Below are 60,948 nucleotides of genomic sequence, written 5' to 3'. Positions count from 1 at the left end.
CGTGTTGTGAGAAATAATATTTCTAAGGATTAATTGACTGCAGAATGAGCTCATCAGCATCTAACAGAACCTCGAAAGTTCTCATAAACGGGTCGGATCCGTCAACAAGTAGCTTTGGTGTCTCTTCCACTTCTACCTTTGTGGAGTGATAATAGTGAAAAATGTTAATATGTAGCCTTTGCTTTTCTGCTGTTGTATATAACTTCCCCTAATTAGTGAAAGATATTGTCTCAAGATGAGGTCTGATGATAATAGCAAAGATGCTATCATTTTTTAGGTTAAGAAATCCAAAAACTATGCCCTTAATATCAAAAAGAAGAGGCAGCCTGAGTGAAGTAGCAAGCAGAGTTTTGCCACATCACGGGGAAAGGATGTAGAGGAAAACAGACCCCCCTTCACCCCAAGTTCAGGTCACTGGAGGAGGAGGTTCAACTAGGCTGCAGGAAGGAGGAGCTGCCAGGCTGGGCAAGGCCTGGAAAGACACCCAAGGTTGTGGGGGAGAAACAAAGAGATGGCACCAGAGGGTCCAGCCAGGAGCAGCACAGAACCTACAAGGGACATTGCTGAACTCTATTGGCCACTAGGACCAAGAAGAAGCACAGGAGCTGAACTAAGGGCCCCAACTCCACAGGCCTGGAAGCCCGAGCTTCCTACGACCCACAGACGAGGTGTGTACTGTGCATGCGAGGGCCACAGCGCTCAGGGTGGCCAGGAGCCTGAAACCGGGCAAGTGTCTGGAGAGGCTGGGTTACAGGAGTGGGCTCTTGTGGATACAAGCAATCTGCCCAATTCCAAGCCCTAACCCACACAAATGAGCCCATTCCCATTGTAAGCAGAGCTGGAGAAACCTGGGCTACCTTGCTGGCGTGGGGTCAGGAGGGTATCTTNTTCTGCTGTTGTATATAACTTCCCCTAATTAGTGAAAGATATTGTCTCAAGATGAGGTCTGATGATAATAGCAAAGATGCTATCATTTTTTAGGTTAAGAAATCCAAAAACTATGCCCTTAATATCAAAAAGAAGAGGCAGCCTGAGTGAAGTAGCAAGCAGAGTTTTGCCACATCACGGGGAAAGGATGTAGAGGAAAACAGACCCCCCTTCACCCCAAGTTCAGGTCACTGGAGGAGGAGGTTCAACTAGGCTGCAGGAAGGAGGAGCTGCCAGGCTGGGCAAGGCCTGGAAAGACACCCAAGGTTGTGGGGGAGAACTCTATTGGCCACTAGGACCAAGAAGAAGCACAGGAGCTGAACTAAGGGCCCCAACTCCAAAGGCCTGGAAGCCCGAGCTTCCTACGACCCACAGACGAGGTGTGTACCGTGCATGCGAGGGCCACAGCACTCAGGGTGGCCAGGAGCCTGAAACCGGGCAAGTGTCTGGAGAGGCTGGGTCACGGGAGTGGGCTCTTGTGGATACAAGGGATCTGCCCAATTCTAAGCCCTAACCCACACAAATGAGCCTATTCCCATTGTAAGCAGAGCTGGAGAAACCTGGGCCACCTTGCCGGCATGGGGTCAGGAGGTTATCTTCCATTTAGGGACCCTGGGAGCCCTCATTGCCGGAGAATCCCAGGGTGCTCTCAGGCAGCAAGTCCAAATGGGGACTGACTGCCACCGTTTTTAAAGCTGCCATCTCAGAACAATTTTTGGTGTGTGGGCTCCCTCCATAGGGGATGCTTTGCAGATGGCTGGGAACCTGAGGACGAACTCATTTCCTTCTCCAGGGGAGAGCAGCATTGTCATATGATCACCCCAACGGTGCAAGGGGTAAGCCTTCCATGGAGAGCCCAGTGCATGCCGCCCCACCGGCTGAGACACTGCTGAGCCCCACCTAAATGACACTGGGAAGTACCTCTTCCCTTTGCAATAACCCAGAATGCTCCCCAGCCTCCCAAACCAGAGGGTAGGGACCCTTAACAACTGGGCAATAACTCACCCCTGCTACACCTTAACTTCTGAACCAGAAAATTTACAAGGAAGAGAGGGATTCATTGAGTTCTCCTGGGAACTAGAAGCAAAAAGGAAACCAGGAAGATGCCCCTCTAGACTCCCTGTTCTGGCCTCACTGGGTCGTAAGCCTTGATATTTTAGTCCTGATGTGACTGGGAGAAAGGGAAGCTTGACAGAGGCTCCATCTCCTGGGGGCAGAAGTGAAAGAAGCAGAATGGGTGACAGAGAGACTGTTTAGCAATTTCCCAATAATTCAACTCTACTCGTCAGAATTCCGACCTTCCTTGACACTCAGCTATAACATTACGTGACATGGCAAAATGACCTGTAAGCCAGTTTCTTTGAATTTTAGATTATCATCTATAAACTGACCTGTCAGGACATTGTAGGATGAAAAAGAAAAGTATGTGAAATCAGCAAGCTATTGGATTGTATTCTTCATGCACACCAGAAAGAAGTGGGTCCCAGAGAGTCTACCACTTGGAAACGGGTTGCGGTGTGCACAGAGCAATGGGCTGGTCTACACAGACAGGAGACCTTGCAGACCACACGGGGGAGGCAGAGCTAAAGAAATTAGGAGGCAGACAAGCCCTCGTGAGCCCCACTGCGTGCAGCGTGTTGCTCTGTTCTACCAGACCCTGCGGAGGGAACTGCCTCTAAGGACCATGGGGATGGTATTCTGGTATCACACAGGTCCAATCTCATCAAAATGTATGCATTAAATATGTGCCCTTTTTTGCTCTCTTAAGTACACCCCAACAAAGCTGAAAAGGGGGATCTGACTTGCCTTTCGACAAATCATAAAGCAATCAAAACAAAGAACCCAGTAACAGTTCTCAGAATTCAATGTATTCAAGATGGCAGTTCCGACTTAGTAAGAGTAAGAAGAGGTCCAGAAAGAGAAAGGCTGAGGAGGGGGTCATCATGCTGTATGTAAATTGTTACGATGCACTAAACGTGACTAGCTGGTGTTCTGTGTGTGGGTGTTGGGTATTTCTGGAGACCCAAAGGCAGGATTTAGCACATCCATTTTTGCATTCTCCTGGAGGGGAGTGAGGGGTGCAGAAAGGGGAGGGTGAGCAGGCTGCCTTGGCTGGCACTGAGCAGCGTGAGGGGAGGTAGGGGAACCCTTTGGGGAGCTGAGGGTGATGAGGGTCATAGTCACATGCCTCTCGAGTGTCATTCACCTTTCCTCGGCACACTGCTCAGATGAGACTGGGAGAGGCCAGAGGGGAGAGGTGGGCACGCTGCCCTGTCCTCGCTGGGTCTGCTGCATCAGGTACGGAGCAGAACGCCTGGCCCTCCTTTCTGACAGCTCCACATCCCTCCAATTTCTCAACCACATGCTCCAGAACGTGCAGGTGACAGGAACCATGCTGGGCTCGCCTAGGGTCAGACATCAACACACGTAACGATACCACCAAAAGGAGAAGCCATAGACCCAGACCATGATCATGGCAACGAACACCACGTGCCAGCAGAAGAAGGTGGTGACAAAGACAATGTCGTTTTGGTCGTCGTCCATCCATTTATGGCCCGAGATAGGTTTGTACAGCATAAAGCCTATCTGCATCAGCCAAGAGCCAATCGTCATATACAGAAAGGCCTTCATCAGCCAGAGCTGTGGCACGTTGGGAGCCCACAGCTCCGCAATGACCACGAGCATCAGCAGGAAGATGGCCTGGGTGAGCAGGATGTGAGACTGCAGCTCCACTCCTTCTGTGTCCTGCGTATGAGACACCATCAGGAGCAGGAGTAGCAGCACGCCCAGAGCTTGGGCCCCTTGCTCCAGAGCGGCGCGCCTCTGCGGCAGCAGGTTCTGGCTCACCACGTCCACACACCCGCTCAGGAAGAAGGTCATATACATAGTGAGATGCTGCCACTGCTTGCGGTACAGAAAGTTTTTCTGATAATACATCTTGGTGATGAGCACAAAATGCCCAGGAATGCCGTGCAGCTCTTGGGCTACTAAAATGCAGGCGCTCAGTATCTTCACCAGTCCAACACAGTATATTTGCTGCAGCCTGGCCCATCTTCCTTTGTCCCAGGGACGCCGTGGCACATACTGAACGGGGCAGCCGCATATCGAGGCCCTGAAAACGAGTCGTGCATGATAAAGCCCATAGAAGAAGAGAGAAAGTCCTGGGTACAGATGACCCTCAAAGCCTCCCATGGAACTGAGCGCAGGTCTGACCAAAGGCAGAGGCAAGAGGCTGCGAGTGTGCAGACAGCTTCCTGTGGCTAACTTATATCCTCTATCCAGCTCACTGCATCCACATTCAGACGGGAAATGATTTTGGAGGAAGCCCAAACTTGGGGTCGGGTGGGTGTCATGGTTTCCGCTCTGGTCTTCGGCTCTGGCTCATCGATAACTACCCAACCATTTCCACACAATAATATAAGCTTATTCTCCAGCACAACGCCTGGGCACCGGCCCTACTCAGAGACTATGCTACGGGTCCCCCTTGCTTCTCTTCCCACTTGTTCTGGAAGCCAATGCTGCCTCCCTTACTTCCCACCCAAACTCCCAGAACACAAGGAAGGACTCAGAGGAAGCACGGAGAACACACAGTGTAGACTATGTCCCTTACAAGTCCTCACATATAACCTCGTACAGATGCTTTCCCCTGGGTATAAATAATCTTCAGAGCCATAAGTACACATGCATGGTACCCAATTATTTGAGCATTGCCAGGAAAATGTTCAGCCCTGAGAAGCCTAGATTCAATGTTACTTCTGGGGGGATCTATGGGATTTGCATTAGAATCAATGGATTGAGCAAAGTCGATTACCCATACCAACATGGGTGGGTTTCATCTGATCAGGAGAACAAAAGGCCGAGGAAGAAGGTAAATTTGCCCCTTTTTCTCCCAGCCTGTCTACTGCGTTTCGACATGGGTCTTCTCCTGCCCTTGCACTGGGATTTATAGCAGCATCATCATCCCATTGCTTTATGGGTAAAATTCCACGTCCTTGGAATAAGCTTGAAGGTTCCTTTGCTTTGTCCTGACCTCATTTCCAGTCCCTTCCCACCTGTATTTATTGTCTCCAAGCATATCAGAAACTTCCTGTTTGGCCTGGAATGTTCTTCCCATTCCACACTCTTTATCTAGGAAGCTCCTTTCTCCTTCAAGTCTCGGCTCAAGCACTGTCTCCACCCCACTGGGAAAGGTACCCCTCTGTGCAACTTACAGACATCTCTGTTGTTACCCTGGTCACGCTGTTTCAACATTCTCTACTTACTGGGAAGCCCTTGAAGTTGGAGACCACAGTCTGCATGCTTTGTCTCTTTAGAATCTAGCTCCATGCCTAGGAATGTCTGATGGAGAAATGAATAAACGTATGAACTACCAAACGAACACATGGCCTCTATCCAAAAATGCTTTATAACATAGTTACGAAGACAGAGCAGATACATACAAATGACACAGGTCACTAATCCTAAGAGCTAAGCTATGAGAGCGGAACAAATGACCAGAGCTCTGCAATTAAAGGAGAACAGGATCTTCGACTCCTTCATCCTTGGACACAGGAGATGCAGAATGGAAGGATGTGGATGACTTCACATAACGTTACCTTCTCAGCCAGAGACACAGACCCTTTTGCATAAGCCAAGGTTTCTCAACCCTTTTCTAAATCTCTTTCTCCACCTAAGAAACTTTTTTAACACGTGTTCCTTTATCACCTTCCCTCCATGAAAAGGTAGTATCTAAAATCATGATTTCTTTACCCTCTTGGGGGTGTGACATTGTCCCCACTGAGGGCGCATGGTGTCAACCAAAGGCGGAGTGTGATCCCAGCAAAGAGCCTGGTGATGCAGCACAGAGCTTACGCTCAGAGAATGTTTACCTTTCGGCATTGCTGAAAGGGTCCATTGGCACAGGTAGACCAGATGGCCTCAGAGATGATACCAAGTTCCGCATGGGTGTCCCCCAGAAAGGCGGGCATGGGTGGGAACATGGGTGTCCCCCTGTTCCCACAGGTGTCCTCCTGTGGGAAAGTCCTGGTATTTAATTAGGAACCTAATCTAATTAGGAATCTCATTTAATTAGGAAACTAATCTAATTAGGAATCTAATGTAATTAGGAAACTAAGTGATTAGGTAACTCATGTTCTACTAGAGACAACTGAGTGAAAATCGTTCTCCTCTTACTCCTTTCCAGCCAGTAACGGGGGTGACAATGACGTAAGGGAAGGAAGTGTCATCTAAAGGGGTGAAAGGAGTAGACACGTCTCAGGTTGGAGGGACCCATAACCAAACATGGATGGAAGGCAGATCAGAAGGCTCTGCTTGTCCAGATGTGGCAGAAGCAAGGATTTCCCCCTGTTGAGCCAGGCATACCACTGATGGGACACCCACCGAGGACGGGGAGGGAGAAGATGCCAATCTCACTAATCAACATTGTGCAAGCAAGGCTGCCACCGGGGGCGACCCCCCTCCGGGCACTACTGTAAACACTTGGCCACTCACTGACTCACCCCCACTGTGGTGGGCACAGGTGCGAACCTTGCCACTCATCATAACCATCTCAGGAGAGCTTCTTAAAAATACAGAGTCCTAAGTTTTCATCCCGACCCTCACGAAGAAGGTCTCTGGGTAGGGGCCCAGGGGCCTCCATTTGGAATTATACTTGTCTCCCACCACTGGTGATTCCAATGCAGGCCATCCTCTTTTTTTTTTAAGTTTTTAAAAAAGATTTTATTTAGTTATTTTTAGACAGAAGGGAAGGGAAGGAGAAAGAGAGGAAGAGAAACATCAATGTGTGCTTGCCTCTTGTGCGCCCCCTACTGGGGACCTGGCCCACAACCCAAACGTGTGCCCTGACTTCTCACTGAACCAGCGACCCTGTGGTTTGCAGGCCAGTGCTCAATCCACTGAGCTACACCAGCCGGGGCGAATGCAGGCTGTCCTTCACCTGATGCTCGGAAGCCACAGCACCGGACTAGGAAACACCCCCCTGGGGCTTAGGCTCTGCCCGGGCACTACCTCCCTGCCCCTGCCAACCCTCAGATTCACCCATGAGTGTGGGGCAACATCTTTGTAAAAACAGAACCCAGCAAGGCTTACCAAGAGATACTGCAATGCAGGAGAAGAGAGAGCAGGGAAGGGAGGAGGTTAAGAGAGGAATGAATAGGGGAGGGAGAAGGAAGAAATAGGGAAGGAATGAATATGAGAGGGAGAGGAAGGAAAGGTGGAAAGGAGAACGAGAGCTTAAGAAGGCTGAGAGAGAGCATGGAGAGCTCAGCAGAAAGAAGACCAGGAGGGCAAAGGCAGTGTCGACCCTGAGATGGGAGAGGCATGGAAAGAAGAAAGCAAAGGAGCCGGACAAGTAAACGATCCTTCTTGTCTGTCCCCGGGAGACATGACTGGTCAGTGATTAAGGGAATGGCGACTCTGAACTGTGTTCAAGACCTAGTTGCCTATTGCTAGGTAAGTATTTAAGATGAGGTGCTTATCTTCTTTAAGACTCATTCTCCTCCTAGGTAAGTATGGAATTGTGGGATTCCATTCAATGTTGAATTTAAAGCAGGTTAAAAATACACATGACTTTAAGTTGGTCATCTTAGGGCCGAATGAAACCACAGGGTCCACTTGAAACTGGAGTTTCAGAAAGAAGTGATTCGCAGGATGTCACATGGTCAGGGTCTTAGCTGGTAACAAAGGACATGCTGAGATGGTCACAAGCTGGCTGGCCCCAAGAAACACAAGGAAATCCCAACTCTGCAGGAGGCACACATGGAAGCTGGCTGAAGCTCTGGGCCCCACTTCCCAGCCAGCCCCTAGGCTGACGGGGTCCCAGGCTGCAGGAGAACCCAGCTTTCTGGCCGGCCCACTGGCTGGATCTCGATCTATCCCACTCTGCCCAATGCCCCAGAAGTATCTGTCAAGAGAAGAGGCAAAATGAGGGGTCCCAGGATTGGGGGGCAAAGAGAGCCAGCATCAAATAAATGGAGAAGTCTCTGCAGAAGCGTCTCACCCTAAGAGAAGCTAGGTGTCACACACGCGCCACCTGCCATAAAACACCCATTTGTATATGTCCTCAAGACTAGATGCTGCTGGGAAGTGATGCAAGAGAATCAGTTACTTCGAAAGCTGAGCTTCCTGGTGGAAGGGTGTGTTGGCTGCAGGGAGCGTGGATTCTGTATTAACGGAATCCAGAAACACAATTCATCTGTGTTCTTCATCCAGTACTACCTAAGAAGAAAGACTATTTGGGAGAAAATAAGTACCCTGTTATAGAAGTGAAAAATTTCTGGAAAAGGACAATTTCTCGAGCTTCTAACTGCTTTATTTTTCCTCTAACTGCTTTATTTTTCCTACAAGTTCATTTAGTCATCTGTGTTCTGAGCTGAGTTACCCCCAGCAGCTCTGATCCAGGGAAAGGGGCAGGGGTGGGGCGCTGGTTGGGGGAGAGTGATGGTTGGTGGGGGAAGTAATTCCGTCACTGGAAAGACATGTCCTCTAACGTCAGTGAGTAAGTGGGCCTTCTGGTTTATCTATTAGCATCCATCGGCCCCTCAGAACCTAAACACACCGATAAAGTTGGGTTTCTGGGTCTGTAAAGCCAAGGTCTTAGTCCGACTCAGGATGTATCCTGCCTTCCCGTGCCACCCCAGTGCAACTTACAGACATGGTCCTGCGCCACCCTCCTTTCTGCTACCCCAGCCACGACAGCTTTCTAATACTGCCCAGATCACATATTTGCATCGAAAGTGAACACCAGCACCTTAACCCACTGCACTAAATGTGTATTCGTCCCCTAGAATCAGCCAGACATCATGCTCTAAGCTAATATGAAAAAGAAGAATGTGGCGTGGGCACCTGTCCCCTAACAACTCAACATCACTACCAATGCCAGAGGGACAAGTCCCTAGGGGAGAGCCGAGCCCCCTGCCAAGAGGGTTCTGGTTGCGCACAGCAAAGAATTCAAGGCGTGCGCCAGACAAGAGGTTAAAGTGGAAGCAAGTGTATTATTGCACAGAGAGGACAAGCAAGAAAAGCCACGCCACAGACGGAGCAGTGGACTGTCCTTACCGGAGAAGGAAGAGACCACAGCCATTTCTGCAGGTGGATCTTTCCTACCTGTTTGTATGGAAAATGGCTGGTATGGGGAAATAGAGACTCGAAGAAGCACTGGGACTAACTTTAAGCTTTACAAGGTGTATTTTGTGGTCTGTCTGCCCTCCATGGTTTGGATAAACAGTGAGGTATGGAGGAGCAGCTATTAATCCATCTTTGCAGGAATTTTGTTTGTTCCAAAGGTTCCTTGTGGTCTGCTCGCATCTCGGGTCAGGCAGCGCATAGCAGGCCCCTGACTTAACTCTGCTTGCCTTTAGTTAATCTTTAGAGTCTTCATGCCCCTCTCCTATTTTAGTATCTTGCTACCCAAAGTGTGCCCCCTGGGCCAGCGGTGTCAGCATCGCCTGGAGCTCGTTAGAAATGCAGGCTCTCAGGTCCCCTGCTAGACCAGCCGAATTTAAATCTTTGCTTTACCAAGGTCTCCAGGTGATTTGTATGCATCTAAAGTTTCAGAGGCACCGATCTAGTGCCTATCTTGAAAAGACCCAACTAAAGCCATCTTGTATTAAATTTTATGACGAGGGAATAAACCAAGCGTGGTAGGAACATAGAGGAGAGTGTGATTAATTCTGATGGAGGAGTAAAGATTTGTAATGAAACTTAAATTCACTGGCCAACCCCTCGCTGATGGGGAACAGAGAGTAACTAGGAGCATCCAGGAATAAAAAATGGAGAGAACAAAGCTGTGAAGTGGGTGAAGCCATGGGCAGAGACAGCCTAGAACGGCCTGGAAGAAAAGTCTTTCAAAAGCTCCCGAATCTCACCCTGGGATGGACAGCGCCACTCAGCCCGTAGGTGCTGTGCCGTCCTTTGCATTGACGCAGATGGGGAGCCCCTCAGTACCCTTGTCAGGAGCCCCCCCCCACACTAGATAGATGCCGATCAATTCGAGGACAGGGAGAGGCCTCTTCCCAGCACTTGGCCCTTCGTGACCCTTCAGGGACTCTATTTGCAGTCAACAAAGGTGCCGATTCTCAGATCTTGTGCCAGGCCACCTGGTTCCTGGCAGCAACTCTGCAGAATGACCTTGGTAGGGAGTGGGTGCACAGATTCCCACTGATTTCCAGCCACCCAGCCTCTGGGGAGAGGGCTTCCCCCACCTCAGGCTGACAGGGAAGATGACTCCAAAGAGTCAAAAAAATAACAACAAATAAAGCGAAGGAACTGAGGCAGGGGTCTCGAGGCTGTGCCCCAGAGGCCTTGGCCTGGCCTCTAGCTGGGTGACCGTGAGCCTCAGGTACTCGGCCTTGAAATGGAGAAGGTGGGCCAGATGGTTCCTGGGGCCTTTCCAGCCCCGACAGCCTGGGATTCTGGAGCCTTCCAGTTTGAGAAAGGTCTGCCATTTGCCCCCTTTTCAAACTAAGATTAGATTGTCTTGGAATTTGCTTTCAGTGGCAAAATAAAACATTTTTCTTAGGGACACATTCTCTACCCAACTCACAGGGGTATCTGGGTTAGACTGCCCATCAGAGTTACATTTAGGGGGCAATACACACACACACACACACACACACACACACACACACTCACACATTATATATGTGTGAATATATATATATATGTATATTATGAGACAAATATTAAATACCTACTAGGCATTTTGAAGCAGAAGCTTGCGGTCTAGCCAAAAATGTTCTCATACATATTTGGAGAAATACGACACATACCAGTAAGGAAGAAAGGCATATATAATTCCATAGTAACGTGTCCTATTAATGATCATTGTTAGCATTTCACAGTGCTGAACCCTTTATAGGAGGTATCTCATTCCTTCCACACAAATCTGTCAGGTAAGAAATCGTTTAGGATGGTTTTGGCTACAGATGGAAAACCCTGACTCCACTGGCTTAAGCATTCGGAAATTTATTTTCTTTCTTAACGAGAACTCGAGAGGCGGTCGTGCAGTGACTGAATGGAGTCATCGAGGATCCAAGTTATTTCTACTTTTCCTCTCTGCCCTTCTCATTGGCCTTGCCCTCCAACAGGCAACCAGGATGGTTTCAAGATCCTGCCACACTTCCAGATACCACACCCTTACAGCATGTCCCAAGGCAGAAAAGAGAGCTTTGTTCTGTGAGTATCATATGTGTATTCACGACGGGGGCGGACCTTACCTGAAACCCTGGAACAAGCTTCCGCTCGCATCTCCCCGCCTGGACCTGAATCTCACGCCTGCACCTACATCATCGCCAGCAAGGAAGCCGCAGGGGGCTCAGCCTGCTTCGGTCCCTTCAAATGTGGCTGGTGCTCAGGTCCACCCCGTCTCATATGCAGGAGAGGGAGGGTAGCTAGCAAAACAAAAATTGGGGTTCTTTAGGGAGAAAGAAGAGGCAGGTGGCTGTTAAGAAGGCAGACAAATAATTATTTCCATTTTACAGTTGAAGAAACGGAGGTTTCCAGAACATAAGTAACTTGTTCAAGGTCACACAACTTGTAAAAGTTGGAATTCCAAATAGAGCCCAGACCCTGGAGCACATTCCAAGGCAGGTCAGAGGCACTTGCCCCCGCAGCCTTGCTCCTTTCCCTCCCAGCACGTCTGTGATTTGCTCTCCTCCCTCCTCCGGGGCATGGACTACCTTTTATTCATCTTTTCATTTCTCTTTTCCCCTGCCCTCTAACACCATGCTTACTTGCTTTTGCCATAAATCTCTACCTACTGTCCTTGTAAAGCATATCCTCTTGTTTTTACCTCCTTCTCGACCTCACCACTTCCCAGAACTCAGCCCGATTAGCAGGAAATATTCAAAACAAGTAAGGGTTCAGACTTGGGATCCCGACAACCCAAAGATTCGGTTCCAGCTTTACCACATAGGACCCACATGACTTCGGCCAAATGACTGAACCTATCTGAGCCTTTGTCTTTTTACCCATAACATGAGGGTACTCACCACACAAGGTTGTGGTGAGAATTGAATGAGACGGAGTTTAGCGCAGCCTTCCACGAACTGGAGTCACTGATTTTGATTAATGAAGGAATGGAATAAAAATGGAAACTCACATTTTCAGTTTCCTGAGCTTGGTCTACATGATCTCACCTGACCCTCAAAACAGCCATGTGAGGTCAAGGAGGCCCCTCCCTGTGACAGCTGGGGAAACTGAGTCTGAGCAGGGCGAAGAGCCTCTCTCTTTAGATTCCTCTGCTACAGTCTATGGTACTGACTGTGTGTGTCGGCTGACCCCGCTTGTGTGGACCAACCCCGTTATGGGTTGAATTGTGCACCCCCCCAATTCGTATGTTGAAGTCCTCACCCTCTAGCACTTGAGAATGTGACCTTATCTGAAATAGGGGTGTTACAGGTGTGATTATGTAAGTTAAAATGGTCACACTGGAGCAGGGTGGGTTCCTAATCCAACAGGACTGATGTCCTTATGAAAAGAGGAAGTCTGGAAACAGATTCAGGGAGAACACCCACGAAGACGAAGGCAGAAAGCAGGTGATGCTTCTAGAAGCCAAGGAATGCCAAACCAGCCAACCTCCAGAAGCTCGGGGAGGGGCATGGAAAGACCCCCCAACAAAAGGAGCCAACCCTGCCTGCCCCTTGATCTTGGACTCCTCACCTCCAGGACGGTGAGACTGTAGGTGTCTGCTCAAGCCATTCTGAGATGACATCTACACGACACAGCACTCTTGCTGTTGATACAGCAACCACGTCCCTCCCCTCTAGCATCCACGGGGAAACGCCACAGTCTGGTCCCTGTTCCAGCCAGGAGGGCCTCTAGGAGGAGGGCCACCCTAAGCCACCGCAGTCACTGTGTGTGACCTCAGACGTGAGCTCCTTGCATGGGCCCAGGACCGTGTCTCCCCCATTCAATCCTATCAGACCCCTGCTGTCCCCTCTGAGGTCCTGCTCAGAGGAGTGATGGCATCTACTTCCAGCCAGACCCGAGTCTCATGCTTGTCTCAGCCCCCGGCATTTCCCCAGGGCCGGGCTGCTGATAAGCTTTTTCGCTTCCCGAAGAAAGGGTCCTCCTGACCCCTCGTGCTGCAGCTGCGTGCGCACCACCAGGCAGGGTCTGCATTTTCGGGACAAAAAGAGAGCTGTCCACCCTCCTGAGAGACAAGGAAAATCCAAACTTCTGGAGCAAAAGGCCTATTGGCCACTCCGGCAGTGCGGTCAGGGCAATACCATTCACGCCTGGCCAGACCCACCCCCCTCACGGGCCATGCTGAATTTCTACGGCTGCCCACACGTGGCCGGCCCTGCATCGTTTCCACGGTGGAGCGGGGCTCTAACGCCCATGGAAACTTACCTGGTGTCTCCACTGTCCCAGCCAGCAGCTGATAACCTAACAGACAGCTGTAGTTCCGAGTGCAGATAAAGCCCAACACCACTGTTTAACACACATTTTCTTTGCCTTCTCACTCCCTCCATCTGTGCCCCTGCCCGATTGCTCTGTGTGAAAAGCCTCAGGGTCAGAAAGGACATTGAGTCACAATGCAATAATCTAAAAATTTCAGAAATGGCCAGGGACTCTTGTGAGTAGGATTGCCAAAGAGTGGACTCTAATCTGGGGCTAAGGGCTGCTCAGCGAGCTGAACCACCACGGTCCTGCCAGAGTACGTGGCTGCTTCTTTCCCACAGCTCTCCATTTACCCATCATTACTGACTACGCAAAACAGGATGGCATTTTAAATAAATGAATGGCGGTAATAGACACTCTCCTTAGGCGACAGACTCTGGAGCTAGTGAAGCCTCACAGTGAGCATTATCCTCATGTGACAGACAAGTAGTCAAGGTTCAGGGACTTGCGAAAGGTCATATAGCCAGGAGGTGAAAGGACCGAAGTCAAGCCCAGGTCTGGCTGAGCCAAAGCCTGGTGCTCGCCTTCTAAGACCCAGAATCACCACCCAGACTGGTCAGAATCTCAGGACCATATGTGACCAGGTGAATCACCCTGAGTAAAATACCCAGCCGGGTGACTGGTCAGTCACTGTGTGGGAATGAGAGAGGCTTACAGGCCCCTGCCTGAGACATCAGAGCCTGCTTTTAGTAGGCAGCCGAGAACGTTGCCCAGATTTCTGCAGAAACAGTGTTTTCAAGCCAGCACCCAATGTACTCACTCAGGAGACCTCCTTCTCCCCGCCCCTCCTTAAGTCCCTAACGTGAGTCCCGATGTCCTATTAATCTTTACTCCCAGAAGTTTATTCCCAGGATTGTCCTAACTCGGGGAAGAAACCGAAGGTTGGAGCTGGATTAAAAACATGCGTGTCTCTTGTCAAACAGTCTGGAGCTCGAGTCATCACCTGCCCAGCTGTGACACTTGGGTCAGAAACACTGCACGTAGGTGGAAAAACACAATGAACGCTACATTCCCACTATGACCCTGATGGCTCAAGATCTCAGGCTCCATCATGATTCACCAGACCCAAAATAAATGTCACAGCCTGGTACTCAAGGTCTTCGGTCAGCCTTGTCACCAGGTCCCCCTACTCAAGTCCGGTTGCTCCCCCAAATTTTCCGGCTAGGCAGGGATCCTCCCCCTCCCCCAACTCCTCCCTTGGTGCCTTGGCTGATGCCTGAAACACCCTCTCACCCCTGTGCTCCTCCTCTGATACCATCATTCAGGACTCAAGACAAGACTCCAAGAAGCCCTTCCTGACCAGTCCCTGTGCTTACGTCTCCTTTTGTTAGCACGTATTCGGGAGGCCAGCGTTCACCGAGCACACCCATGAGCCATCCTTTCTATGTGCTTGGCACTGTGCTGAGCGCTCGGCATACCACGCCATGGCCCCGCCTCCCTCTATTAGAAATCTCAAGAAGTTGTTTACGCTCATGTCTCAGTTCCAGTCCTCTCCTCCTCTTTTGAGCCAACTTCAAACAGACTCTTGGGCCCACCCTTCCACTGAAATGGTTCTTTCCAAGGAGTGGACAGCACTAGCCCCATGCAGAAACTGAGCTCACAGGAAGAGATTTTCCCTGGACTTCCCTGCCACTGCTCACACTGTGTGCCACCTGAGAGATCGCTGCTCACCTCTCCCTGTGCTGATCCTGCCAGTACGGTTAAAGGGGCAGCTCCCAATGAACTTCCTGCATTCAGCAGTCTTTGTTCCTTTGGACCTCCTTAGTGACATCTCAGTCCCCCTCCTAATGTGGCTGCTTCTTTTCTATACCTTGTTTCCTCCAGTGGAACATGACAACGGACCTTGGTACTACTCAGAGTGTGTAAGAGAAGCCTGTTAAACACTCACTGGGAACAGGTTCCTTGCTCCCAGTGGGTACCCCACACATGTTCGTTGAATGAGGAACACAGAGGCATCACAGAAGATGAAATCTCAGGTACCTGCTACCAGAGCCCCTTGTCGCAGCTCGAACGGACGAGATCTGAAGGTTCGCCGTCATCAAAAGCACACACGCTGGCCGGTCTCCAGGGGGCATCTACCCCGTGCTGGCTTCTGCTTCAAAGCTCCCCTTAGTCCCGGTCGCAGGTCTCTTGATCTTTCCCTGTTTGCTCATTAAACTTCATTCAAAACATGAAAAGATCCAGGACTGAATATTTCTCTGAGGCCGTGTTTTCTTAATGCAGCAACTGCAGATAAAACCTAAAAATAGTGCAGAGGTTGCCGGTTCAAGGCCAGATACCTGTAGCACCTGTTGGGGCCCGTGACCTCTGTTCACAGATGACATCTGCAGTCAAGTCAGCTTCAGCCGCACTCAGAATATCAGGAGAAGTAGACGATGTCTCTTGGAGACAGCATGATCTTCAAGGAGTTTCAGAGCTCTCCCAGAAAACCACTCCTGTGAAAACAGTCTGGTCTCAAGTCCTGAGTGTGAACTAAGGTGATTAGTAACGAAATCGGCCACCATCGTCTGGGTTCTCATGTGTGTCAAGGGTTGTGCTGAGTCTTTTTATTTGCAAGGGGCATCTCTTCTAATCCTCACAGTAACCCTCGGAGGTGACACTGCTTTTGACCCTGTATTACTTACAAGGGCAGTGGGGCTTAGAGAAGTTAAGTTACTGGACTGAGATCTTACAGCTACTGAATGGCAGAGGAGGTGACCAAGCGGAGATTTCACCCACAGCTCAGCAGCGCTTGAGTCTGCACCACTAACCACCTCACCCTGTTGTTCCCTGGGATACCCCAAAGCATTCTCGTCTTTCTTCGCAGGAAGGAAACACGCTAACCCCTACTTGCTGTACTCAGTGGGGCTGCTCGAAATGAGCTATCAGTGGTTTTTATTACATTTCATATATAAACATTCATGTTTTTGAGGAACAAAAGAATAGAGGTTGTCATATAAACTACTGGAACTATAAGAACCCAAGGACAACGTGGCCTACGGGACAAGCCTATGCAGCAGACCAAGGTTCCGGGATTTAGCAGGATTATTTGTCAAGTTTTGCAAAGCCAGAGCTGGAGGGGTAGGGAAAGCTGGGGAACACAGAAATGCAGTAATGTCACCAACTTCAAGTTCCCATAACCGTCAATTTTAACAGACATTTCTTTGTTTCGGTGGAAATTTTAATTCTAGCAAATGTAAGTGACTCATTCCTATGGAAATATTTTAAAAGAAAGAACTGGAGTCAGAATCAAAAAAAAGGAACATGGAAACATAAAGTAATATGTTAAAAGTAAGTCCAAATAGCTTTGGCCAGGTGGGTCAGTCGGTTGGAGCATCATCCTGTGCACCAAAAAGTTGCCGGTTCGATTCCTGGTCAGGGCACAGACCTAGGTTGCAAGTTCAATCCCCAGTCGGGGAGCGTACTGGAGACAACTGATTGACGTTTCTCTGTCACATCGATGTTTCTCTCTGTCTCTGATCAAAAGGGCGGCTCCTGGTCACTCCCTGAGACTTTAGACTCCTTACATTGGAGCTGCCCCATTCAATACAACGACCACTGTCCACCAGTCTAGTTAAGTTTAAATGCATTAAAATTAAAAATTCAGTTCCCTACTTGCACTGGCCACATTTCAACCACTCAGTAGCCACAGGTGGCTAGAAGTCATCCCATTGGAGAGCACAGAGTACAGAAAATTCCCATCTTTGCAGGAAGTTCTGTTTGGCGGTGCTAGTCCAGACTTCGCAGGGAAATTCCAGTGGGTCTACTTCACTGATTGTAGCTCACACTGCATCCAGGTTTCAACCGGCCAACCTAGCAGACTATTCACACCATTCCCAGACGCTCAAGCCACATACTCAACCTAGAATCTCAAGGAAGTAAACTCCTATTGATAAATGGGGCTCAATCAACTCCTCCATTTCACTGTAACGGTCAAACACCTTTAGAATTGTTCACCTCCATGCTCCCCACACCCTTGCCAATGCTGACTGGGGGGGTCTTGGCACTCTTTTGCTGTATCAATTTCCTTTCCCACCTCAGGTCTTACACCTCCTTGTCTGGGCTGTTCCTGGATTTCTTGTTAGGACCATGGAGGGTAATGATGGTGGTGGGAGTGGGTCCTACAAAGACCGGTGTCCCCTGGTGCCAGAACTCTCTCAGGCACTGTCATGGAAAGGTATTTCTACAGAGAAAGACCTTTTCTCTCAGGTGGGAAGAGGGTTTTCTTCTATCAGAAAGCAGGGGGTCCTATGGGATTGGCGAGTTTAAAGTTTTCAGCCTCACCTGTGTCCCTGTCCCAAACCTCAGGGTCTCACTGCTTCTCCCACATGCGCCCCTGTCTGAGCATTAGAGACTGGCAGGGCAAGCATTCAGTTGGTCCTGTCACCCCACCACCCATAGAGTACAGCATTGCATTCTTAACCACGTCTGTCTGTCCTGTGACAGCAAGAAGTGAAAGGTTCCTTTACAGGAGTCTTTCTTTCTTCGAAAGAACCAGACACTAAAACCTTCCCTGAGTTACTGGCCATTTTCTAGAACGCATCTAAGGATGGCTCTGAATAACCTTGAACCTTCCTCATCACTGCAATCTTCTAACATACACTCTACACATCACTCAGCATGGCATACATCAATTCTAAATAATTCTGATGACTGCACATTTCAATATTTTATGGGTGTGTTTGCTACTCTTTTAACTATAGCGTAAGCTTATGAGCACGATCATCTCAACAGCATTTAGTAAATTTGCGTTTTCTAAACTCCTAGGACCTTCCTGCTCTCTCTGGCGTATCAGGCCAAGCCAGTGGCCGTGGCTGGGCCTGGGGACCCTCCAGCATGTGGGATGGCAGGTGGGGGAGGTGGGTCTGGCGGGAGCCTGGCCGTGGAACAGCCAGACCAGGAAGGGCCCCCCCCCCGGGCCCCTGTGGTCCAGCTGAGTTTTCCTGGTGAAACCGCCCCCAGGCGCTCGGTGCCCACAGACTCAGACTGTCTGCCAGCCCTGCTAATCATTCACCCCATTTGGCTCCCTTCTCGGCGACCTGTGGGCAGTGTCCAGTTTGGGGTGGGTGGTTCCTGCCTTCAAAGTCAAGATCAGGATGTTCATGTTTCAATGAACAACATGTAGCGTTGGTGTCTGGCCAAGGCGGGAGTCTGAGCATCCCACCTGAGTCCTGAAGTGGGGCTCCTTGTTCTCATCTGTGCCGTTTCCAGCCTCTCCTCGCTGTTGGGTCAGTGCCACTGTTCTCCCTCCTTCTCTGGCCACTGGCTCACAGATGCCAGGAATGGTCAAGAAGTGGAGATACATGTGGTGGTCAGGAGACTGCCTGCTTGTCCTTCACTGTCTACTGTGCCCCTTAGAACCACAGCTCTGACATGCTGGAGAAAACATTTCTAGCGACCCAAGACAATCACTTCGAATACCTTGAGCCTGCTCTAGGTAGAGGTGGGCTACTCAAAAACACGCACGGGCTCTTGGCAATGGTAAATACTTAGTGGGCAATGGACGTGACCACACGGAGGGCCACTTCCCCTCAGAGCAGCTCAGTGATTTCCCAGAACAAAGGCAAGAACAAAAGACAGTACCAGAGCTTCCTTCTCCACGGTCCACTCTGTCACTGGGTCATACTCGTGGCTGCCCTTCGTACTTCCTCTCCCTGAGTGTCCAGCTCTTCAAGGTTTCTGGGTGTTTTGGCCACTAGCTAAAAAGAAATAATTGGGTCATAAAAAAATCACTCCTTTCCTTGCAGGAATCCCCATGTTTTCCTCTTCCTCCTTCACCCCTACCCCTCTCCTCCGCCTCCTCCTTTTCCCATCCCTTCCTCCTCCTTCTTCTTGTCCTCTCTCCGTCTTCAGAGAACACAGATGCCAATGCTTTCTTTTCTCTAACAGAGAAATCAAAGCTCTGTAATTAGGGGGAAACTGGGCTGGAATCCTGGCCTCTCAATTTCCAGTCATTACTTTTTCCATTTCACAGCCATGCCTTCCTAAAGCTGAGGTTCTACAGCAGCGCGTTAACAGTGGTTATCCTCAGGTTTGGAATTGCAGGTGCTTGTTTTTGTCTCATTTTTGCTCACAAATTTTTCCAATTTTTTTTGCAAAGGCTATGTATTAATTTTGCATTAGCTTGGGCGAACTGGCTGCTATAATAAATAAACATAAAAGTTTCCCCTGCTTACCCCCGAAAAGCTTATTTCTTGACCATATAGTCCGAAACGAGTGTTTCTGACAGTGTATAGACCTCCTAGAAGGAGGAATCCAGGAAATCCATTCCTTCCATCTTGGGGCTCCTCTGTCCCCAACAACATACGACTTTCAAGTAAGCTGTGATGTCCTGTCTGAAGCCAGAGAAATGGGAAATAGCACAGAAGAAGAGAGTATGCAAGGGGCAATTTTACAGGTGAGGCCAGAAATTAACACATGTATAGCATTTCCATGCATACTCCACTGGCTGGAACTCGGTTGCAAAGCTACATCCAACTGTAGGCATGGTGGGAACTGTAATTTATCAGCACAGAAAGGAAGCAAAGGAAATGAACACAGTGAACTGCTAGCCAATCTATGCCACACTTATGGAAGGAAAAGAAAAGAAAGTTAAAGTTACAATGGAATAAGGAAGGCAAGTCCCCCTGTAAAGCTACTTGAAGCTCTCTCTCTTACAGCATTGTCTCACTCAAATCCCCACTCTCCCAGCGATAAGAAATGGACTTCATCCTCAAGGGTATGAACAGACTGAATTTTTCTGACACAAGTGGATGTAGTAAAGGGAGATACGTGGATGAGACTGAGGGCTCAGAGGCTGTGACCTGGGTGTAAATTCTCCTCCGCCCCACTGGGGGCACTATTAGCATGTGGGTGGCGCTGCCTCTCTGCCCCCACAGCATGGCTTATCCAGTGAGGACAGATGATTATGGTGAAGACTGTGATATCAGCATGGTTCATATTGAGCGATGAACTTCCTCTCCCTTCAGCACAATTATCACACCCAGAGAAACTCCTATGCCATGTACCTCCTGCAATACACCCAGAATCATTTATTTGCATGCCCAGGGCATGCCTCACCTTCCCTGTACCTTGTTCTCTACCATCACCTCTAAACGAAAACTCTCACCTTAGACACGGTCCCTCAGATGCAGCTGGTTCTCGTCTAGGGCTTAGGACTGTTTCTACAACAGCAAATGTAAAACTAAAGAGAAAATAAAGCTGATGAGCTAATGCACGTTAACTATAAGTAGCTCACTAAATCTACTTGTCTCAACACCCCTGCATTTCACCAAGAAACTACACTTTAACAACCCCAAACTGATCTCAAAGGTGGCTTTTCGGGTTCACCTACTGTCCAGTGGAGAGAGATTTGGGGGCGGGCAAGGGGCTTTCTGGGTGGTTGCCCAAATCTGCCTGTTACAGAAAAATAAAGGGGCCAGGCAAATGCTCAGTATGGGGACACGTGAGCTCACTCCTAGATATTTATGAACTTTTGTGTTCAAGAAGAATATCTTTGCTTCCAATATATGAACAAAGATATGAGTGAGGAATCCTAATCCTCTATCCAGATAATCTCCCTGTTCACACACCTCTCACTGCCCCTCCACACGCTGGGGCCAAGAAGACATGGGAGAGAGGGACGACTGTGACCAGCAACATCTCAGAGGCCCAAACACAGAGCTCATGAGGACACACACCCTCGCAGGTACATACCAGGAAACATTCATCTTCCTTCCTCCTGCGGCAGAAGTCAGTTAGCTCTCGGTGTACTAGAATGGAATGTGGCAACGAGACTGCTCGCCCAAAGAGTCGGCTCCTGTCCAGAACTTTCCATTCTGTCTGGGAGCAGTGGGCAGAGAGAGATGATGAAAGTAGGTAGACATTAGCTCTTTATTTAACAGCCCAATACTCAAGGGTGTCCTTAAAAGAGAGGAGGACAAAGAGGGGCTAAGCTCTGTTTTTCACTCCGAACTCAGACAGATCTGTAATTTCATGGGAAAGTTCAGTGGTCATATATACCCAGGGCTGTATCTTTTCTCTTATGGACTGCATCAGGCGATGGTGGTCTTTAAGACCAGGCTAGTCGGCGACTCTCTCCTGAATTCTTCCTGCCCTCCCGGGAGTAAGGGAAGATGGGCCAGGCTGTGGGAGATGTCCTACGGAGGCTGGGTGAAGATAGTGACTGGCTCCCTCTTGGCGGTTTATGTGGTCTTCTGTCTTGACGATGGGATGGTACTGATGAACAGGAACGTGCCGCCGCAATTCATGTACCCCAAAGAGTGGCAGCACCTCACCATGTTCCTCCTCCTCAGCCTCAGTGGCTGTGCAGATGTCACAAGCAAGGATCTGCTGCCTCGGAGGTGTGTGCTCCTCGAAAGAGGTGCCCTGGTGCTGACCTTCCACGTGCTCCTGATGTTGTTTGTGTCCCACGTTCGAGACTCAACAGGGGTGGAGCTGCAGGTGCACTGCCTCCTCATCTTGGTGGTGTTCCTGCTGATGCTGGTGCTGACCGTGGAGCTATGGGCTCCCAACGCGTTTCCCCTCTCACTGATCGAGACCTTTCTGTTTCTCATGATGGGCTCCTGGCTGGTGCAGGCTGGCTTTATTCTGTACAGACCCGTCACTGGCTATCCGTGGCAAGACGATGACATCAGTGACATCATGTTTGTCACCACCTTCTTCTGCTGGCACATGATGACCAACGCTCTGTGCCTGTTGGGAATCTGTGGCATCTCTTCCTTTTGGCACCGCCGTTGCAGTCCCAGCTCCAAGCTGACCAGGTCCAGAGAAGCGCCGGACTGCGCAAACGCTGAAGGGCCTGCCTACACATTGCTGCCAGAAGTGGAGCGCTCAGAGGAGGATGACCAGGCTCAGGCTCGTCTCCTCCCAGAGAGCTCACCCCGAGACAGGGCCTAGGGTGCCCAGCCCACTGTTCACCTCACCTTCCTCTTTGTGGGTTCTCTCAGACATGTGCATGGTACCCTCTTTGGTCCCCAAGTGAAGGTAATGGCCATGAAGGAGAACAGCTGGGGTTCATCTGCTAGTCCATGTCCTGTCCCTGAACCTCTAACTGCTGAGGAGATGAGGAGAGGGGGGGCTGGGAAAGGAATGCTCATGGGATTGGAGTGGTGGGGAGAAGAGGACCTGAGACTAGAGAAAAGTGCCGGAAAAGCCATGGGGTTAGAGAGTGCAGGACAGGGGGGGCCTTTGAAGGAGAGAGCAGAGTCCAGCGGCCATGCCGTCTACCAGCTGCTTCCCCAGGCTTTTNTACACATTGCTGCCAGAAGTGGAGCGCTCAGAGGAGGATGACCAGGCGCAGGCTCGTCTCCTCCCAGAGAGCTCACCCCGAGACAGGGCCTAGGGTGCCCAGCCCGCTGTCCACCCTACCTCTTTGTGCGTTCTCTCAGACATGTGCATGGTACCCTCTTTGGTCCCCAAGTGAAGGTAATGGCCATGAAGGAGAACAGCTGGGGCTCATCTGCTGGTCCACGTCCTGTCCCTGAACCTCTAACTGCTGAGGAGATGAGGAGAGAGGGAGCTGGGAAAGGAACGCTCATGGGATTGGAGTGGTGGGGAGAAGAGGACCAGGGGACTAGAGAAAAGTGCAGGAAAAGCCATGGGGTTAGAGAGTGCAGGACAGGGGGGGCCTTTGAAGGAGAGAGCAGAGTCCAGCGGCCATGCCGTCTACCAGCTGCTTCCCCAGGCTTTTAAACTTGAGGAATAGACTTCTTTCTCACAAATCAGGACTGCAATGGTGGGTGTTTCTCTTTGCCAACTAAAGTGGTGCACCTTGTGAAAACAGATATGGTATAATTCACTTCTCCCAATATATTTAATTTTGGTAGATTAGCATGGTTTCAAATTTTGCACATAAAGTGGGAATTAATACTTTTATATCAGAGTGTTTCAAATCAAATCCCCATAAACCAAATTTCCATTAAAAGCCACCACGGTTCTTATTCTTGGCTTCTAACCCAGCCAAGCAAGGCCTGGCTACTCAGTCACCTCTCACCAGCCCCACCAGCAATCCACTAGAGCCGAATTTAGCCTGTCCTACACCCGTGCCTTCGCCAAAGCACACTGCACACTTTGGGAAAAGCCACCCCCCAGCCACATACTAACTACACAGTGCAATTTTATACCTTTCATTGAACCTCCTTACACTGCTCCCGCCGAGAATCCCTTCTCCAGGAAATTCTCCAATGCCCTTTGATCCGGAACTCTTCAGCAACTCATCTACATCTGCCTTATTTTCCCCACACTGCTGGTACATGCTTCATCCGGTTTCTCACAGTGTCTCTCACTGGGATGTTCTGTCTTACCCACTAAGGGTGGTTTCATTAAGATTAGAGCATTTGTCTTATCCTGGTCACCTCACTGGCTCTGCATGTTCCAGAGGAATAGAATAGTGTCCTCTACACATAAAGAGTAAATTGCTTTACCAGCTTTCATAATACACTGTAAATATTAAATAACTAAAGCTGTGGTGTTGGAGCGAGCAAGTAACATTGGCCTGTAGATCAGCACAGTGGAATGTAACAGACACTCCAGAAATGGAAATACAGCGTGAGAATTACATAGATGTTAAGAAAGGGCTCCTCAATTCAAATGAGGAGTAACTGGCTCTCCATTTGGGGGAAAAACCCTTAGTTTTCACCTCAGACAACGTGCAAGGAAAGAATCATAGATTGAAAAGTTAAACATAGACTATCAAAATATTTTGAAGGAAGGTATTTTATAATAAAAGACATGAAAAACTTTCTTGAGCAAGAAAAAAATTCTCAAAAAAGCTTTCCCATGACTCAAAGACACAAGAAAAAGAAATGAAAGAAAAGGAGCCCTGTGAAGCGTATTTTCAATACATTTAACAGACAAAAGCAATCAGTACCCAGAATATACAAAGACATTCTAACATTGACAAAATGCAGCTTAACAGAAAAAATGGGCAGAAGCTACAAATGACTATGTCTTAGAAAAATAACAAATGTCTAACAGACATACACACACATATATGCTAACCTAACCAATTTTGAGAAAAAGCAGGATTAAGTACTGTAGGATCTTGCCCTGGCTGGTGTGGCTCAGTGGATTGAGCACCAGCCTGTGAACCAGAGGGCTGCTGGTTTGATTCCCAGTCAGGGCACATGTCTGGATTGCAGGCTAGGTCCCCAGGTGGGGATGCTCAAGAGGCAGCCACACTGATGTTCTCTCCCTCTCTTCCCCTTTCTAAAAGTAAATAAATAAAATATTTTTTGAATTCTAAAAATAAAAGAGCACTGTAGGGTCTTTTTTCATTGTCAGGTTGTCAAAAACTGTAAAAAAAATTAAATAAATGATATTATCCACTGCCAGAGAAGACATAGGGAAAGGGAATTGTTATACACTGCGGGTGGCAATGTAAACTGGTTTATGTTTTCTTGAAGTCAGTTTGGCAGACTGTGCCACAATTTAAATGCATATATCCTTCAAGCAAACAATTCACTTCTGGCCACCTGCCGTGGACCTCTGTCACGTGAGGCTAATGACATCTTTGAAACGGCCTCCCCACATTTTGACCAGTCTTCATGTTGTCAGGCCTGCCTTCCTGGTAGGTTTTTGTTTTTAATCTCTGGCCGCCCTGGGAGCTAGCTGCGGTCCAGGCCTGTTACCGATTAGACACACCCACTTAAGACTTGGACTCAGAAGTGAGCCAGGCAAAGAAAGGAGCTCTGCCCGGGGTTTCTGGTCCATAGCAGGAGCCCCGGCAACAATGGCAGCCTCTGTTCTCCACCACCCCGCTGCTTTGCCCCGGAGTTCAGGGGTCAGTGCCAGAAACAGCCATCGAAGCCCATTTCAACAGTGCAGCCCTTCCGAGTCCTGCAAAGTTACACCGGAACCTCCTTCGCTAGCCCTCTCAGTGATTCTTTGAACAAACCCCTTTATTTTAATACATTTCTTTCTCTTCAACTAGCCAGAATGGACTCTTGCTGTCTGTAGCTAAGAACCCTAATACGGTTTCTTTTTTAGAAATACTCGTACTTCTACACAAAGAGCCCATACAAGAATGGTCACTGAAGCGCAGTTTCCACAAAGAACTTGAAAGAGTCGATGGGTATCAGTACGGAAATGGTGAAGTGAATTATGGAGCACTAAAAGGGACAGGGGACATCTGTAGGTCCTGACGTGAGATGATCTCCAAGAGGAAGTGAGAACAGCTAAATGCAGGACATGGGGCACACCTGATCCAGTTGTGGAGGCAGGTGTGTGCTTGTGAATTTCATGAGGTCCTAAGTTTTCCCCTGGCACCTGTCAAGAACAGTTAGGACCATAGGGCAACCAGGAGAGAGGGCATGTTGACGAGTGTGGTGACTTGTTTCACTTAACTTACCCTCTACCTCCATGTCAGTGGTGATGCAGGTGGGTTTTAACCCATACCTAATGTGACGGTATAATAATTTAGCATCCAAACCTGCAGTTACCAGTATTAATTCTTGCACCGGGACAAGAAGTAAAACTTAAACTGCTCCAGACAAGTTGGGACTTACGGTTTCCCCACCGGTAGCCTAAAAACAGGCATGCTGTGCATATTTTTAGTTTGTCCCCCAAATCCGTCTTCCCCCCTGACCCTGCTCCCTCTCCCAGGGGACCGCCCTGGTCTGCAGCACACCATTGAGCCCCCTTATCCTCTGGCTTCAGGCAATGCTAAGCCACTGAAGAGCCCCAGCAGGGGATTGGAGAAGAGAGCGAAATTAGGGGTTTTATTCTCTTGGCTCCTGTCTCTGGGGTCACCTGAGGTAGGCAGTACCCCAACACTATGACACCATCTGTATTAGCTTTCAAGCTTGGTGGCTTAATGGAAATGTATTCTCTCGCAGTTATGGAAACCAGCGTTGGTTCCTTCTAAAAGCTCTCAAGTAGCCTTGGCCGGTTGGCTCAGGTGGTTGAACATCATCCTATACACCAAAAGGATGCAGGTTCGATCCCCAGTCAGGGCATGTGCGGGAGGCAACCAATGGATGTTTTTCTCTCTCCCTTCTTCTCTAAAAATTGATAAATATCTCCTTTGATCTTGTTTTAAATAAAAGCTCTCAGGTAGAATCTGCCCCATGCTTCTCTCCTAGCTGCTGGCAATCCTCGGCTTCCCTTGGCCCGTGGACCATTGCCCCCATGTCTGCCTCCATCTTCACGCATGGTCTCCTCCTCTACGTGCCTCTGGGTCTCAAATCTCTCTCTGCCTTTCTCTCATAAAGTCACATGTCATTGTTTCAGACCTCACCTTAGATCCAAATGATTTCATCTCCAGATCATAATTATACCTGTGAAGACCCTTGTGCCAAATAAGGTCACATTCATAGGTTCCAGGGTTAAGACTTGGAAATATGTTTTTAGAGACCACCACTCAACCCATGACACTGTCCCTGCCCTTGCCGGGAAGTTCTGTCCCATGTCCCTTGGGGCCTAGAGGCAGTAATAGCACCAAACGTCACTCCACTATCCCTGTGATCTCCTTACACCCTGTCTATGTAAGAAGGACCTTTTCAAGCTCTCCTTGAACTTGACCCCAATTTGGGCTGCCATCTGGTTCCTACTGGACCCACTCTGAAACACGAGTAGGGTAACTCACAGGAGGCCAGACCTTTAAACAAAATCCATTCGCAGATATTTGGAACAATGACAAGAGAAGAACTTTTACAACTGAGTTTCCCAACAGTGAATATAGAGTGAAGGAGAATAACTCTGTAACTAGGAGGGTAATAAATTAAAGAGATCTTCCAAATTCAATCAAGATGACCAGAGGATTAATTCCTTCCTTCCTTCAAAAATCCTAAATAGCTATCATTTTCCAGGCACTGTGTAGAGGTTAGCAATACAATAACAATGTCTTTGTATGTCTACGAAGACATATACAATTATATTGTGACGTATAGTAATGAATGAAAATATTGGATGGCGCAGTAAGCAGAATTCTAACATCGCCCCCACGATTCCTGCCCCTGGTGTATACACTCTGTACAATCCCCTCGTCTTGAGTGTGAATGGGACCAGTGAACATAATAAAATATCACTCCCATGATTAGTTATGAATCAGTTAAGCTTGAATCAGGGAAAAGGGAGATTGTTCTGAATGGGTCTGACCTAGTCAGGTGAGGTCTTTACAAGGAGGTGAGCCCCTAGGGAGAGGCACCCTTGTTGGCCTGGAGGAAAGCAAACAGCCAGGTCATGAACTTCCTATTGGGGGTTACATGGCCAGGAACTGCGGGCAACCTCTAGTTGCTGAGAGCAGTCCTCGACTCACAGGCAACAAACAAACAGGAGCTTCAGTCCTGGAACTGCAAGGAGCTGCTTTTTGCCAGCATTCAGGGAGCTTGCAAGAGGATCCTGAGCCTCGGATGAGAATCACAGCCCCTGAAACCTTGACGTCAGCTCGCCAAGATTCTGAGCAGAGGGCTCAGCCAAGGCACGTTGGATTCCTGACCCATGGAAACCATGAGATAACACATTTGTGTTGCTTAAGGTCCTACACTCATGTTAATGTTTCATGGCAATAGAAAACTTTTTGGGTGAAGGTTTATCCAGCACCGGTCAGGGATGAGAAATACTACTTCATTAAGATGTGTGGTCTTGTTACAAAATGGGAATGAGAAGCTTCAGGCCCATTCGGTTCTTATGCTCTGGGTCTATAATCGTAAGGTAGACTTTGTGAATTCAGTTTCCTGGGCCCCCGAAACTGTGGCTGGGACGGAGTGCAGGAGACTTCTACACTCTGAAGGCAGAAGAGGAAGTTGGGTGGGAATAATCAATGTAACTCTCTAGATGTTTGTCACATCAAAACTCACAGCCAGGAATCGAATTTATGAGCTTTCATGGGCCTCTGGAAGGCTTGGTCGACAATGTATATTAATTAACTGATTAAAAAAAATCACACTGGCTTAACATAACAGAAGGGCATTTCTACCATACCCCTGAAGTCAAATGCCAGTATCCTAGAGAGTAGGCAGCCCTCTACTTGGACTTTCAGAAGCCAGACTCCCCTGACCCTGCGACTTTGCTCTTCTCCAGGCCTTGCGGTCCTCTCTGTATTCAGCCAGGGTGAGGAATAGGACGGAGGTTTCTATGGGCCACAGCCTGGAGCGCTGTACGTCACACCCACACAGGTTCAACTGGCCCAGACTCACTGAGAAGCTGGGAAACGTGGTCTCTGGCTGGGCAGGAACTTCCTAGCAACCTTTTATATCATTGGAGGGGAGCGAGAATATTCAGTGGTCAGACAGCCGGATCTCCCACAGGGAATTCTGAAATTCACAGTGGGAAATTCCCAACTTGTAGAATTAAGCATCCCAAACAAAAAGGAATGAAGCCTAACTCCTAATTTGGGGGTGCATATTCTGGTTTGGAAGAGAAAAGAACTATGGGAAAACAGACTGAGGGTCCTGAGTTCCGTCGTTAGCCTAGTCAGAAGGGGAGAAATAGGTCTAACAGAGTACGCATGTCCACCTTGCCCAAGGTTTCCGGAAGAAAAACGTGCAGCCATTAAAATGTGGCTATTGAAAAGGACTTGAAATCAATGATATACACAGTGAAACCCNAGTGGGAAATTCCCAACTTGTAGAATTAAGCATCCCAAACAAAAAGGAATGAAGCCTAACTCCTAATTTGGGGGTGCATATTCTGGTTTGGAAGAGAAAAGAACTATGGGAAAACAGACTGAGGGTCCTGAGTTCCGTCGTTAGCCTAGTCAGAAGGGGAGAAATAGGTCTAACAGAGTACGCATGTCCACCTTGACCAAGGTTTCCGGAAGAAAAACGTGCAGCCATTAAAATGTGGCTATTGAAAAGGACTTGAAATCAATTATATACACAGTGAAACCCACGTCATGGTTATGCAGTGAAATATAAAGCTCATAGTATAGAAAATTTCAGAGAGGAAAATTATGAGCTGGTGTGCCAGGAAAATAAAAAACATATGCCCCTTCACCTTCAAGCTAAGAAATCAGGTCATTTTCCATCTCTCATGAGCCTTGTTCTGGTACATCAGTGACAAACCCAAGGCTTAGAAGCCCTCACTTGAAATAAGATGAAAGTTTGGTGCAAGGACACATGCTGGGTCTGACCTTGGGCCGATTTCCAGGAACGCGCTCCGTGTGGTTCCGCTCCAGCCCCCACCGCCGGCCTTCTCTTCCTGTGATGCGTCTCTGCCTGGCTGCAAGGCAGTTGCAATCATTTTCTGATGACGATGGTGGCCTCCCTACACAGAAAAGAGATAAAGTACAAGGTGCTGTTAGCTCCAAAGTCAAGCCCCCCACCCAATGAGGTTACAGTGTGGCTCTCTAGTCGCCATTTCTGACCAAACTTCTTGCACCAAAACTTTGACTTTCGCCCAACATGTCATGCTCCACTGTCCGTATTGGCTCGATCCAGTATGGCAGCTACTAAACACACGTGGCTGGGCGACACTGACCAGGTCTGTCCGAAGTGAGATGCGCTAACGGTACACAGTATATGCTGGAGTTTGAAGACTTAGTGTGAAACAAGGAATGTAAAATAAGTCGTTTATAGTGTTCGTAACGACATTTTAGATACATTGGGTGAAATATACTACCTCATTAATATATATGTCACCTTCTTATGCTTTTCCACCGTTGCTGTTAGAAAATTTGCAATTACACGTGACATTTGATTTCCACGGAAGAGAAGCCGTCTAAATGGTTTTCTAAGTCTGTGCTGTATGTTTCAGCGTGGGGGGCAGTTTGTGCCTTTAACTAAACTGTAAGCTCTCTGAGGATTCGAACTGTGTCCCATACTTTTCACAGGTCCTGCTGGGCTCAGAATTCACAGAATGTAGTAAGGTCATGTTCCCTAAACTCCTGAGGAGCTTCTCGCTCACTCTGGCGTATCAAGCCAGACAAGCGACAGTGGCCGGGCCTGGGGACCCTCCAGCATGTGGACTGGCAGGTGGGGGAGGTGGGTCTGGCGGGAGCCTGGCCGTGGAACAGCCAGACCAGGAAGGGCCCCCCCCGGGCCCCTGTGGTCCAGCTGAGTTTTCCTGGTGAAACCGCCCCCAGGCGCTTGGTGCCCACAGACTCAGACTGTCTGCCAGCCCTGCTAATCATTCACCCCATTTGGCTCCCTTCTCAGCGACCTGTGGGCAGTGTCTGGTTGGGACAGGTGACACCTATCTTCAAAGTCAAGATCAGGATGTTCATGTTTCAATGAACAACACGTAGCGTTGGTGTCTGGCCAAGGTCGGGGCCTGAGCAGGGCTCTTTGTTCTCATCTGTGCCACTTTCAGCCTCGCGTTGCTGTGGGGTCAGGGCTACTGTTCCCTCTCCTCCTCTGGCCACTGGCAACCAGCTCCTAGCTGCCAGGAACAACTGGGGAGATGAGTGTGGGAGCTGGCATAAGCTCTGCCACCCCCACTTCCCGGGGACCACAGCCTCAAAAGTAGGAGAGGCAACATTAAGAGTGGCCAAACGCAGCTGTTCTGGAGGCCTGCAGACCACGTGCTCTCTGGCCCAGCCCTGCCGATACCTGAAGGGGCAATGGACCCTATGCTTCCCCCAGAGCAAATCTGAGAGCCAGAGGGGATCCCTGCGGCTCTCCCCCCACCCCTGATGCACAGAATCTGCCACTTTGAGTCTCTGTTCTCTAGGCACTGAGCTCTACCGTGCTCTCCAAGTGTTTGGAAAAGTCACCGAGAGGGAAAAAGGGACAGGAAAGATATCCACTTCGGTACAACAGTATCCACACCCTTTGGGTTCACTTTAATAGACGGTTCAACACTTAATTTTTTTTTTCTGATACGGGGTATGACGTTCAGCAAGTCCAGGGAGAACTGGATTTAGAACCCACATCTGACTTCCGGTCAATGCCTTCCCCACTCCCTCAGCTGCCTTCAGAAACTGCTTCTACACCTCGGGGCTCACCTCCAGGCTATGGGATTAGAGGTGATTTTCAATGTTCTCCTTTTTGCTTAGCTATTTTATCTAGTTTTTCTACAATGACTCTGCATTGAATAAAAACACCTAAAATTAAAAGTCCAAATATAGCAAATTCCTTCAGAAAGCAAACTTATGCTTTGTTTGTTCTACTTGCCCTCACACTCAAATCCCCAGCCCCACCAAAGCTCTCCACAGCAAGAGGCCACCGGAATTACTGCCATCCTCAATGGCAGAAAGAGAGATTTCCTTTGTCTGGAATTAAGCAGACAAGGAAGAGAAGGTGTGTATGCTCAGAGGAAGTGCTGTGTGATCTGGGTGTGAATTCTCCTCCTCTCCACCAGGGGCGCTGCCAGCATACAGGTGCCACCTCTCTGCTCCCCAGCATTGCTTGTACTGTGATAGATGATTTTGCCCATGACTATCGTGATGGTAGCACAGTTCACACGGAGTGATGAACTTGCTCTCCCCTCAGCACTCCCAGAGAAACTCCTATTCCATGTACCTCCTGTAATAGACCCAGAACCACTGTGGGCTCGGGTCATGCCTCACATCCCCTGCACTTCGTTTCCCATCATCCTCTGCCCTATACTCATCTGGCTGTTACCCAATATCTACAACTCTGTCTCCGAAGGTACATCAGACACTAGTAACGGAAAAATGAAGCTGATGGGTGGATTCGCATTAAACTACAAATGGCCAACACCAGCTCACGTAAACACTCCCCTCAACAGTATCTGCATTTGAAGGATCATATCTTAACCCTTTGCATCAGTTAGGCATGCATCGTGGGAGCACAGTGACATGGAATATGGATGTCCTGTGGTGATCAGACCTTACACATCGGTAGTGAAGAAGTCTGTGGAAGGCTGTTGCCTGTCTGTGGTGTGATGGGCCTGTGGTCATTTCAGGTCAGTGTGACAGAAGTCAGGAAGTAGTATATGACATGCAGGTAGGGAAGAACAAGGACACACCAAAACCCACGAGGACAAAAATGGAGCCCATGTCTGCCCCTCACCACCTCATACTTCAGTCGCAGGAGACCTGCAGAAGCTGGTGCCCTTCGCATTAAGAGCTAAAGGCCTGCCCGGCTGCTGCCCATGCCAAGGAGGTGAGCCAGCAGACCAGTAGCGGAAAACACGGGCTGCAGTGGAACCTGGTGCCTACACCTTCAGAGTGTGCTTAGGATGCTCCTTCCCTCTCACCTTCAGATTGTCAGGTAATTTTCTAGTTTAGCCAGCTCAACCTAGAACCAGACAGGGACGGGAATTCTGGGAAACGTGGCCCAAGCTGAGGTTTATGCACTGCAAAACTCACACTGTCCCCCAAATCATACCAAGATGTAGTCGTTTAGCTCCTGCAGAGATGTTGAAGCAGGGACAGCAGGTGGGACAAGGATGTGAAGAGGTAAGAGATGATGAAGGGCGCTTTCTTAGTCATTTGCAAGCATGTGTCTACAAGAGAAAAGCCAGGTAGATGAGAAGTATGTATCACGTGGTTATATATCCAAATGTTTATAAATGCGTGTATACAGAAAACCACCCTTCCGATTGGACCCACATTAGTCTGAGGGGCACTGAAGGATACTCAAGGGTGTGTGAGTGCCCAGGCTTCCTCTGGATATTACAGTGACCCTATCCTTCACCCCATGGTCCTCTCTCCTTCTGCTCTGAGTGCTGGGCAGCACAAGGTGACACAAGCCATGCGGAAAAGGGACAAGTGTGACCAGAAGCACCTCTAGGGCCACAGAGGGTCACACGGGAATGTGTGACCCTAAAGGCACATTCATCAAGTTTCTTCTTTGGCAGAAGCCAGTTCCCAATGTGCCAAAACGGAACGGAACAATGAGGCTTTATGCCACCAAAGGTGTAGGTTTGATTCAAGAAACACTTCCTCTCTGTGGGGGTACAGTGGGTGGGGTGAGGTGATAAAAGTTGGTGGAAGGCAATTCTTTCCAAAGCCCAGACCTTGCAGTGGCCCCAGCGGGTGTGGACGTGCCTACTTGCTTTCCTCTCCTTCGTTAGGCAGGTCTATAGTTCAATGGGAACCTTTATTGGTCATGTGTACCCAGGGCTGTTTCTATTTTTGTACGGACTGTATCAGGCAATAGTGGTCTCCAAAGCTGTGCTTGCCAGCGACTCTCTCCTGAATTCTTCCTGTCCTCCCCGGAGTAAGGGAAGATGGGCCAAGCTGTGGGAGATATCCTACAGAGGTTTGGTGAAGATGGTGACCGGCTCCATCTTGATAGCTTATGAGATCAGCTGCACTAAAGGCACGCTGACCCTGATGAACAGAGAACTGCCACCGAGATTCATGTTCCCCAAAGAGTGGCAGCACCTCACCATGTTCCTCCTCCTCAGCCTCAGTGGCTGTGCAGATGTCACAAGCAAGAACCTGCTGCCTCGGAGGTGTGTGCTCCTAGAAAGAGGTGCCCTGGTGCTGACCTTCTACGTGCTCCTGATGCTCTTGTCATCCCACATTCGAGACTCAACAGGGGTGGAGCTGCAGGTGCACTGCCTCCTCATCTTGGTGGTATTCCTGCTGATGCTGGTGCTGACCGTGGAGCTGTGGGCTCCCAACGCGTTTCCCCTCTCACTGATCGAGACCTTTCTGTTTCTCATGATGGGCTCCTGGCTGGTGCAGGCTGGCTTTATTCTGTACAGACCCGTCACTGGCTATCCATGGCAAGACGATGACATCAGTGACATCATGTTTGTCACCACCTTCTTCTGCTGGCACATGATGACCAACGCTCTGTGCCTGTTGGGAATCTATGGCATCTCTTCCTTTTGGCACCGCCATTGCAGTCCCAGCTCCAAGCTGACCAGGTCCAAAGAAGCGCCAGACTGTGCGAACGCTGAAGGGCCCGCCTACACATTGCTGCCAGAAGTGGAGCGCTCAGAGGAGGATGACCAGGCGCAGGCTCGTCTCCTCCCAGAGAGCTCACCCCGAGACAGGGCCTAGGGTGCCCAGCCCACTGTCCACCTCACCTTCCTCTTTGTGGGTTCTCTCAGACATGTGCATGGTACCCTCTTTGGTCCCCAAGTGAAAGTAATGGCCATGAAGGAGAACAGCAGGGGTTCATCTGCTGGTCCACGTCCTGTCCCTGAACCTCTAACTGCTGAGGAGATGAGGAGAGGGGGGGCTGGGAAAGGAACGCTCATGGGATTGGAGTGGTGGGGAGAAGAGGACCAGGGGACTAGAGAAAAGTGCAGGAAAAGCCATGGGGTTAGAGAGTGCAGGACAGGGGGGCCTTTGAAGGAGAGAGCAGAGTCCAGCGGCCATGCCGTCTACCAGCTGCTTCCCCAGGCACAAGCAATTGCCTTTTACCCAAGGGAATAATGATTTCTTACCCCTCGGAACTGGAATCACTCAAGTGTCATCCTGATAAAGAAGGGCAGATACTTCTGCTTGCTCTCCAGAGTGGCGCCACCACGCGGAAGTGGCACAAACAGAATTTGTAATTGGTTCATACAGGTTGAAACTGCGTTCTTTCCGCCAGGTCCCCACCCCCCCAATGTTTAAGGACTGGCTTAATTTCAAATTCAAATGAATAAACTGAGACTTATTAATGCTTTAATAGGGTAAAACGGCAATTTTTATGGAATCCAAGTGTTTGGTACCGCCCCAACGTCCCACTTTCGTACTCCTACTCCAGCCAAAGCCTGCCGCTTTCGCCATCACCACCTCGGCACGTGTCAATTACTAGGTCCTCTCCACGAGTCTCAGGAAATTTCACTCCCTTGCATCTCACAGAAAGCCATTCCACAATCACTTTTTTATCATGCTGGGTACACAGCACAAGGCCCAGCCCTGCCTTTACCCCACGGAGCACCCCCAGGGAGACCTTCTCCACCCTGACTCCTTTCTTCTAGAACTCCGAGGCACTAATACTATTTGTTCATATGGCTGACATGCTTTTCTTTGTTCTGTTTCTGAAATCACTCCCCTTAGGGAGGCCCCGCCTCACCACCTAAAGGCTAAGGACTTGGCCATAGCAAGTTTCACACTTTCCCGTGGGCGAGCGAACTATGTGCTGCTTAATAAAGGCGTATTTCCTTCCAGTACCTCTGCCTACCCTTCCTTCTGTGCGGACAGAAGGAAGTGTGGCCAGACAGGTCCGAGGTTCTGTGCAACGCTGGGAGACACGATCATCCTAAAGCCCAATCTGTGAGAGTCACGGGTCCACTCTCTTCCTCATTCTTGGGATAATGAAATCCCCTATGCTGTGTCTGCACTGTTTGCTGTTCATTGTTTTTTAATCCTCACAAGCATGTGTATGAGGAACCACCAGGCTGACTTGCCCAAGTCTCAGAGTTACTATGAGGCAAGACAGGAACCCAAGGGCAGGTGTGTCTGACTCAAGCTAGTGACTGTTCTCTGGGTCACGTTGATTTTGCTAATGGCAATGGAGAAGGGAATGATTCTCAAAATGAAACTGCTAGAGAGAGAAAAGAGAAGGTAAGCAAGCTGCACAGCGTAAATACGATAGACCCCGGCAAAAGTCGTCTCTGTCACGCTTTCTGTCCACCACCCAGCCCTGCCCCCAGGGTTCCCTTTGGAGAGGCTGCCCGACTCTCAGCTTCTGCCTGGGCCTTAAATTTCTGGGCTCAGATCTGAGGGCTCAGGGTGACTTGCTTGTGACCAAGTTTTCTGATCCTTGCCCATGTTTTCTTGACAGTTGTTGGTTCTTAGGCTCTTTTCAATGACCTTTCTTGGGGGACCTCCTTTCTCATCCCCTCTCATACACACTGATGGGCGAAGGCTCAGAAAACCACGCACATGGCACTGGCCAAATAGCTGAGTTGGCTAGAGCACCGTCCCAACACACCAAGGTCGCGGGTTTGATTCCCGGTCTGGGGCACATGTAGGAGTCTACTGATGAATGCATAAATAAGTGGAAAAACAAACTGATGTCTCTCTCTCTCCTCAAACAAAACAACCCACCCATGCTGCCTGCTGCCCATTTCTTGAAACCTAATTTTATAATTATAAACATCTAGTAATCAATTGACACCCCCAAGGTAATATCTCTCAAATATCCAGTATAGCTATTCATTTACTATATTTGAGATGTGACAGGGAGGTCCACCCTTTGAGGGCCAGTCTAGAAGCAACTTCCTACTCTTCCGCCTGGAGGAAGACATGTAATTCTCATAAAGTTCCACCAGAGGGCACTATGTTCACACCACCCCAGCCAAACCTCCCGCTCTCCAACTTTGGTAAACAAATCGCTCAACCACCGGTTTAAAAGTGGGGAGTAGGGAAAAGGAGGTCAGGAAAAATACAGAACCAGTCTAAGTTAAGTATTGCCCAAGCATCCAGAAAACATACCCCAGGGCTGTTTGTTTCCCGTTAAAATCTGGCATGCACGTGTGAAACACACCAGGACTCAAATCAACCACAGGGATGGGGTTGAGGAAGGAAGGACGCAGGATCCAGTTGAGGATATCTTTGGGAAAAGTACCAACCAAAAAGGGCACCCTCTGATCCAAGTAATGTTTTGACCTCCAATGCTCAATCTCCTAAATGCTTTCATAAGCTTCAACAATGCTCCCATCAATCCAGAGAAAACAAAGATAGACCCACACGCACAATGAAAGTAAGGAACAGATTTTATCTATGACTATCCCAGCTTCACAAAAATGAAACTAGCAGCAGAGTACTGACTATGAAGTACGATCTCCAAAGAGTCCTTAGAATCTGCCATAAAGCTCTTCTGGTTCCTGGAAATCTAGCTGTTCATGAAGAATATATAGAATGTCCACAATACGGAAGGCACTAAAACCCACAGGGTAGGATTTAGAGGTAAAGTGATCGGTCCCCGCAGGTGGGACTTCCCTCAGTGGGTACAGCAGGGATTTTGGTTTTCTAGAGGTGCTTGTCCAGGGATGCATTGTCCACAGCCTGACACTACAGAAAAGGAAAGAAATGGGCTCGTATGGGAGTTCCACCCTGGAAACACACAGGCTGTGAAGTACCGCATTGCAGTGACTTCAGCAAGCTCCTGTGAGTTACCAAGGCCTCAGTTTCCTCGTCTTTAAGGCATAAAAACGTGAAGATCTAATTCCAGAATTGCATGGCTTTCATTTTCTCCATAGGACTTATTTTCCCATGTTGTCAGCTAAGATAAATTTCATTCTTCCCAACTCTCCAGGCAAATTTCCTACTGGGAGACAAGGCTTAGGGTAGGGCTCAAACAGACTCAAACCTTCAGCCCTAACATGCAGTTTGGGAAATGGAGTTTCTCCTGTATCTGAATGATTCCAAGGGGCCTTCAACAAGACTCAAAGCAGACATACGAAACATAGCTGAGATTTGAACTCCTCATTTCCTAACGTGAACTTAAGAATATCAAACAATCAGAAAGGACATAAAGATCAAAGGACAACACAGATCTCTGTTAGGTACTAAACTGCGGTAAAACCAGGTCTTTCCTCCTTTTAAATTATGTACTGAAATTTGAAAGCTTGGCCACTGGCAGCTTCTTCCCTAAATCTGGCCTAAGAGTAATGGCATTAACTCCAATGCTGTTTCTTTTCTTCTTTTTAATTTTCATTTTAGCCTTATATGATGGTATATTCTTTTGGAAAGAACGGATGTTAGTTTAATAGTTTACAGTTTTGATTGGGTTTCCAGGGTATTTCTGAAACCTGTGTCTCAGCTGTGTGCCTTTAGCCTGATTAAAGAGCTTTGTTGAATGCCCAATGAAATCATCCAGACACAAGGAAAAATTCCATTTCTCAAATGACACGTTATGGCTGAAGGCTTGGGTCTGTTTGAGCCTCACACCAAAGCTTCTCCCTAAGGAGTGCAAGGCAACCATAAAGAACCCTGGGGAAGGCACCTCAAACCGAGAGATGAAGGGCTTCCAACCTGCGGGGTGAGAATGGATTCTTCAAGAGATAGAAATTGAGTGGTAAACTCACAGGTAAAACCCATCCAAGACAAGGCCTTTATTTCAGGCAACAGAGCAACACTGAAAAAATGTTTTTCGTCCCTGTCCCACTCCTTGGACTTGGAACAAATTCTTTACCTAAAATATTGCTCTCCCACTCCACCTACCCCCTGGACATAGTGACTCTATGCTAAGAGGCCAAAACTTGACTTTGGAGGGGGTGGGGAACGGGGGTGGATTTCAATCTGGGGAAGAAGAGGAAGGAGAACAGAGGGCAGCGGACGCAGCAAAGCCAAACTGGATGAAACAGGCTGTTCTACTTTTAACTTCTCCAAAAGTGGTCCGGGTTTCTGGGGGCGAAGCAGTTCGTAACAGGCCGTTTTCTTCTTTTTCTTCCCTCATACGCTTTTAAGCTTCCCTGGTCGGTCCTTGGACCCGTTCGAGCACGATTTCCGCTGGTTAAGTAAGTGTAGGGTGGGCCGGGGAAGACAAGCCTCTTGTTCCCTCTGGAAAGACTCGGCAGTCGTGTATTCTGTTGCTGGCCCTCACAAAGTATGTCCCTGGTCACATGAATGGATCGAAGCAAATCCACTTCCATTCTTAGAAAAGCAGCTCAAAGCGCTAGCCCTCTCGGTGCCGCTGTCGTCTCTGTGTGTTCAACAAACATGACTTATCGAACACTCTATCCTGAATGCTCCTGGGAGACACAAGATGAAAGAGCTACTCAACGAGGTTAAGATACCTAGCAAACAGGATGCCCTAAGCTAAAAAACAAAAGTACCCTGGTTTGTACTATGCCTCTCCCCATTATGTTTGCCATCCCCATCTCAGATGCTGGATGGAAGTGACGAGTGTAATAGCAGGCTCTAGATTGTGCTTAGGCAGTTCGACGTCTGGAAACCGAAATCTTTTTACACAAGAACACCACCTCTCACTTCCTCCACTACCCCTCTTCAACGACTGAAACGCAGGGCTTCACAGACAAAAATGGAAGGAAGACAGCTGTTAGGGGGTCTAGGCCCACTCTCATAAAACTAACAGTGGAGCGTTACAGAGTTAGAACGTTGTGTAGAACAGATTGTTATGGGAAAGAATCCAATCTCTTCAGGTTGTTTTATCCTATATTAATCATATTACTGTTTTCTTTCCTTTTTTAAAAAAAGATTTTATCTTTAGAGGGGAAGGGAAGGAGAGAGGGGGAGAAATATCAATGAAGGGTTGCCTCTCACACGCCCCCTACTGGGGACCCGGCCTGCAACCCAGGCATGTGCCCCGACTGGGCCTCGAACCGCTGTTATTTGGTTCACAGGCCTGCGCTCAAACCACTGAGCTACACCAGCCAGGGCAATCGTATTACTGTTTTCTAAACACTATGTTCCAGGTACTATCCTCTTTCATTTGTATATGTTGTCACAATGAATCCTTACACTATTTTGTAGAGAAGGAAACTAAGGTTTCATGTGACTTAGCCACATGAAAGCCCAGATGTAAACCTAGGCTTGCCCGACCTGAAGCCCAGCCTTCAACAACCGCAGGCAGCACTGAAACAATATGGAATCCCTTACATTGACAAAGTGCTTTGCCAGGTCCAGAACGTCACCTGTCTGAAACATACCCAGAACCCTTTTGAGAGGAAGGCTGCATCTTTCATTTTCAAGCACTACAGTGTTAGGCACACTCTTCAAGGGGAGGGATTTTGACCAAAGAAGCCAAGTTGTGTGTGTGTGTGTGTGAGTGTGTCTGTGGTCACAAGCGACATTTATTTTCCATATCTGTGGTACAAAGAATAACCAGAAGAACAAACTTCCTCCTTTCCTCTTCCAAAGGCACTGAAAATACTTGTCTTCAACCAGAAAAATCTCAGTCTCAAAAACTGGGGATCCTGAAAGATGAAATCTACCAGATACCATCAGGTAGATTTCAGGGACTAAAAATAGAGAATGATTAAGTAATAGAACTGATAGAATATATATATATATATAATCAGTTCTATTGTGCAGACACACAATATTTCTATACAGATTCTATTATAGTTGTACATACATATACACATAATTATTGTGCATCTGTTGAAGGCTTCCATTTTATTGTGTTCACCTATACATTTTCTTCACCATCACAGCAAGGCTGAGGAGGAAGGGGTACTGATTCTCATTTTCTGGGTTAAAAAGAAGACGCAATAAATCACCTGAAAGCAAGACCAGGAGGATTTGCTTAAGGAATCCTACATTTTCTACCTACCCTGGGAGTAGGCAAAGGCCTCCTGTTCCTTTCAGCGGCCCTTGGGGACGTTTGCACACAGAACTCCCAACTCTGGTGGGCAGCTCTGACGGTCCTCCCGTGAAGACCTTTATTTGCGGACAAGAAAACTCGGGCCCAGAGGGGCCCAGAGAGGCCTGCTTTCGGTCTAACAGGAGGGACTCAGACAGGTCTCCTGACTTTGTATTCTGCACCTCTCAGGTTCCTCTCCCTGTGGATGATACTGTAAACACGGCACACTAAGGACAAAAGGGAGATCGCAGACTTCTGGTCGTTTCCCCAAACCCACCGAGAGCGAGCTCTTCCAGGACTCCCTCCGCAGGCCCTAGGGCTTCCCGGCCCCTGCGCCCTTCTCCACTTGGCACGAGCACCGAGAAGGGGGCTGGAGATGGGGTGGCTCTCTAACAGTAAAAGGCAAATTTATGTTCCCGTGGGTCAGAATTTCCTCAGGGAGCTATGGGCATGCACTAGGACCTCCTGAAAGAGAGGACTCTTTTGCAACATGATCCAACCTGAAGTTTGCAGGGGCGGAGGCTGCAGGCGGCTTGCTGGATGCTTCCAGACCCGGGTACGGGCTCCGGGGACGCTCAGCGGTGGCGAAAAACAAGGCGGGGTCCTTCCCGACAGGAACTCGCCCCTCCTCGGGCAACCGCCCCTCCTTTCCGCCCCGCCCCTCCTCTCCCCTCCCCCCACCAGCACCCCCTTCTCTGTACCCGCGCCCCTCCCCCACAGTCCTTACCCTTTCTTTCTTCCCGGGCGCGCCGGCCCCCTCCCTGGCGGCGCCCGCTCCTCTAGTCGCCCAATGGCCGCGGTGCCCGGGCCCGCATCAGTCGATCCGCCCCGGCTGCCGGCCGCTGGGAGCCAATCAGGACGCTGGGGGCGGCCCTGGCGGCCGATAAAGAGTGCAGGGCGGCGGACGGCCCTGCAGAGCCGAGGATGGGAGAAGAACTGAGGGTTTGAGTGGCATTTCCAGCTTCCTCTCTTCTCTCCGCACCTCGCTCTCACGGCCTGCCCGCCCTGCCGCCTGCTCGCCCCCCAGGTAAGCGGCTTGCCGGCCCCGGCGTCTCGGAGGTGACGCAGGCGGCCCCTGCCGCCTCCCGAGCCACACCGCCTGGCTTTGGGGTTCGGCCCCTTCCCACCTCGTGGCCCTAGTTGGAGCCTCGGCCAGCGGGCATTCCCGCGGGCCTGCACCGCCTTGGCTTGCGATGGGTCACGGTGAGCCGCGCGGGCAGCCAGGATTTGAGGAGGGCGGGGACTTGTTTTGATCTTCCTTTGGCTGCTTTGGGCCCAAAGCGCCGCCCCTGGAGGTCGCTCTGCGGTGTTGTGTGCATGGTGGATGGAGTGGCTGGGTGGCTCCTCGGGTGAGCGCGCCCTTCTTCTCCGCGGTGGCAGGCCTTGGCAATAGTCATGATCTTCGTGATCTTATAGTCGCCTCCGTTGAGACAGTGACCGTGTTAGTGCGGTCAGCTCCGGCCTCGGTCCCCGTGACCTGCCACTGTGACTGAACAATGGGGACCCCAGCTACGGCGTGCTGGGGGCGCGGCTAGTGGAGAGGCCTGGTCTGGCCGGGTAGAGTTGGCGGCGTTTCTCGCTGTCCTCCGGCCGACGTCCCCGTCCCCCTCCCCCCCACCCCTCCAACCTCTGCCCTCGGAGGGGTATGGCGCCTTCCGCCAGGCCCTGAGATCCGGACCCGGGCCCAAGGGGCGGGGCGCCAACTTTCCAGACCTTTCAGTTGGAAGGGGTTGCGCTCAAAGTGGATAATCCCAACCGCCCCGGGGGTGGCACGGGGGGATCCTCCCCCAGCCGCAAATCCACCAAGAAGGCATCGAAAGAAAATGAAGACGACCAGGAGTCGCAGATCTTAGACCTCCCTTCCAATTGCTATGGCTTTGTCGCTTATACCGTGAACTCTGGAGAGAAATCCAGAGTCAAGATTAAGACCTTGAGCCACCAGCCTGCGTTTTCTGGCATGTCCCGGTGTGATCCCGATCGCTCGCCCTCTCCTGTTTCGTCTCCATGTTCTATTCCCTCTCCATGTCTGACTCCCTCACCCCGAAAGCTCCAGTCCGTGGGCCAGCAAGAGCCGGACATGGAGGACAGGCGGGAATGCCACTCCAAAAGGAGAAGGGCCAAAGAGGGCACCCCCAAGGATACGCTTGACTTTACGTGGCTGGGGTGAGTGAGGAGGCAGGGAGGACGACCCCGAGCCAGCTGCCACTGCAGAAACCGCTCAAAACTGAAGAATCCCATTTTTCTCCCCACCCGGTCAACTAGCTCCACAGTGGCACCAGTTGATAGGAATAAACAACTAGGCTGTGGGCGACTAACTCATCTCAGAAAAGAACAGAGAATCTGGTACCGGGGCTCTAGGAAGAAAGTGTGGCTTGATGTGGGAGAGTCAAGTTGGAGACTGGGTTGTAGCTTTTAGTGCGAGCTGGTGGAGTCAAGGGATTATTGTTCCTTCTGGGCTTAGTAGGTAGGTATGGAGAGGAGGGTTGGGATTTGACCCACCAAGCCTTCTACACTCCCTAGGCAAACTCGAGGCCAAAGGCGACTTGACAGATGAAGTCCTCTTCCCTCCGTGGAAGGGTGAAGCTGTTGGAAGAGGCAGTTATGTTTTCAGCTGGGTAAACATGGACGGTTGCCCATAGAAACTTTGTCACTCTACTTCAGAGTTGCCCAAGTCCCAGGAGGAGAACAATATGTTCCCTTTCTAGCCACCCTGGGCCGCTGACAGGGCAGGGAGGGACAGGCTGTTTCCTCTTGGGTTTTGTGGCTTCCGAGTGTCTTCTCTTTCCGAGGTTTTGTGGTGGTAGCTTACATACCGTTTATAGTGTGCCTCAGCTTTTGGAAGAGTCCACACCTCTTCCTTGCATTTGGAATTTTTCCGTGCAAATTCCCTAATTCCTTGAAAAGCGCTAGTGGCGTCTCAGCATGTCATTCCCCAACGAGCATTTTGGCTGCAGCTGATGGAAATTACAGCAGGGTGCATCTGAGAATCCAACTCCAGCCAGCTATTTCTGCATCTTGGTGATAGAATGACTGCAGTCCTTTTAAGGGAGCCGCCAGCCTCTTAAATCTAGCTAGCCCCGTCGTCCTACCTACCTCGTGTGGAGATTGTTCCTGAGGTTTGGAGGAGCCTTCAATAATTGACATGCCCACCACTGCGCCAGACAAAGGGCAGACTCACCCCAAAATCATAGCAACCAAGCCTTTCTGTGGCTGGATGGTACTTGTATTAGGAGACCACATCTGCTCAGTAAACTTGTGTTTCTGAACTTCTCTATCAGCTTTTTTGGTGTGGGGTTTTTCCCCCCCTTATGTCTTCGTATTAAAAAAAAAAAAATTCCCTGCCTTGGCTGCCCTAAGAAATTAGAGCTTAGCCTTCACAAGTGTGGATTCTAGTTTGAGGAAGTCTATAAGGAGCTTTTTGTCTAATGTAAAACTTTAGTCCCCCTGAAAGAATAAATAAATACACCATTGGGTCTTCTTGATTTCGTTGTTCTTACTGAAGGAACCCTACAGAGGATCCGTTTGGAATTGGTGTTCTTAATTTTTTTTTTTCCTCTCTCACCAGCACATCTTCCACCATGGCCACCTCAGCGAGTTCCCACCTGAACAAAGGCATCAAGCAGGTGTACATGTCCCTGCCCCAGGGTGATAAAGTCCAAGCTATGTATATCTGGATCGACGGTACCGGAGAAGGGCTGAGATGCAAGACCCGGACGCTGGACAGCGAGCCCAAGTGTGTGGAAGGTGAGAGGTGGCAGAGTGGGGAGTTCGGGTGGGCAGCGGCCGCAGCCTGAGCCTCTAGATTTGGCTTCTTTCTTACTCTTTTTGGAAGCTTTCCGAAGGCAGGGCTTTTCCGCCTTCATTCAGTCAACGTGAAGCTCCGACACTGCCTCAAAGCAGGGCAACAATGGACCCCTTTCTTTAAATGGAATCTTGCGTGTCAGCCAATAGAGAGAAGACAAAAGACGAGAAGTCTGCGTTGGGGGTAGAGGGGGGCTCGAGACTGCTGACTTGGGTTTGTTTCCTTAGTTGGCTTAAGGCACCCCCCGGGAACCCCATTGAAAACCACTGCTTCAACCTGACCGAAGCCCCTACTGTACAAACTTGAAGTAACGGTTTTTGAATTCGCATCGCCGGGGTTCTAGATGGCAAAGCAAACACCCCGAAGTGGTTTCTTTGTTAGACTAGCTGTTCGCTTGCGTTTCGTTGTTGCCACTTTTGGAAATTTTTCAATCATCTGATTGCCTGTCCCTCTAGCAGTTATGATATGAGTTGTAGCCCGCTTTTTTTTTTTTTCATTTTGGTCTAGAGTAAGCCATAGCCCTCCCTTGGGAAAGGGATCAGAGGAGAAAAACTGTCACCTCTTAACTACTTTTAGGATAGCTTCCTCTTCCGATAACGTCACTCGAATGCATGAATGACCATAACGTAAAGCATCCGTTGTGCGCCTGCCGTGTGGCGAGGATGAGGCACTGGGCGAGCAAAGGTGTATGAGTCTGGTCTTTACCTTTGGAGGTCTCAGTCAGCCAGGGAAAGGAAGACCCCGGTCTTTAAACATAGTGAGTCAAGAGGATGATGATGTGGAAGCGTCTTTGAACAAGTCATCCTGCTGCTTGTCCGTTTCCTCATCTACAAAATCAGGACACGGCTTAAGCCATAGCCGCCCGCATACGCAGTCAGGGAATGGATTAGACAAGGAAGCAACACATGGTCTAGTGGGGCAGTCTAGAGTCTTTGTTTCTCCTATTTCAGTATTTTAAATGACGACTGACTCATTGCTGATGCCAGAATATTTCCGTGTGTCTCCTTGTTGTCCAGTGGTCTTATTTGGGGAGAAAATAATCGTCCTTGGGTTGTTCTGGTGACTGTTATTTCTTCTAAGGAAGCGATGTGAGGGTCTTACTAGAACTCCGGACCGTGGAGCTATGTGCAGATGCCAGGGTGTCCGAAGTGGCGGTCATGCATCACCGACTTTATGCAGAAGAGGGTGTAAAAGCCAGCGGGGGATTGTGTGCTCGCCTGGGAAGCTGTATATTTTTAACCTGATTTTTTTCATCTCTTTTGACCCCAGAGTTGCCCGAGTGGAATTTTGATGGCTCTAGTACTTTGCAGTCTGAAGGTTCCAACAGCGACATGTATCTTGTTCCTGCTGCCATGTTTCGGGACCCTTTCCGCAAGGACCCCAACAAGCTGGTGTTCTGTGAAGTCCTAAAGTACAACCGAAAGCCTGCAGGTGCATGTAGGGGGGATGTGGATGCCCCCACCCCAATTCACGAATGCGGTAAAGGAGAGGGAGAAGATGCTTGCAAAATTAGTAAGAAAGTTAATGCGGGCCAGGAATTGAGAGCAGTCTGACAGCATCTTTTGGTTGCTACTTCATTCCGCACAGCTGGTTTTCGTCTTTGTTCATTGATAACATGCATTTGCCCCGAGCTCTGCTCTAACTGCACCTTTGGGGTTGGTCTGGCATGCCTCTCACTCCTGGTTCTCAGCCATTCATCTTTGGAAACCTCACCTATGTGTAAAGTCTCTTGCTGCATTTTGTCAATGAGACCTCTTGGCAAGTCTAATGACTCCAAATTTTAATTGCCTTTGATTTGAGAAGCAGTGTCATATGGGGGTAAAGGATGAGCGTGCTGATGCCTGCCTTGTCCCCTGGGCAGGCCACCCAACATCTCCAAGCCTCGTTTTCTCACTTACAAAAGTGGAGGCTTATAATACCTTTGTAGGTTGTTACAAAGACTCAGTTGTGGGTTTTCCTTCCTATAGCGTTCTTAACGTGGTTGCTGGGACATTGGTATGCAGCCTATGATAAGTCTGCGTTTGCTTACTTTAAAGTCCCCATCCAGCTTAGAAATTATTTCCAGTTAAGCTCATCTCATTGGAATGGTTTTCTTTTGCACGGGCCAATAACTCAGCACTTCGTCTCACCTGGAATGCATGGTTCTTCATACACAAATGATTTTCCTCAATAGAAAGTGTAAATTTGGCTCTAGAAGCCCAAGAGACTAGGAATAAATCTGACTCTAGAAGCAGCTGTCCAATGAATAGAGGGTTTAAGTGCCTGGCATTCGGTACTTAGAAGGTGGCCGGCATGCTGATGGGGTAAAAACTTGCTCTGTTCGGGATCCAGTGTGGTGTGACTTGATTTTAACTGAAGTCTTTCGGGAACCGCTCTACAAACGTTTAATTGCAGCTTCTCCCATTTTCCTCTTTTATGCTAGTGGGCCAGAGAAAGGCTCAGGCTTGGTTCACACAGGCTCAGGGTCGGTTCAGCTTGTACTCAGCACTTAGGCTGCATGGGTTTGGAAGAACTTTCTTTTTTTCTCCATCAGCACCGAGATTCAGTGTATATTTGTCCATCTGTCTCTAAAGGCCTATTGACTCTGTTTGTTTTCTCTAGAGACCAACTTGAGGCACACCTGTAAACGGATAATGGACATGGTGAGCAATCAGCACCCCTGGTTCGGAATGGAGCAAGAATACACTCTCATGGGCACCGATGGACACCCCTTTGGTTGGCCTTCCAATGGCTTCCCGGGGCCCCAAGGTGAGTCCTGTTGATGAGAGATGAACCTGCTCCTTCTCCCCCAGCCGCTTCATTGGCAAGTCTCTTTCCCCGGGAATGGTAGTGATTCCTTGTGGGTCCAAAAGCTATAGGAATGTCCCTTAGACTGGCCGGAATAATACTTGCCTTCCGGCGACACAGATCCAACATGGATGTTTAGCCATTGACATTGAGGGAAAGCCTTGTGCTCCACTCAGGTGGGGTCCCCTGCCCCACTCACTGCCCTCCTCCTCCAGGCGAAGGCAGGGTCAGTGGTGATTCCAGGGAGCCAGTGTTAAGAGCTTCCTGATGACTGACCCTGGGCCCTGCTTCTTAGGTGGAAAGGGGTGTTCTCTTAACATTGCTTCTTGATATCTCCGCAGGTCCATACTACTGTGGTGTAGGAGCAGACAGAGCCTACGGCAGGGACATTGTGGAGGCTCACTACCGGGCCTGCTTGTACGCTGGCATCAAGATCGCAGGGACAAATGCCGAGGTTATGCCCGCCCAGGTAAATGGCTCTAGTCCACTGCTTTCCCCTCCTCTAGGCAAGTGGGGACTTTCAGTAGCAAGGGCTACCGATGCTCCCCTCCTTGACCCCAAACCTACGAGGCTGGGTGGACCAGGAGTGAGAGGGGAAGGGGTATTGGAGCTTCTGAGCAGGGTGAACAGGTGGCTTTATTTTCAAGGCCAACCTTCTCGTTCTCTAGTGGGAATTCCAGATAGGACCCTGTGAAGGAATTGAGATGGGAGATCATCTCTGGGTGGCCCGGTTCATCTTGCACCGCGTATGTGAAGACTTTGGAGTGATAGCAACCTTTGACCCCAAGCCAATTCCTGGGAACTGGAATGGTGCAGGCTGCCACACCAACTTCAGCACCAAGGCCACGAGAGAGGAGAACGGCCTGAAGTGAGTGCCTTCCCCTGCTGGGGTCTTCTCTGTGCAAGAATACTTGCATAGCATTTTATGTTTGCAGATGAGTAAGTGGGACCTCTCGCTTTGGACCTTAGCTTTTTGCACTTGGCTTCAAAAATTGTCTTCTAACCCTGTCATTCTATTCCTTTTTGAAAAGGGTCAGAAATACTTCAGGAATAAGGATGCTGATAGGGAAAAGCTGACATAGAGTAATGGCCTTTGAAAATCTTCAGTAAGAACCAAGTAACAGTAGAAGCATGTGAATGAACTTAATGCTTATGGGTGGGAAAAGGTCTTTGATGAGGATCTTTTCATTCAACAAATATCCTCTCCTGTGTGTCCAGCGCTATTCTGAGCACTGGACATGCCCATGACGAGGCAGATATCAACTGGAGCCATGTTGAGGTGAACTGGAAACTGGAAACAGTCTTTGTTGGAGAAGTTACTTCATTCTTGGTGTCCGTGCCTGCTCCCGTCCTTGAAAGACAGATTTCCTGGTGACAGGCTGGACCCTCATCTTTTGTGTTTCCTTTAGGTACCTTGAAGAGTACATCGAGAGGCTGAGCAAGCGGCATCAGTACCACATCCGAGCCTACGATCCCCACGGGGGCCGGGACAATGCCCGGCGCCTAACTGGATTCCACGAGACCTCCAACATCAACGACTTTTCTGCCGGCGTGGCCAACCGCAGCGCCAGCATCCGCATTCCCCGGGCTGTCGGCCAGGAGAAGAAGGGTTACTTTGAAGACCGGCGCCCCTCTGCCAACTGCGACCCCTTCGGGGTGACGGAAGCCCTCATCCGCACGTGTCTTCTTAGTGAAACTGGCGAGGAGCCCTTCCAGTACAAAAACTAAGTGGACTGGACTCGCAGCCATTGAACCCCTTCTAATTCTTCAACCCCGCTCCACTCTCGCGCCACCCCTCCCCCCAGTTGTCATAATAGCCGTAACTCAAAGGGCAGAGCATCAAGGTCTTTTTTTATTCCTCCTGCCTAGTTAATATCTCTTGCTTTTTTGGCCCAGGTTAGAGAGGTCAAGTTCTTAATCTCTTCTCACACACACACACACACACACACACGCACACACCCTCCCCCCCCCATCACTGAAGCTTCCTAGTGTGTTAGTGGGGAGGGGGCAGGGAAACATAACCACTGCTTCACTTAATCAGATGTTTGTCCAACAGGCGTTAGCTGTGAGGATAGTGTTGTGAAGGGAGAGGAAGGACCTTTTTCTTCTTTGAGGTAGCTGAAGGGGGGGTTGGGGGGGGCTGGGCTTTTACTCGGTGGCTAGGTTAGCTATTCCTTCCCCCTTGGTGGAAGTTCCATTTCTTAGAAGGCTAAGATTTCTCATGGAACTGAGAATTACAAGAGAGGGGAGTGTGGGCCACAGGCCCAGAGAAGGCGCCCCTCTCTGTGCTGTGCTTCCTGGGCCCGGGGCTAAATGCCCTCACTGGAAGATGAGCTCAGCGCAAAGGAATGGGATGGATCGCTCTCTACCTTAGAAGACAAAAAAGCTCTCATTCCTTGCTCCTCCACCTATAACAAATCAGAGTAGTATTTTTATATTTAAATGCAAAAACAAAAAAATTATATATATATGGGTGTGCGGATATGTGTGCTTTTTCTAAAGGAGAAAAACCATTCTGGTCATCAGGAGCCAAATTGGAGGCGAGTAGTGTGGTTAGAAAAAGGCTCCTTTTGAGTTGGGGGGTGAGGGTGGAGATGCTTGAAGAGTTAGCTGCTAGGGGCTGTTAAACCCTCACTACCATCTGAGGGTTTGTCTGTGCGCTGCCCTTCGGGACCGGGTGGGCACTGGCTGGTTAACAGGAAGGAGCACGGATGGCAGCTGCGGTCACCCGAGCCCCCTGGCTTTGGTGTAAAGACACATGTCTGCACAGGGGTTTAGAAATAGGAGTTGGCTGGTCAACTTGAGCATGTATGTTACTGATGGGGTGATGGGTTCTTTTCCGGGGGACAGCATGTCACTAAAGCAGGCCTTTTGATATATTAAAAAATTTTTTAAAAAGCAAAAAGTCTAGATTTTAATCATATTGGTAGGGATTTGAAGACTTTGTTTTACAGAATTGCTTGTTTGCTTCTCCTGTCTCCTCTGCTTTTAGAGGGAAGGGGACGAGACTGGGGTGTTAACACTGGTAATTTTGTATCTCGGTGTCCGTTCTGAGTGAAAATACTCCTTTGTTAAGGTTCCAAGGAGGTTTTTTGTTTCTTTTATAATAAAAAATAAACCCCACCTTCATCTCTATGTCCTCCCTACCATTCCTGGCTGTTTTTGTGTTGGTTGCAGCAGATCAGCTGTGTTTTTTTTTTTTTTCCCTTGCCCTGATGACTTTCTCATGGCCATGTACAGTATGTTCGGAGTTAGGTAACTCCTTGTAAACAAATTGAACTGCCCAGAGCAGCTCTAAATCAACCTAACATTTATAAGATCTGACTTGATTTTTTTTTCTTTAATCCCTATGTGCCATTTCATTCTTCCCTACAGCAGATGGGGAGGTTTTTAAAGAGGCAAAATAAACTCGGGTTTACCTGCTCTTAGAATTAAAAGTCTTGAGTCATTGCCAACCAGCTCTTCCCTGTACCTTGGGTAATTGGCAGCTCTGGGTTGAGGTTCATCCAGCCCTAGAGTTTTGTAATGGGATACAAACCCCTTACCTACCCACCCACCCCAGCCCATCAGAGCCTGGCTGTGATCTACCGTGCTGTAACATTGTTTTGAATAGCCCTCTGGCTGGATTTTATAGCAGCCTGAAGTATTTGTGTTATTAACTGGTCTTGGGTTCATCCTCTGCCCAGTTGCCGGTGACTCATCTCAATAACAAATACCATGTTGCTGCTCTGGTTAAAGCCTTCTGAGGCTGGGTGTGCTCAGGGCCACCCAGCCCGGCTATGTCCTGGATATACCTTTACTTGCACTAGACCCCGGAGCTTCTTAGGGTTCCCCGAAAAAGCTCCATGCTGACACCTCTGTGCCCTTGCTCTTCATCCCTTTACCTGGAATTTCTTCCACCTTATCCTGCCTTACTCCTGCCTTAGTTCCACTCTACACCAGGCTGGAGAGGAGCTCTCCCTCATCATAGTGCCGTGCACGTTAACTTCTAGCAAAAGCACCCAACACTAACCCAAGGTGCCAGGTAGTGTGGGCAGTAGTAATGACTGGTTTTAAAAGGTAGTATCCTCAGTTTCAATGTTTTGGGGGCCTGTTACAGCAAACAAATGACAGTTTTCTTTGAGCAAGTACCTATTTTGCTCAAGTTTTAGGTCTTTTTTTTTTTTTTTAGATTTTTCTCAGATGGTTGGTCCCTGACAATTTGATTTTCAAAGCAGGCTGGATGATCTGACCTATTGGTTCGCAGGGTGTGGTCCCAGTTCGTACCTACAGTTGATTTGTTAAAAGAGTGCCCTCTGTCAGTGTTTTCCTGCTGTTGCTGATAAATTACGTGTTGGTTCTTCCTCAACTGTAGTTCTTCATCCTCTCCCCAGCCTTTCCTGAGTCAGCCCTACACTTCTTGGGGGAGAGTGTGCCGCACGATGCAAGTACTTGAGCTCAATGGAGGCAATGACTTGAGCACTTTGATTTTTCTTTTTTTTCTCACTGTAACCAGTTGCCTGACAGATTACACGGAAGAAAATTCTAAATGAAAATGATTTAGGTGGAAACAACTAGAATTAGTTTCAACCAATAGGTCACAGTGCAATTACCTTGTATTTTACTGGGTTACATAGTAACTATCAGTGAGATTAAATGATGACAACCAAGTCTTCAGCCTTAGAGGGAGGCCAATATTCACAAAAGGAGTTCTCCACATTAAGCATGAGTTACCCTTATATTTCATCCTGCTGATCATTGGATAAGAGCTAAATGATGACAGCACAGGCTAACAGGAATGTTTTCTGCCAGGAGCCAATTACCAAGTCAGATCTGCACGCCTGTGCAGAATGGCACACTCATGGGTGGACAAAAGAGGTTCCTAGGCAAACACTTGGTCCTGGGGCTTCACCAGTCTCACCAAAGGCTGCCCTTACATCAATTCCAGCTGCTGCTTGGTCCTTCTACCAATGAGGTGCAAAGTCTACAAAGTACAAAACAAAGTTATGTACAGAAAGCTCATCACTCAACAGAACTTTCTCACAACTCCATGGAGGCAGGAATCCTGCTTTTTGTCCCCAGGACTATGACCCCAGGCCTGCCATGGTACCTGCAGTACTTGCTTAATGAATTATTTTTCAGTATCAGTTTTTGTGAACTAACTGTTGGGTGGTGTCAAACCCTCACGTGGTCTCAGCCGTTTGGCTGTGTTTTAACCCTGGTCACAGCACTAAGCAAAGTTCTGTTGTGAGCTTTTAAGGACTCTGCTGGCTTGGTGAATTCTGGATGAAGGTGGGTTACCAAGAGCCTCCTGTTGCTTTATGAGTTATAACTAATATAAAGCAGCAATTCATCATGTAATTCCAGGGGTTTCTGGTAAATTGCTACTGTAAATAGTTTGGGTGGATTAGGGCCCTGCCATTTTATAGTCTTTAGCTCAATAACCCACCACTCATCTTTTTAAAAAAATGTCATACTTGATTTTCAAATATTCAACTATGTGTTCACACTCATAGGTACAATATAAACATACGATATTTGGATCTATGCATATGTGCACACATTAGGTTCACCATACAGGTGTCCTACATGAACCTTTTGCCAAAGAAATAAATCTTATGAAGGAGAATGGAAGCAGGACACCAAAAGAATTCACTGGGCTGAGAAGCTGTCGCTAGGGGTGGGAAGGCAGGGCACAGAAAGCTATTGGTAATCTTCAAGCGTGGTTCTACTGCAAACCACACATTCTAATTCTGCCCTCTCCCGAGCTTCATAGACAGGAGGTCCCTGGGCACTGTTGCCTGTCTGTCTGTAATTCATGTCCCAAAGGCCCTCACATATAAGGGGGTGGATGGTGTCCTAAGTCCCATGTTACAGAGGAAGTGTCCACGCAATTCCTGGTATTTGATGAGTTGCTTTTAATAGGTTGTCCTCTTCCTCGTGGGTCTCAGGTCGAGTTACCAGCATTGTCTTGAGATTGTAACTTGTCTCAGCTCGCTCAGCTCACTCAGCTCCTCCACCATGCGGCCCCCTCAGCGCATCTGCTGGCTGCACTTCCAGTGGGCACATGCTAAATCTAAACTCTGCATGGAAGCCTTTCTGCATTTGCCTTTCACTAAAGATTCAGAATAACCACTCCTTTGTGACTATTACACTGCTCTATAGACATTAAATGGAAGAGGTATTCAAGAGCCTCCAAACTTAATAAATAAAATGGGGGCCAACCAGACACTATTCTGGGGGTTTGGGTGCAAACATATGAATGAAGAGGTCAAGGGAATGGAAATTCTTCTTTCCCTCTTCATGTCTCTCCTCCTCCTGTAGCTAAAAGAATGTCATTGGCATCAGCAAGCAGTATGAGACTTCAGGTTCTATTGCTTTGCATACTAGCTATTCTCAAATGAGCTTGTGAGCCATTTCAGCAACTCTACTCAATATTACAGTACCGTATGGGGAGGGAGGAGGTTTTTCGTGGGAGAAGTGAACCCTTGTCTGGGGTCTGGGAAGAATTCTCGATACATCAGGAGCTATTATCAGGAAAGAGACAGTGCAGTAGGAGAATCCACTTCCCCAGGGCTTTCTTCGCAAGAGAGGGTCACGAAATAAATGTAATGGGATTTCCCCCCCCCAAACAAGCTACCACCAGATTCGTTCCTAGTTGGGCTTAGGATCCAGAAACTGCCAACCTCTTACCATTTTTATAGACTAGCTCACTTAAGGCACTTACCCAGGTAAGCCTTCAGTAAATGTTTGTTGAATTAAATTGTCAGGGAAAGGTCACTACCAGTATCACTGGCTAAAGGAAGTGAATAGAAGCCTCGGGTGGGATGGGGTAGGGGTAGGGGTGAGGGGCAGTTTATTCACAAGCATTGGCCTTAGATGTTGATGGTTCCCACTCCTGCAGTTAACCCCCAATTCCCTCCTCTTCCTGATCCCAAATGCAGGATACACAGTTTATTCTTTCAGGTTCCTCCCTTCCCTTGGGAGGAAGCAGGAACACAGTTAGGTTAGCTGGCATTAAACCATTTACGTCCCCAGAAACTTACATCATTCTTACAGAATCAGCCTGAGATGAATTATGGACATCCCTGAAATTCCCTCCAAATTTAGATACATTGATTGGCTGCCTCTCACTTACCGCCAGCTGGGGACCTGGCCCTCAACCCAGGCATGTGCCCTGACTGGGAATCGAACTGGCAATTTTGGTTCACAGGCCTGTGCTGAATCCACTGAGCCACACCAGCCTGGGCTGAAAAATGCAGCATTCTTTGGGGGCAAAAAAGACTTACAAGGCGACATTTTCATATGAGTAGTGATAGGAATATTCAACCATAAAGTGGTTAATGTTGGTTACTGCTTTTCCTTTCTCCAGCCCCCAAAGCAGGAGGCTGCTCTGGGCACCATTCAGGGAACCTGGAGCAGGGAAGAAAGGCAATGTCTACAGGGATCAAAAAAGCCCCAAAGTGTGGGTTTATGCATGCGAAGTTGATTCTTAGATTGGACTCCTATAGGCCTTCCAAAGCCAGCTGTAACATCTGCAAGTTCAATTCCGCACGACCCTCTGTGAGGTGGCTCCTTCCCATCAAAGATGCCCTTGGTAGTCATTGTAACCTCATTTCACTTGAATTTCAGTGTTTGGAGAGGACAGACACAGACAAGGTGATTGATTCCCTCCTCGCCCTGGGCTAAACTTTCTCCAATCCTTAAAAAAAATGACTTGAAGGACAAGCTCTTCTGCTACTTAAGAAACACAAGCAAGTCCTCAGCAGAAAGAATATAAAGCCAGAAACCCCCAAAGATGTCTATGTTCTTGCCACGGCAACCCCAGGAGGGACACTAAGGGGCCGCATTAATATTTCTGCTTTAATAATCTGGATCTGGGAGCCAGGGACATCATCCCGGGGAACAATGTTAAAATAATGGATTTCTAGAAAATATTCATATATAGCCCTGCCCCTTTGTCTATACAACTATTGAAAAAACAATAAATGCTTTTAGGGGCTACTAAATGCATGGGACTGCTGCAAAGTTTTTAGGAGAGATGCTGACTGAGAATTCTAGAGATGGTAACAGAGGGTGGAAGGAATGGAAGATTCTTGGTCTAGTCCTCACATTATGTAACCACGGAGTCGCTCTCTACCAACACCCACTCCCTCCCTTGTCTCTCACATGTTTTTTCTTTTCCTTTGAAGGGATTGGAAAGCTCCAAGACCTGACTTAGTCTCAGGAGAGACTTAGATACTCATCTTGCACTCGAAACATGTAAGCCCTCTCCTGCTGATTCGCCTTGCAGAGTCCAAGAAAGCCAAGAGGTGCCAAGCACCAGGTGTTTTCTTGTGAGTCTGTTTTTCCCCCAGCCTGGCATGGCAGGCAGCAGGAGCTATTTTGCTTTCATAAGCCATATTATGTAACTAAGATCTTGAACAGTGATGCTGAGCCAACTTGGAGGTCACAATGAAAGGCGGTGGGGGGGGCGGTGGGGGGGGGGTGGTGGGAGGTGGGCAGAACAATCAATGAAATAGAGAATATGGAAAGAGAGCAGGAAGGGAGAAGGAGAAGGGAGAAAAAACAAACAGAGGGGAGAGTGGAGACAGACGGAGATCATAATTTGTACTACTTGTTCATGTGTCCTTGGTCTCCAGTGACAGGATAGGCTGCCTGAAAAGTTCTTTGCCCTTCATTTTAACGGGGCAAAGGGAGCAGCCCTTAGTTTACACTCTGTGAGGAGGTCTCTTGAGTGCCGCTGCCTGCAGGCATCACCCTGGGGCTCACTGGTGTCCCTGCTGGGGACTGCAGCAGCCTGGCCTGGTGTAGTACGGAGTGTTCCTAGTGGAAAACAACAAGCATGACATTGTCTGCGTTCACCCAGCCTCCATGCCGACTCCATGATTTGGTGAGTGAGGGAGCCCCAAGGGGCCTGGAGACCTGAAGCCTTTTTCTTTTGTATTTTAGAAGATGCTAGCCCACTACAGCTCACTTCCAGGAAGTTGAATATACACCAGGAGCAGGTGCCACAGATACTTGTTTTGTTTTGGGGACGCAGCAAAAGTTATGCTCAGTAACTGAGTTTGTATTCGCCAGTAAGAAATTTATTTAGCACAGGTTTGCTGTAGGAATTTCACAAGCCAATAGCAGGCAGGATAATATTTCTTAATAAGCAAAATTTAAAAATGACATTCCAAACGAATGACAGACTAATCACACTATTGTTCTAGCAAGGGGAGGTGAAGCAATAGAGTCCAAGTTTAATATAATGAGTACCTGTTTATACCAGGAGGCACTCAGGAGAGTCAGTGTCCTACCAAGAGCTGATTTCCAGCTGCCAGCACAGAAGTAAAAGTCCTCTGTTGCTAGAGCATGTTGCTAGGAAACAAAGACGCCATGTTGGGAGGAGGGCTACTCTCTTCCTAGGGGTTTCACATGAGGCTTATCACCACCATCTAAAAGGAACATCTCACCAGGACAGGAAAGAATATCGAAAGGGTCTTTGAAGAGTTTTTAGGTTAGGGAAGAGTCACCTGACCCATACTAAAAGTCTCAAATACTCCTTGAAAACTGTCGGTATTTATAGCCTAAATGTCCCCTTGCCGAAGTTGCATTTCCAAGTGTTCTTATAGATAAGCTCCTGGTGAACCCCACAGCTGGGCTGCTTACTGCATATCAATGACAGCAGATGTAGAATGATGACACCCTGACGTGACTTTGTTCACTCCTACATAACAGCAGTGTGGCATAATAACATCCTGACACAACTTCACACACATCAAAGCATCATTGGGTTCTCTGTTCCCTAGCAACATACTCTTGCAACAGAGGACTTTTACTTTTTTTCCCCTGGCAGCTGGAAATCAGCTCTTGGTTGGACACTGACTTTCCTGTGTGTCCCCTGGTGTAAAAAGTATGTACCCCGAAAGGAAAGAATCATTTGAAGTGATGAACCCTGGGTATGAAGTTAGCTGCCGAGATGGACTGTTCATTGTCAACCAAGGGTCCAAATTTTGTAAATAATAAAAGCCTAGGGGTCGTTTGCTGGCGGAGACTCTGTACACGGGGAAGAACCTTAGACTGAACTCTCAACTTCCCTGCACCGTTCTCTGCGGATCTAGTCTGAGTCAACCACTGCTGGAAGTCCCTCACTCGACTTTTAATCAGTGGTCTGAGACCTGCCCCATCCAATCAGAACTGCACATCTATATCCTCGTTGGCATCTAAACCGACCAATCAGAACTGCCCTATGACGACCAATCAGAACTGCAGGACTCAGACCAATCAGAACTCGACGAATTTGGAAACTGTATTTGCATAAAATCGGACCAATTGGGAATTGGGGTGAGAGGAAACTTTATAACAGGAGGCCTCCCCTTTGACAATGCGCACTTTTGTTTTTTGCGAGAAGCTTCCTGCGTTTGTATCCTTCGGGGGCTGTGTCACCTGAAGTGGGTCTCTCCTTTTCTCTACTAGTTTCAAGCGTTAACAGAGTCCACTCTTTCGTTTGGACTTTTTGTGACATGGCCTCAGCCTTAGTCCAGAAATTTGTTCTTGCTGCCTGGTCCTTTTCGTTCATTTTAATATTTCTATCTCAGGGAAGCTGTTTTCGTTTGGTTTGTTACGTTTTTGCTTTTTACCGCAAAGAAGCTGTTTCTACCACAAGAAAGCAGGTTCTTTCTACTTCACTCGGGAAAGCCGGTTTTTTCCACATTCTTCGGGGGAGCGATTTCTTTCTGTCTCACTCAGGGCGGCTTCGGGGCTCCTCCATTTTCTCTTAGAAAGTGGGATCCTCCAGTTATATTTTAACTAAAACTGATTGGGAAGCGACTTCCTGCAGGGTTGGACAGGGGAGAAAAGAGAGGAAGATCTTGTAGGGACTATGTCATATCTATATGGCTTCCCTTTGTGATCTGAAAAGACTAAAATGGAAGGATTTTGCAAGAGCTTCCACCCGGGCTAAAATGGCCAGGTGGATGAAGAAGGAAAATCAACAGCTTGGATTTTTCCATCGTGAGTCTCAGTTTCCGGGGCCTCCTCGCCCATCTAAATACCAGGAGCTGGAAGGCAACCCTGTGGCATCTTCAAGATAACCCTAAAAGGCATGCGGAAAGGAGGTTCAAGTAAAGAAAGGACCCTGGAAAGGAAGGATGGTTGATGTCCATCAGAAAAACGCTTTCTAGAACCGGAAGTGGGAACCGCGCTACAGCTACTGTGTTCCTTGCTTGTGTAAGTTTTCAAAAGGTAAAGGTCTTATTCACACGCTATTTGTTATCTATCATTTGGTTAGTCTCAGCCAGAACTCACCTTTCACCTCCCTTCCACTTTCTCCTCAAACGTTACAACCTTATAAAAGATGGTCCTCTGAAGTTCCGCACTAACCAGAGAGTTCTGTGTCCCCAGGGCCACTGTCCTTCCACAAGGGCAGTAAGGGGGAAGACTAAACTTCTGGAATCAGGGCCCCCGTCTGTAGACCTAATTGCGTAATCATAGGCAGAAGGAGACGGGGTATGTATTTTTAAGAACCACCTCACATGATTCTTCTCAATCAGGTTCAGGAAATACCTATTGGCTTGGGGATGAGCTAAGCCCTGGTGTTTTGTTCTAAGGACCTGGGTTCACTCTTCATGTCCACTAAATCTCATCAAGAGTCATTTCTATGCTTGGAGAGTGGAGATCATACTATACCTCAAGGTGCAAGAGGGAGCTTGTTGCTCCAAAGCCTAGCCTCCTCCCTCATGCTTTAGAACTATTTTGGACCATGCTATGAACTGATGGATTACCCAGTACTAATTAGATCAAAACCCCCTCCCTAGTTTTCGCAGCCCACCCAGAGCTTCGAAGCACATCCTTTAGCGTAGGTGTCTCGTACCCATGCTACTCCACATGTCCTCTAATGTGGGGCAATTTATTCCTCCTTTTCCCACACCTGAGCCTTCCTCTGTGTGCTCTGAACTCCTGGCTTGTAATCTGCAGACTTCATTGTCCTAACTTATTCTTTCCATTGCCTCCACCGGAATCTTCCATGATGAGGCTTTTCCTTCAGGGTCAGCTGTGTATATGAGTCCAGAGTGTTTAGATTCCCAGGTATCTCTTAGGTCTTGGCCCCTCTGCGCCTCCCAAATCTCACCTGGTCTCTTCGATCTCTTTCATTGGCTCGTCCTCCTCCTCCATTGACTTGGCTCCAACATCTACATTTTGGAGAGTTTCTAGAGCTCCATCCTAGACTCTTTTTTATGTAAATCTCTCCCCAGGTAACCTTTAGTTTGCGTGACTGAATTATTTTCTCCAGTCCAGATCTCTCCCCTGAGCTCTAGACTTCTGGACCAGACTACGTACTGGCTAGTCTCACCTGCCTGTCTGAATAGATATGTCCAATGCAGAGCCCTTTATTTCAAAGCACCCTTTCTAAGATTTTTTTCTCCCCATTTCTCTAGTTCCATCTATTTCCCCAAACCTATCAATTATTTTTGATATTCCTCCTTTTCATTTAAGGTGTTGTTGGGGCCCAGAGTAGGCTGCTTTGATACCCTATATGACATATTGATTATCTTGGGTTAAAATCTGAGAATTAGCAGGAGCTGGAAGAGCTGTCTTGACTCTGTCTCTCTAAATAGAGAAAATAAATCTCCATGTGAAAGACTCCCTCCTTACTTCTGAGGGCTGAGAGAGGACGTTATCACAAGAGTCAGAAAATCCAGAGTCAAAAAAGCCTGTGGAACAAACCCTGTAATTACCTTTACTAATTTACTACTAAGCCAAACCTTGCTTAGATGCCTGTCTAATGAGCACTAACTTTCTTTGTCCTGTTGTCAATTTCTCACACATGTATTTCCTTTTCGTCTAAAAACCATAAAAAGATATCTAGTTCAGTCATTTATTTGAACCTCATTTTATGATCTGAGCATCATATTGTGATTTTTTTTCCCTGTTAATCTAGGCTTATGTCAAATTTATTATTTTCCAACAACTCCAGCCATAAGACCTGAAGAAGTTGGGGCGGGATGAAATTCTCTAAATCCCCAACGGCATGCTTTCTCCTCTTCTTGTTCATCAGGAAATCCTGTATGTTTTCTTTACAAATATATTGTGAATCCTTCCATTTACATCCGTTTGCATTATCACATTCCTAGTTCAAGTCACAGTCATCTCTCATTTCTACTTTAGCCTTGCAAATGGCTTTTCTCCTTCAATGCTAAGCCCTACTTAATGTATTCCCAGTAGCAAGGAGGGTCATCTTTCAAAAACCTGAATCAGATTGTGTCCCATCTCTTCTACGACTTTTTAATGGAAAACCATTGTTGGGATGAAATTGAACCTCCGTTCTTTGCCTGTTCAGCCCAGCATTGATCCTACCCTTCCTATTTTTACAACTTCATCTCAGCCCCGAGTGCCTTGCTTCCTGCGCTTGGTCCCATGGTCTGCTTTCTGCCCTTCGACCTCTGAGTGTGCCGTTTCTTCAGTCTGAAGAGGACCTTCCTCAGGCTCCAAGCACAGTTGTCTGATTCTCATAGGTCTCAACTGTCTGTCACCTTCCCAGAGAAGCCTTTCCTAATCACGCTGTCTAAACCCTCTGCTGGGTCCTCTGTTTACTTCTATCTGTCACATCAATCTTGAAATTTCTTTCACTGCAAGTATCATAGTTAGCATAACATTACCATGCTAATCTATTTATGTGTTTATTATCTATGTTTCCTGCAGTAATTCTTTTCAGTGCAATGTAGTAGCAAGAGTTTGGGATGGGGAATTAAATGGAAGGCCTACGTTAATATTAGGTCGCATTACTTACCTACTATGTGATCTTGGCAATTTACTTTCTCTATGCCTTATTTTTCTCATTAGTAGAATGGGGTTAATGTGACATTATAAAATAATTTGTTAGGATTAGTGAGATAATATCCATGTAGGTGTTCACATTCACAAAATTATATGCCAAGTAAAATCATTTTAAGAATTATTGAAGAAGCCTCTGTACAAAGATTTTTCCTTGATTCCCCCTCGCCCTGACCCCACATTTCTTTG

At 48.5% G+C, this 60,948-nt stretch overlaps 4 protein-coding genes and 1 long non-coding RNA gene across 7 annotated transcripts; 3 read left to right on the top strand and 2 right to left on the bottom strand.

The window, feature by feature from the left end:
* Positions 1 to 1,909: 1,909 nt before the first annotated feature.
* On the bottom strand, positions 1,910 to 4,386 carry LOC118979144 (transmembrane epididymal protein 1-like). Its single transcript, XM_037035121.1, has one exon. It carries the CDS (start codon positions 4,117 to 4,119, stop codon positions 3,346 to 3,348), a length of 774 nt encoding a protein of 257 aa, XP_036891016.1. The 5' UTR covers positions 4,120 to 4,386; the 3' UTR covers positions 1,910 to 3,345.
* Positions 4,387 to 11,122: 6,736 nt separating this feature from the next.
* On the bottom strand, positions 11,123 to 41,002 carry LOC118979145 (uncharacterized). Of its 2 annotated transcripts, XR_005064849.1 has the most exons (6): positions 40,344 to 41,002; positions 32,541 to 32,658; positions 29,381 to 29,514; positions 18,892 to 19,007; positions 15,310 to 15,568; positions 11,123 to 11,315 (listed from the first exon to the last, which is right to left on the bottom strand). It is a non-coding gene; the product is annotated as an uncharacterized LOC118979145 (long non-coding RNA). The 2 variants fall into 2 exon arrangements; XR_005064850.1 differs by lacking the exon at positions 15,310 to 15,568.
* LOC118979143 (transmembrane epididymal protein 1-like) lies at positions 21,283 to 22,206 on the top strand. Its single transcript, XM_037035120.1, has one exon. The coding sequence runs from the start codon at positions 21,283 to 21,285 to the stop codon at positions 22,204 to 22,206; it is 924 nt and encodes a 307-aa protein (XP_036891015.1).
* On the top strand, positions 33,245 to 34,219 carry LOC118979142 (transmembrane epididymal protein 1A-like). Its single transcript, XM_037035119.1, has one exon. It carries the CDS (start codon positions 33,245 to 33,247, stop codon positions 34,166 to 34,168), a length of 924 nt encoding a protein of 307 aa, XP_036891014.1. The 3' UTR covers positions 34,169 to 34,219.
* A 270-nt stretch (positions 41,003 to 41,272) lies between the features above and the next one.
* On the top strand, positions 41,273 to 50,097 carry GLUL (glutamate-ammonia ligase). 2 transcript variants are annotated; one of them, XM_037035117.1, is made up of 7 exons: positions 41,273 to 41,400; positions 43,939 to 44,117; positions 45,445 to 45,606; positions 46,777 to 46,923; positions 47,304 to 47,431; positions 47,631 to 47,830; positions 48,372 to 50,097. In XM_037035117.1, exons 2-7 carry the CDS (start codon positions 43,952 to 43,954, stop codon positions 48,688 to 48,690), a joined length of 1,122 nt encoding a protein of 373 aa, XP_036891012.1. In that variant the 5' UTR covers positions 41,273 to 41,400; positions 43,939 to 43,951; the 3' UTR covers positions 48,691 to 50,097. The 2 variants fall into 2 exon arrangements, with proteins under 2 accessions (XP_036891012.1, XP_036891013.1); XM_037035118.1 differs by lacking the exon at positions 41,273 to 41,400 and adding an exon at positions 42,316 to 42,536.
* Positions 50,098 to 60,948: the final 10,851 nt, after the last annotated feature.

Source organism: Sturnira hondurensis, unplaced genomic scaffold (genome assembly GCF_014824575.4).
Source record: "Sturnira hondurensis isolate 20B ecotype Veracruz unplaced genomic scaffold, ASM1482457v3 Scaffold0022215, whole genome shotgun sequence".
NCBI classification, from domain to species: Eukaryota; Metazoa; Chordata; class Mammalia; order Chiroptera; family Phyllostomidae; genus Sturnira; species Sturnira hondurensis.
The sequence above is the reverse complement of the archived record's forward strand: the minus strand, read 5'-3'. Positions and strand labels throughout refer to the sequence as shown.

Bases quoted from the DNA above. Each gene is read 5' to 3' on its own strand.
- LOC118979144 (XM_037035121.1), bottom strand. From the start codon at position 4,119: ATGGGAGGCTTTGAGGGTCATCTGTACCCAGGACTTTCTCTCTTCTTC.
- LOC118979143 (XM_037035120.1), top strand. From the start codon at position 21,283: ATGGGAAAGTTCAGTGGTCATATATACCCAGGGCTGTATCTTTTCTCT.
- LOC118979142 (XM_037035119.1), top strand. From the start codon at position 33,245: ATGGGAACCTTTATTGGTCATGTGTACCCAGGGCTGTTTCTATTTTTG.
- GLUL (XM_037035118.1), top strand. From the start codon at position 42,331: ATGTCCCGGTGTGATCCCGATCGCTCGCCCTCTCCTGTTTCGTCTCCA. The intron at 45,607-46,776 runs GTGCATGTAGGG...TGTTTTCTCTAG, and splicing joins GTACAACCGAAAGCCTGCAG to AGACCAACTTGAGGCACACC. The intron at 46,924-47,303 runs GTGAGTCCTGTT...ATATCTCCGCAG, and splicing joins TGGCTTCCCGGGGCCCCAAG to GTCCATACTACTGTGGTGTA.